Raw genomic sequence first — 72,089 nt, 5'->3', positions numbered from 1 at the left:
TATTCAGTTGTGATCTTTTTTTCCCTTTACTTTCATGTAAAAACTATCTTGAATTTCACGTGTAGTCCTATACCTGCGTGGTGTATACATAGGTATAAAATGTAGGGCATGACGATGGGGTGCCATAAAACTGAAAGTTACAGTCATGTGACCTTTCGTAATGCGGGTGCGCTGCAGACAGCTCATAACTCCCGGCTTGTACGAAGCCCAGTTCACAACTTCGACAGACATCTGTCCTCTCATTACGCCGATATAATAGCTTAGTCCGCTACGGGATCAGTAATCATTTGAGGTGCACGAAAAGGAACGATTTCATTAGTAGTTACCGTTGACAACGCCGCCGCCTGTCGCTTATCCACGCAACTTTGGCGTTTCACTGGGACGCATCTTGTTTGGCGGGCAACAATGTAACCAGGCCGAGGTGACAGTGCGCCAAACGAAGGTCCCACGCGCTGCAGTTTTGGGACGTATATATGTTGGATCGAGGCCAGGGACGTAGACATTTGCGGAACGCCGCGCTTACAAAACCGTGCTATGCTGGGGAGGGCAGTGGCGCAATCCTCGGCTCATCCCCGGCCTGTTTATCTCACGGCTACGGGCTGCCACTGCAGCTGTGCTCCCTTGCAATGGTTCATCGCCTGTGTGAGTGAATGAATGAGTGACCAAGTGATTGACTGCCCCAGTCGACTGGCTCCGGATATTCTCGGCGTCGCTGACTTAATCGGCTTGACTATTGCGTCATTCTCGATCATATATTTATGGTGTGTTCTGCGGCGGTGCCTCCGGGAATGCCGAGAAACGGGCAGATGACGAACGAAGGAAAAGATGGCAGATTCGATAGATTCGATAGATTGGCAGATTTGATAGATGGCAGATTCGATAGACCCCGCACATCGGGAGGGCGATGCGGGAGTGATGTTCGCAGATGACTTGCGGATGCATTCGCGATTTTGCTCCTAGCACCTCATCACGAAAGACAATCTAGTCAAAGTGACCGGTAAACACCTAGCTCATCGCATCGATCCTAAAACGTTGCTCTTTACCTGGGACGTAAAGCTAATAGAAAAGGCGACAGTTGCGCCGACTTTCAATGTCTCGCACGGTGAATAAATAAACGGCTCACGAGCCTCCCTCTCTCTCATGTGCTTCCTTCTTCAATAAATCGCCCGCTGTTAACGGACATGCAATGCAGTTACGTTACAGCGTGTGTCTGCACTGCGTTCCATTATAGCGTTTGTAGCATGCAGCGCGCCATTTGGTTGAATTATAATCTGCGCTGAGGACAGGTTTGACGGCCGGAGGCGGGGGGCTGCAGCATTTGCGGAGCGCGTTTTCGTTTACGAAACCTCGACGTTACCAAAAACGTTAACTCAGTGCGTGCAGTTCATTAGTTTTGCAGGAATGCCAAATTTGCCCAATTTACCTTTCGTCGATGGGTAAAAATAAAAGAAGAAACAAATTCGAGCCCTTCAAACGTATTCGACGTTGAATAATGCGAGGAAACGAGTTCACCAGAAAAGTCAGTCTAGACAAAGCTACTTCGAATTGAATCGATGCGTGGCGGGATCTAAATCAACAGATGCCTAGAGCGCGGTCAGCACTGACCGGTTCAGGTCCGGCTGCGAAAATAGAGCGTCTTTGAACTTTTCTCGGTAACGATCGCCAGATGTCACGCGCGTTCGCTAGGAAATCTCGGCGCTATAAATTTGGGCCTCCGCCTGTAGGCGTACCAAAGTGTTGCAGTGGCCGAATAGATGCTGGAGATGTTGGGACATCTTCAGGCAGGAAACAAACAAACAAACAAACAAACAAACAAACAAACAAACAAACAAACAAACAAGCAAGCAAACAAACAAACAAACAAACTGAAAGCATTGAAGGTGGCTCTTTCTTAAACCTGTTCAGATGGGCCAAAGCTCGCACAGTGGCAAGTGGAGCAAGCGATAAAAAGTAAGAAATCACCACGTTTTATACCTATACTTATCGATCTGTCTAAAACGTTAAAATAAAATAAGCCTAGCGACCTTCACACCTTGTCTTATCGCTCGGGAGGAGCAATCGAATGCGAGTGGCGTGCAGTCCGAATGGAGGCTGCACTTCCTATCCAGGTTTGAGTTTTCACACCAAAAAAGCAAACGCGAAATCGCGTGGAACCTGTACGCAGCCATTGGTGGATACGGTCGCTTTTGCGGTCTTCGTTGGTTGTGATTGATTGATTGATTGATTTGTGGGGTTTAACGTCCCAAAACCACCATTTGATTATGAGAGACGCCGTAGTGGAGGGCTCCGGAAATTTCGACCATGTGGGGTTCTTTAACGTGCACCCAAATCTGAGTACACGGGCCTACAACATTTCCGCCTCCATCGGAAATGCAGCCGCCACAGCCGGGATTTGATCCCGCGACGTGCGGGTCAGTAGCCGAGTACCTTAGCCACTAGACCACCGTGGCGGGGCTTCGTTGGTTGTGATGTATATGAACATTTATTTATTGTATTATTGACCTAACAAGAAGTAGCCGGTACCATTATCTGGTGCCGACATCTCTCGGTATATAGTCACCCGTGTCAATGAAATAAAAGAAGGGGGGGATGAACAAAAAGAGAGAAGGCAGGGAGGTTAACCAGGCACATGCCCGGTTTGCTACCCTACGCTGGGGGAATGGGAAGGGGACATAAAGATGAGAGAGAGAGGGGAAAGAGAAGAGAAGAGTGCGCTGTAGCTGTAGGACCTAGAGCAGCTGCGCTGCACCAGCGGGAACTTATGACGCTGCTGCCAGCAGAGGCCCACATCTGGGATTTTGTGGCATCGGGGCGAGATGCCAGAGCCTCACTCAGGAGTAACACCCGCCCCTGGTTTATGGAGAGAGCGTATTTTAAGGTAATGGCAAACAGTGAATGATAAAGTACAGAGCTATTTACGTTGCCGCCATGTTTCCATTTGCGAAAAGTAGCAGTGGAGTTCACAAGGCGTTTGTTCTCGGAAAGAACTCACCGAATACCACCAGATCTCAGATATTAGCCTCCCGATCTTGGAACTAAATATGTTGTGCAGGTCTAGTTATTTTAGTGGTTCGATGCATAAAACGGAGTTTATTTGGCTTATGAGGAATGTTAGTGAATTTTTACAGCTATAGTTTGACTGCACAAGTTTCAATACTGGAGCCTCTTTTTTTTTTTTTTTTTTTGGAGACTCAACTGCATATATGACTTGTGAACTCACTGGTCACAATTCGCAGCTCGGAATATGAACTTAAAACAATGTGTTGAAATATAGTTAGCGATTTATTTCTTTTAATTTTGACTGTACGCATTCAGTTGTTGCGAAGGTAATTTGAGCCTCTTGGGCCGATTCAATTCAAGCACGAGAACTGTGATGTGTGCCGCATGCATTTTTTTAAAAAACAACGTATGCAATGTTTAGAGGAAAAAAGAACACCTCATATAACATTGCACTTCCTTACTCACTACAATGTAGCGGATTCGCAATAAAATTTTCGTGTGCAGTCTCAGCACTGATGCGCAATGTAGCTAAACCGGACGTCGCCACTTCTGTGTACGAGATGGGAGGCGTACAGGGCCAAGAACTGTGTAAAGGAGTTGCTTCGCAATGCGAATGCGGCACCCGATATCGAGTCGCTGCAGAGTTGCCTTCGGTTCGAGATTGCGATCAATCTTAGCGCGTATCTCGCGTGAAACCTCGTTCATGACGCCCTCGCATCCTGAATGGGAGCCAAGATTAACGAGAGCGCCGCCACAAGCGGCCGGACGCTCTCCCGCCGAGGCGATCGCCACGTCTTCCACGGAATGCTCAACCAGTTCCGCAAAGCAGCCCGCAGCTGTAGAACAAGCATGTATATAGCAAAGCTCGGGGGCTCCCGCATTCGGCTCTGCTAAGCGAACACGTGATCTCGCATGGGCGCATCTGCTGTGTGTGTGTGCGTATCCTTGGTGGCGAAAGCCGGTCCCTGCTTCTTCCTCCACGCAGCTACTGCTGCTCGATACAAAGTGCGCTTTTAGAGGCGGAAACGAGAAATACAAAAATGTTGTTTCCTCGAGTCGGTGGTATACATATAGTGCGTTGAACCGCGCCAATTTTCTCCTTAATTATGCGCTTTGGGAATGCGTAAAGGGAATAGGAAGAAGATGGGCCTCAAGTACTCTTGAAGGAAAGTCAACCCGGCAACGTTTTGGGCGAGCTGCGTCTTAGCACAAGTGGCTCACGGCCCCTTGTTGCTGCAGCGTCACTCATGAAAAGACATCATGACGCTCGACACTTTATCAGGGGCATTAATAGCGCCTGTTACGTCGAAACCTCTGCTGTCCTCCTCATCAAATGAGCCCGGTGTGGCTCCGAGCAGCATCGATATTATGCGCATTGTGCTTTGATCAGCTTGGTTGCCCCATTAGCCACTCTCATTAGAAAACAGAATGTCAGATTGTCTGATTTCCCCCCCCCCTTTTTTTTTTTTTGCTGTCATTCGGAACAAGTAAGAGAGAGAGCCGTGGATGAACGTTTTCCCCTCAAGACGAGCGTGAAAGAGGGGCCACCTGGGCCGACCTTTTACGTGACCTCGTGCTTAACGGGCACGAACAAATTCATTACTAAACGCCGACCCCCAGCAGCGTGTCTCACAGAGCCCGTAGCTTACCTTATAATGCGTGTGCGCGCACGAGCCCTTGTTCTTAAATGTGAAGCATTTCTTAGAGAACTTCGGCGACATTGAACCCATCCATCCATCCATCCATCCATCCATCCATCCATCCATCCATCCATCCATCCATCCATCCATCCATCCATCCATCCATCCGTCCGTCCGTCCGTCCGTCCATCCGTCCGTCATCTATCTATCTATCTATCTATCTATCTATCTATCTATCTATCTATCTATCTATCTATCTATCTATCTATCTATCTATCTATCTATCTATCTATCTATCTATCTATCTATCTATCTATCTATCTATCTATCTATCTATCTATCTATCTATCTATCTATCTATCTATCTATCTATCTATCTATCTATCTATCTATCTATCTATCTATCTATCTATCTATCTATCTATCTATCTATCCGCCTATGAAAAATTAGTATGGCATAACATGACTGTATGACGAGAATAAGAGACTATAGTCATAACATGAAAATCATGAGATGGTTTTCATGAATGTCATGATTTACATGTCATGGTCTTGCTGCGCTTGCGGTGGTTTCGTTCACATGACATATTGCGAATCTGGTAGGGTGTGAAATGACTGCATCATGACCACTAGTGACAGGTCCTAACGTGGAAATCATGACATGCATGCCATGCAAGCACATGACTACATGCCACGCTCATGGTGCGCTTGCGGTCATTTCGCTAGCTTCACATATAACGAAATTCGGTATTACGTAACGTGATCGGACGACGATGGTAAATGGCACGCCCAAACATGATAATCATGACACGCGTGTGATGATTATCATAGTGCGGTCATAGTGCGCTCGTGGTCGTTTCGCTAACTTCACATATACCGAATTTGGTGTCATGTGACGTGAATGGATGACGAAGGTATATGACCGGTGCAAACATGATAATCATGGCATGCGTGTCATGTAAAAACATGGTTACATACCATGCTCATTGTGTGCTCGTGGCCGTTTCGCTAGCTTCACATATAGCGAATTCGGTATTGCGTGGTGTGAATGGACGACGAACACAAATGCCAGGCGCAGACATGATAATCATGACATGGAAGTCGCAGTGTACGGCCTAATTTTCATACCACGCTCATGGTGCACTTGGAGCTGGTTCGCTAGCTTGATATAGGCACCGAGTGACGTCACTGTATTGCGAACTCGAGTTCGTAACGTGCCAATCAGGACATGCAACGAGTGGTGACGTCATTACGCGACTATAAACAACATACTTGCATATTATCTGGATACGTGAGTACGCATGCATGACATTTATGCTTGTGTTTACTGTGTACCGTGTCCGTCCGCCTTGTAACGTTGTGCAGATTTTAAGTGACACATCAAACTTCCTCATTCGTGCTTCGCATATCATCGATTCCCTCTGTACATGGGATCTCCCCCCCCCCCTTTTTTTGTTGTTTTACTTTCTTGAATTCCAGGGCCTCGCGCTCCCACGGTGAGGGGCCAGAAAAGATGAATCGTCCCTTTGTTGACTGCTTTCATTGTGCCTCTTTCTTTTTCCCTCTTGGGAGGCAAAAGTGCAAAGCAACAAAGAGCGCCGCGAGCGAGAAGTCGGCGCTGGAACACGTTTTCGCGCCGCGGCGTGCATCTTGTTTGCCCGCTCCGGGATTGCGCGCCCTGGACGCGGCGGCCGGAACCTCAGCTGCGCATATATTGCCCGCCCTGATCCACGCCATGCTGCGTATACGCTTGTTGACACAACACGTCGTTGTTCGTATTAGAACGAGATCAACCAAGGCCGGGCGCTGACTGTGGGAACTGGTTGTGCCTCCGCCGACCGAAGGAAAGCGGCGTGCGATGCCCCGTCGCAGCCTTTCTTTCCGTCACGGGGTCAGCTGTGGCGACGGCGCGCGGTTGACGTTTGATCCGGCTGAGGTGCGCCGGCGCGATGAAGGATTGAACACTGGCGGAACCGAATGCCCGTGACGCGGGCCCGTCTGTGGCGAGCACCACTTTTAACATCTGGACAAACACGCGGTTAAACGCGTCCTAAGTTATGGTTTATTTGCTATGCCGAACACGAGACGATTTGCGTGAAGGCGCTGTTACCTGTCAACTGAGGCTAAAGACTATTGTACACGGTTTCGCTTCCTCCCCACGTCCCACTCGAGACTTTCGGGCTCTTAGCGCGCATGTTTTCGGCCTTTCGTCCCGCTGTCGTACTCTGTCAAGTGGGCGGGCGGATTTCTTCCTGCGAACAACAACGAGCCATGGTTAATCGAAGAAGCCATTCTCTATCTATCTATCTATCTATCTATCTATCTATCTATCTATCTATCTATCTATCTATCTATCTATCTATCTATCTATCTATCTATCTATCTATCTATCTATCTATCTATCTATATATATATATATATATATATATATATATATATATATATATATATATATATATATATATATATATATATATATATATATATATGTGTGTGTGTGTGTGTGTGTGTGTGTGTGTGTGTGTGTGTGTGTGTGTGTGTGTGTGTGTATAAACACTCTTGCTAATTCTTTCGTGTGTTTCATTCACCTTGTTCTGTTCAGTCCGCTCCTTCTCACACCGTGTTCTGAACTTCTGATAATCATTCATCATCTGGCCAAACTATGAATTTTGCTAAACGCCGTCTTAGCAGTATTAATGAACAAACGTAATCGAAAGGAAGAGTAGAACACAGAAAATATGTCGTTTCAAATTTGCAGCTCGAAATGATTTATTTATCTTGTCACCAGCTATATATTCACACATAAATAGGTAGAATAGGTGACGAAGAGAATGGCCCAGTCAATGAACCACTTATTCTCAAATTCCAATCCAAAAACATTTCATTCAGAGTAGTCAGCCCGCCAACATCTATAATTACGAAGTGCATTTGCTGGAATAACTTGAAAAGCAGGAATATGAAAACAAAAATAAAAGACAAAATAATCTGTTTATGCCACAAAAAAAAAAAAAACAGGCAGAACTAACCTTAGCGCAGTGTTTTATCATGGGGTAGAAACATGATATAGTGCGTCTCTCTCTCCACGAGGACAATTGTCGAATAAGAATAACAAAGGAAGATTATACAGGTGTGCATACGTTTTCAGTCTAATCAAACTCTAGGTGCGCAAGGTATATAAAATATTGCCACGTTACTTTCCTTAAGTTTTGTTATCACCCCGTTACACTACGTGCAGCGCAAACCGCGCCCACGATGTTCGAGAGGCTTCGAGGCTAAGTGGATCGTTTTGTTAAGATTGCGTCCACTTCGTGAACAATACAGATTATTCGAGAACCTACGTCGCGGCTAGCGATAACGCTTGAATATTCGACGAAAAGGGTATCAATGCCGACACGCTTCGCCGGTTATCAGCTGATCGACGGCCGACGCTCTGCTCGCCGCTATCAGTGCCAGTGTCTCGCTGTAATCTAACTTTCCTTTTACGTGGCATCAAGCTCTGTCCGAATAAACAGTTTATTATTCGACCTACAGTCCGCTACCTTCATTCACGTCACGACCCCGTGACAATGTGCTCGTAGCGAAGGCACATTTCCTCCAGTTCCTCACACGCAGCAAATCCACACATTTAACTTAACCTTTCCTGCCAAACAGCTTAAAAATAAAAGAAACCTCGCAATATAGCATGGCGGCTAAAGTGCTGTGCTACCTAACTCGAGGACGCTAATTCTATTTCCGGCCACGGTGGCCGCAGTTAGTATCAAAATACTAATAAACACCTAAATTTGTAGATAGATTTAGTTTAGGGTCAGGAGAGACAACCCCGCGGGTGATGAAAATTAATACGGAGTCTCATGCCACAGCGTGCCTCGTAATCACGCCGTATAAATAGTGAAGGGGATTAATGGAAAAGTAGGGAGGTAAACCACACGAAAAATTTTAAGTAAATGTAAGGAAGGAATAAAAGAGATAAAGGGTTAAAATGTATATAACACACACACGCACAAAAGCGCGGGAGGGTGCTGGTACTGGTGATGGTCATCCTGCGAGGAGGCAGGTTGGCCGTAGAAACTTCAGCAGCGCTTTTGTCGCTTTCTGCTTGGAAGCTCGCATGTTCAGGCACTCCAGAATGCATTGCTCGGAAAGCGGCTGGCCATCGAGACGCGCTAATGTTGCGGACAGCTGCTGTCTCTGAGAACTTTATTAAGGACAATGTCGATGAAGCCTGAATGGATGTGTGCAATGGTTTCCTCATTGCCGTGATCACTGGCAGCGCCGCCTGCTATTTAGATTTGATAAGCAAAGCTGTTTGTGAATGACATTCACTGGCAGCGCTGAACTGTCGGATGGGGATGTGACGGATCCAGATGATGAAGGCGGGTGTGCAACCGGACGTATTCCCCATTAAATATGTTACGTCATGGCCGCAGGAGCTAATAACTGATGCTGTATCGGTTCTTGGCAGTAGAATTGCTTCCTGCACGCCGCTTTCATCAGTCTTACTTGCAGAAATGTTCATGTTCGTTTCCGTCGATGGTATACGGTGGCCTGCCAGCGACTAAAAAGTTATGTCATACCTTTTCTATTTTAATTGCTGATAGGCTGATCTTATTTCCAATACTATTTGGTATAGTGCACCGTAACGTAAAGTGGATGACAGACATTGTAGGGCCGACTTCGAGTCTGTAAGTGGGACCCATTTTAGTGTTTATTTATTTATTTATTTATTAGAATACCCTCAGGGCCCGTAGGGCATTACAGAGGGGGTGGGTACAACATATATAACACACAAGAAAAAAGACAAAATAAAGAAACAAGTATCAGATGCGCAAATCAGGAAGGCAACATAAGTCAACTAAAAATGTATAAGAATTCAAGCACATACAAGACAAAGATAGATAATGGAAACTGCGTATAGTTACAAGCATTGCTGAGAAATTGCAGTCTTGAATAACAAAGGGTCTGTTATTGATACAACGGAAGAGGGAAGGTGGTTCCAATCGGCGGCTGTTTTCGGTAAGAAGGCTGCTGAAAAGAATTTGGTGCGGCAAAACGGAATGGCAACCTTATGCTGATGATCAATGCGCGATGAGTGGTATGACGGTTGTGAAATGAGGTCTCGCTTCATTGATGGATTGTGAAAAAATATCTTATGAAAAAAATGCAGTCGCGCCAGTTTCCTCCGGACAGTTAAATTGGGTAGGTCAAGGTTAGATTTCATTTCTGATATGCTAGCAGTACGGGAATAATTAGAACAAATGAACCGAACTGAGCGGTTCTGAACAGATTCTAACGCGTTAATTAAATTTTGCTGCACGGGATCCCATATAGCGGACGCGTACTCAAGCTTTGGGCGAATTAGTGATCGGTATAATAGAATTTTGAGGGACAGCGGAGCGCGAGAAAAGTTGCGGCGTAAGTATCCTAGCGTTCGGTTAGCGTTATTACAAATGTAGGTAACATGCGTGTGCCAAGATAGACTCTGGTTTAATCCTTCCGAGTACACTGCGGAGGGTTTCAATTTCTACAGCAGCTGACGTAGTCCTATGTGACGTTCTAAAAGTCATATAGCTTCGAAAGGTAACACGTAGGACTACTCATTATGAAACATTCCACTTTCCTTACTTTAGAGGATTTTTGGACATATTTCTTGAAACACCCCGTATAATAATTGAGTGTGCGGTGCGAATCGGGATATTTTTAACTGTCCTGATTTGCCCCAAGTCGTCTCTAAAGGCAGGATAAAATGAAGCTAATTAGGATGTTCAATGAAGGCGCATTAAGTTGACGTAAGTTCCGTAATCACGAGAGAGCGCAGACGCAGTATAGTCAAATCCGTGTTGCAGCTCAGTTGCATTGAACGGCCATTGAAACAGCATGCTTAGAGTATTATAGGAAAGCCAACGTTAATGCGGAGAGATACGGCCGTGGTGCAAGTTTTCCTCGTTTATACGTCCCTCCCGAGTGCCGCATGTGAAAGCTCTACCATTCTACTGGATATAATTTGCATACTCCGATTGGGCTCATTGCGCACATGATTACTGCTATATACATAAGACGCACTCCCTTGAGGAAGTATCAAGCTCCAGAATCTCAGAAACTCTTGGTGGGCCACCATGCGGAAAGACGACGTCACAAATGACGAGTACTTTATCTCAGTTTTTTTTTGCTGCATGGTGGTACCGCAGAGTCAAACCCTTTTCCTATGCCCCAGCACTATGTTACCCATGGAGCTATAAGGAGTTTGCGACACTTTTGATTTAACATTTGATTGATTTTCTGCACATATAACACAAAACATCGAAACAAAAGGCTACATGACATTACAGAGGCGTTTGCTCCGAGTTAGTCTGTTGTACACGTATATAATAAAATGTCATACACAACTTAGGCGCAGGTAAAGAACATCATTTTCCAAATTAGTAAATTATGATCGGACATATAAACATCAAAAATAAAAAAATAACGGGGCAGTAAACAAATAGTAAGGAATACAAATAATGAAATACTTCTTAGCATGGTAAAAAAAAAAAAAAACTCTGCCCATCAGTAGTCGACGCTCCTGAGAACGCGCCAGCCTATCTTTATAGCGCAGCACGCGGCCTGCAACTTGCAATTATTTTTCTAGTTTAGCTAGAAACAGCTCTCTCTTCTCTCTACAAATGATGCCATATATACCGACGTCCATGGTCATTGGCTGATTTTAGCATTGTGACCTCCATAGTTACCATGACCGCCACGAGATGCCGCCACGTTCCCGCTCGCGATCACACTCAAGGTAGGCCGCGCGTTCAAAGAGTAGATGAAAAGACAGTGCTGATGCGCGCTGATGAACAGACTCACATTTTGGGCCTTCTTTCCATTTACCTTCCTGCGTAGTCTTCAGTGCGTTTGCCGGAACGAAAGAAAAAAAATAATAATTTCGCTTGAACGTCCTAAAACCACGATGTGATTATGAGAGACACGGTAGAGGAGGGCTTCTGAAATTTCGACCACCTTGTGTTCTTCAAAGCGCACTTGAAAGGAGAGAAAAGAAACTTAAAGCGTGCGCCATATTCCTGTAACTGTGCTCGTACTTGAGAGATTCGGAAAATTTTTTGTGACGGTCGATTGATGAGACAATAAACTCGTTTAATGACGGTATTCCATAATTACTTGACAAAAATGTTGCAGGGTTCCTCTAAATACAAATTTTGAAATGTAGCAAATGTAGGCTAAAAAAAAAGCAGCTCGTGGTAATGTAGCAGTGCATTGTTGTTGTATTGGTGTGTGTGAGTGGTCAGAAATCTAGGATATAATCTCAGAGGAAGATAAAATCGTGAAGCTATGGAAAATCCTTGGAACACTGGGAATGTCGCTGGAGCCGACGTGTTGACGAGCGGACTTCTTCGAAGCTGCACTCTCGAAGAAAGCAAGACGAAAAATTCGGCGTACCTTGGAAATCGATTATGCAAAGCGTGCGGATGGATGCTGACCGCGTTATAATTTTTTATTGAGCGAAACGGACGTATTGATGCCAACAACAACATGGGTGTTAGCAACACGAGAATAGGTAAGCTGACAGGAAGCGCGTGTGTTCGCAAGAATGGTAGCCCAAGGAAGTTTTAACAAAAAATTGCCGGAGTGAAAGCTCCCGCAATGCTTTTCCGGCAATAGTGAAGCCAGCTTTTGCCCCCCAAAGAGCTCAGAAACATGCTATTTTCTGAAGGTGCCCATTTATACATCAAGTGGCTTTGACCTGTTAATCTAAAGGCTACGTTATTCATATATTAAAAGATAGTTGTTTCTTAATAAATAATCCACAGAGACGAATATCGGTGCCATAATTTTCAATGAAATTTACCTTGTCGTCGAGGCTTACTAAAGAAAACCGTCTACGGAAAGACTCACTGTGAGTACTATCTGACCAGAACAAAGTTGCACATCAAACACGCTGCGCGTGCGAAGAAAACACTCGTCGCCGAACGCCAACAGCTCATCATGCCCTTAGTAAGATGGCTGTCGTAGCCGCCATCTTACGGCGGGTATGGCTTCACTCGTGGGAAATAGTTTGCGCTCCAGCAATTTTTTTTTGACCTCCTTGTGGTAGCCCTGGACACTGCTACGTAAATCAACTATAGCGCAGTGGCGGATCAAAAGGGGGGCTGTAGCGGCGATCACCCCCACCCCTAAAGCCTGTGTCAGTGCCCCGCCCCCCTGTCCTCGGCGCTTGTCGTCCACCTTCTATCATCACTTAGTACAAATTAGGGCTACCATTGTGATCATACATTAACATTATTTATGCTTTAACGGAGTTCTTGTGCTACTAAAAACAAAGAAAGTCAGGACCCCACCCACCCCCCACTCCAGCTTTACTTCAAGTGACAGACCCTTCCCCTTCCCAAAGTGAGTGGCTGGATCCACTCCCGCTTCAGCGGATGGCACCTACTGACGTTAACCAAACGTCATGACTGTATCATAGGAGCGCATATATGTACTCCCACGATATATATGTAACGTTGCATATATGTGATGTTTATAAAATTGAATAGCCAGGACTGCAACAACAATTGACATTTCACAAGCATCAGGGTCTATTTAAAAAAGTAGTTCCGATACATGGCGTGGCTCTGTGGTAGAATACTTGATTGCCACGAAGAATAATAGGGTTCATTTCCTGCTGGGACCCTGGCATTTATTCTTTGCGTTCGTCGGGTAAACACTGTCGATGTCCGCTTTTCCTACACGCTTACGCTTTAAAATTACCCGCGTCTGTTCTCGCCGTTCTTGGGTAGATCGAAAGTGTCTATCACCTGTGCCAATACCCGCGTACTTGTGGTACATACCTGCGGGTGGGTATGTACGACAGACTCATTTTGCCCTCCCATACTAGTTTTGGTTTACCCCAAGTTAAGGGGGTGATCATGAGAGCACCCGAACGCAGGCGGCTAGATAGATAGATCGATGGATAGATAGATACGTAGATACACCATAGACACTGAAAGTGCCTGCAGTGCGCCAAGAAATGCTTCGCATCGAAAAGATGTTGCATCCTTGAAGGAGACAAGTCCGCTTGTCGAAAATTCGGTTCAAGCGACATTTCCAGTGCTCCAAGAATTTTTCATCGCGTCCGTGGTCAGGGTGGCACTTCAAATGGGCTCAGCCACTCGGAAAACGATACTCAGTTTCTACATACATGGTGCGCTTAACTTTCGTGCCATGTCCAAATGTGTTGTGTTTGGGGCGATGGTTTTCTACGCACAGTAACCCGACATAATTCGCAATTAGTAATTTTAACACGCAGAATGGTGTAAAATTTGCACACATATATAATGGCGGGCCACTCTTCGACGTCAGTGCTGCATAGGGCACGTGTGCACTACGTCGGGAATGATAGAGACATCTGTGTGTATAGGCTAATAGCGGCGTTGCACTATGTCCAAAATAGAAGCGGTCGCATATGGATGACTAAACATGAGCAGGAGACACAGGAAAACGAAGAGGGTCAGCGGCGTACACAGCTTCCGTGGCGTAACGTTAACTCTCATGTTCGTTCTTCGTGAGGACACCAAACTGTCTGACAAGGAAGGCGAGGAGATGGCATGCAGCGAGTTACAAGGCAGTCGCCCATTCGTGGTTGTCCCTTATGCAGGACGACACATCGGTCCTTCCAAGTTGGAAGGCAAACGCTCATTGCCTTTTCATGGCATGCGCAATCGATTAGACCCCCCCCCCCCCCCTTATTCAACTACTGAAAGCACTGTCAGCGGCCCCGCATCAAAGGGCAGGAATATGACTGGAATGTCAGGTAATGAATGAATGGCATGTCAGTCAGGTCAGGTAAGGGAAAGAGCGAGTACGGGAGTGCGGCGTAGCGGAACGCTTTGACTTAATGAATTGGGTTTTTCACAGCACTCTTGCATTATTCAGCGCACGTTGCTGCTGCCGTTGAACTCAGCGACTAGCAGCACGGACGACCATCAGCAGTAACTGAATTCACGTAGATATAAAGAACAAGCAGCCTTTACCGACTACTAAGGGCAAGACAGCGAAAGTGGGCTTCGTGTAAGTAGGAAACGTATTCATGAAACGAGCGTTGACAAATGGAGGGATGGCACTGCAAACAGCCATAAATTATGAATGTGCGGCTGCCTCATAACTATATTACTCTTTACTTTGCAGATGTCATTGTTTACTTACGTGCCATTTATGATCTGAACCAGACGGAAGCGTTGCGGAGGCACTACCCCTAATCTGAGACAATAAATTAGGCTATTGACATGTGCTCCCTGTTAAGAACTGTACATTGTATAGTCGCACTGTGCAAGCACTTCGGCTCCATGACTGTTGTGTTTTTTTTTGTTTCACCTTTCAAGGAGTGAACTCCCGCCCCCACCTATCCAGTGTCACCGGACGGAAACCCCGGTTCACGTTAACCGATCAGGATAATTGATTCGCGTCTTGAGAATAGAACGAGGCAATCTAAGAAGCTAATAGTTTGGGTGTTTTATACGAGAGATGAGAGGTTAATAGTTGGGCCCACCGGATCAACAGCGTGTAGCGTGACGTTTTCATTGACTCCGTCTCGATTTCGCGACCCTGCTGCAAGTTTGTGCTGCTGTTTACTTCGCTCGCTCTTTGACCCCTGCGTTACTCGCTCGAGAAGTCTGCGGTGTCCGTTCGCCGAAGAAATCTGCTAATGGCGTGCCCAGACTAATGAGAGAACTGAGCCGCACCTGCATAATCGTTGCACGTCTGCGCTAAATGGCGCCACTGCATCGTACCTTGTTGCCCGCAGCCAATAAATGAGGCTTCGAAACAGGCGAATCTCGCATGCCGCCCCTCATCTGCGTGTGAGATTCACTTCCTGCCATTTGTTTTTCTTCTCTTTATCGCACGTTCGACTTCCCTGTATTGTGCAGTTTGATTAACCGTCCTGACTTTCACCGTCTCCTCTTTATTTCTTGGGATTGCTGTTTTATGGGTTGACTACAAGTTTTCCTGTATTTCACAATGCCTCAAGTACATTTTCGAGCACTCAGCAAGCTATGCTTCTTGTTTCAAATATGTACTTCAGGACGCTTCGCATGCATTTTCAGTTACCGATTGACGCTTGCCACGCGAAAGGTGGGGGGGGGGGATTCCTTAATGCAGATGAATATAGACGGTTTCAAGGTCACAAGCGTTGCACCCTAAATAAAAACTTCCGATCACCTCATTTACCAGCTCCTAACGTCGAAACTGAAGGCACGTTTTCAATTTCCTTTCAAGCACAACGAAAATCTTTCATTTCGTTTTTCACATATAAGAAAGGTGCATAAAGTACAAGGGAATGTTTTATAATTTTCATGTAGCTCAAAAGAATATTCATTATAATATATTTTGCCAAGTATGGGAAAGAAACTGTAGAAAATCAGTGGGCTATTTTCTAAAACTCTTATATGGTCCACCAATGAAAATAAAGCACATCGGTGGACAAAACCGGAAGTCATGAAGGGGCTGCGTTTGTAAACAGTGAAAGGGTCTATAGCTATAGATGTGACATCTGCCACGTGAGCTGGTTTGGAACACTCTGAAAACGAGCTGGTTCATTGTGATGCAGCCGTGTTTGACCAACGGCTTTCGAATTTCTGCTGCGCGCGTTGTTCGGCATGCGATTAACGGGTGGGTGCGTTGCAGAAAAATGCGAAAGATTTTGCGATGGTATTTGACAGCCAGCCACTCCGGGATCGGGCATGGCTCCTATTAGCGCTGCTGCCGGACGTATATGTAGATATGTCTATAAACTTTGGATGCGCACGCGCTGTATGCAAGATCGAGACAAGAGACTCAGATGGAGTGATGAATGTTCACCGACAAGGCATGTGGTACCACAGTTCTGCGTAATCAAACAATGAATAACGTTTTACCCGTGAAGCCTTTGATATAAGCTCCTGAGGAGGATGATGTTAATCTGAACTCATACAGCACCTATAGACATTTGCATCAGGCGAGGAGGACTCATCTAGCGACCAGCGTTTTACTCCTTTCTGGCTATAGTGCGCAATAGCACCGAGTGTGCTGACTGGTGCTCCGGTAGGTGGCGTTGTTGAACAATTTTGGCATGTTTAGGTTTAAGCTCAAACGCGGAACCACTGTGCTGTTTTTGGTTGTTTTAACAACTGTAGAAAAAAAAAGGAGACTGCTGTCTCAATAAGTGACTTGCGTTCATCATCGAATGCTGCAGTGTTTTCGGACTTTCTTCAAGACACATCGTTTGTGTTACGGTACAGGCTATGTAACGGCAAGTGCCGTAATATACAGAGAATTCTAGTGTTGCACGTAGTTAAGTGAATATCAGATACGGCTAGATCGGTGAACAAACGTAAGTGGCCAAATATGACCATGTCTGGTAAGGTGAGAAACATCTGAGCACCCCCTCGTGAGCTAACATTCCTGGGTAGCTACTTGTGTTGTTTTCATTCCCTTTTCCTTATTATTTTATTATGATATACGTGGTCAAACAATTAGCCTGGTAGCTCGGCTCAACGTGCTTATATCGCTGCAGTTGATGCAGCGTTATTAGCACGGGCAAGAATTCCCTCGATTCGCAGCGGGATAACCGCCATCATACATTTAAATTTTGCTCCGCACCATCCTTGTAAAAGCCGGACTTTAGTGAGCACTACAGGAAAGGGACGTGGTGCGTTTTTTGTCGTTGGGCTCCAACTTCCGCAAGACAGCGGAGTGTATCGTAGACGATATGTGACGTGAAAGCCACACAGTAAAAAAAAAAACAGGAAAAGTTCTGTCGCATTGTGAGTAGAACCACTTTTGCTTAATTACTACCTCAGAAAGACAATTTTCGAGGTCATAGAAAACCGTAATCAAGTCCCGCAATCATATGCAACAAAGTTAATTGCTTTTCATGCGACGGAACAAAAACGACGTTGTGAATTGCTAACATTGCTGCTTAGTTTTGCGAACAGCAACACGAACTTCGCAAGAACGGTACATCTGGTTGATGAAATTATTTGAAAAAAATGTTAACACGAATCACCTCCGATGCTGATCAAGGTTGCTAGCCCGAGCTCACTTCGTGCCTGAGTGGCAGTAGGAACTCTCTACACATCTTCACCTTATTGTCGTTGAAAGCCAATCAAATATCGCGACTTTCTAAAAAAATAAAAAGAAACAAGAAGGAGCGCGTCGGCATATCAACATCGGTTTTATATACATATATACCATACACCTTCTTGTAAACAGGCATGATTTCGTCTACACCTGGGGGTAATAAATGAGCGAGTAACAAAAAGATTGCTTCGAAGTTTAAAAACAATAAAGACTAATAGCTGGAGCCACAAAAAAAGATGCCATCCTCGCCACGAAAGTGAGACTGCGCGTTCACGCACGGCCGTATGTACGTACTAGTGGTAGTCGCTGCGACAGCCTAAGAAACCTTAAGTGAAAAAAAAGCTAGAAATTAGTAAAAAAAATCCATTGCTTTCCTGAAGTGTGCCAGCACTTGCTTCCCTGATTAGACGTGGTGAAGTGTTTGCGTGACGGTTTCCCAACAGAAAAAAACAGTGCCGAAATTATGTGACATCAGACGCTTGCGACACGCTCGCTACACCGCATAATTACATCCTCGACCCTCAACGGATCAAACCTTTCCAGGAAGTCTCACATAATCATTACGTACCTAGCCTGGATCACTTGATATTAAATATAGTCAGAACGAACCCCCCTACCACCCCCAAGCCCAAATAAATAAAACTAGCAGTTGTTCCGCGCCTTATAGAAATGGGACGTTCAACCCCACATGTCAATTAGATATTGGACACAAAAAAACTACGCGCCTCATCTCGCTGCTGGCTTTCATGCAGGTGGTAAGATTGGGAGCGGGTGGAGGGTGCCTGCTGCGTTCGGTGACGGGAACCAAAGAGTGGGTGAGTGTGCGTGGCGTCTGCCGCCGCACCTGCGCTCCCGCTGCACCGAGGAGCGCGCACCTGTTGTCTTGCTCGGTGTCCTTGCTCGGCGCAGGGTGCTTAGACGGCGACAGTGGGGTGTGGGTCTAAGGAGCTTCACCCCTGCAAAAAAAAAAAAAAAAAGGAGGGGGGGGGGTAGCAGCTGCAGCCAAAAGTATAATTGCCATAAAAATGCGGAGCTTTGCGTAAGCCGGTGGGCTGTCCGACCAAAGACGGCGCTACCCGCCAGGCAATATGGCAGCGCTCATGAAAGAAGCCCTAATAAAATAGCGAATTATATTGATTAACTTCTTATTTGACTATCCAATTGAGTATGTGGGAAGAAGAAATTGGCCCAATTTTTCACAATGGCTATGTGCTACTGTGGCACGATATATGATTGATTGGCATTTAGGATTTAACGTCCCAAAACCAACATATGATTATGACAGGCGCCGCAGTGGAAGGCTCCGGAAATTTCCACCACCTGGGGTTTCTTAACGTGCACCCAAATCCGAGCACATGGGCCTACAGCATTTCGCCTCCATCGGAAATGCAGCTGCCGCAGCCGGGATTTGAACCCGCGGCCTGCGGGTCAGCAGCCGAGTACCTTAGCCACTTGACCACCGCGGCGGGGCACAAAACATGGCTGGCAGGGGAAGATCGAAACTTGCGATAAAAAAAAAAATCCGTAAACAAGGGTTGCACGCTCGAGCTGACGTTTCGACAAGTGGACTAGTCTTCTTCAAGGAAGACAACTCTACTTGTCGAAACACCGGCTGGGGCACACATCCGCTACAGTATAAGAGGTATAGTATAGTTATAATACACTTATTATGTGTGTCTAACTTCGCTGCGCACACGACTTATTTCCTCACCCCGCCTCGGTGGTCTAGTGGCTAAGGTACTCAGCCGCTGATCCGCAGGTCGCGGGATCGAATCACGGCTGCATTTCCGATGGAGGCGGAAATGTTGTAGGCCCGTGTGCTCAGATTTGGGTGCACGTTAAAGAACCCCAGGTGGTCTAAATTTCCGGAGCCCTCCACTATACGGCGTCTCTCATAATCATAAGGTGCTTTTGGGACTTTAAACCCCACATATCAAATCAAAATAAATGCGTAAAATAATTTCCACGCACGCTACGTGCTCAATATGGTCTTCCTCGTCATAGCGTACTCAGGTGCACTCACAAAGAGGAAATATACGTGAACGCACTCAGTTCCACGGTGTTTAGAAAGAGCAAACAAAAGAATACGCTGTCAAGTACTGTTTCTAGAACCCCATTATGCCAATGAACGCTGATAGGTTGGCATCGCACCACGTGCAGTACAAAATATCGCCCTAGTTTCCGCTGCAACGATGAAATCAGCAGGCTGCCCGACAATGTGGGCGCACCTCTGTCGCAGACGATGTGGTTAAATAGAGCCCTTTCAAGCGCCTGCGCGTGCTGCTGCTGGTGCGCGACTGCATCGCGATGCCATCCGCTCCGAAATTTCCTCTAAGTGTGAAACACACTGTACGATTCGTAGCAGCAACGCCTTACTTGCTTTTATTGCGATATCAATTATATGGACACTCTCAGCTGGATTTTGGTCTCGATGTCGATGTGGGCGTCACTCACCGTATATGTATGCGTTTCTACATATATGAAAACGCAAGCAGGAAAATAATCCAGAAAAAAGGTCACAGCTGTACACTTGCTTATCTCGCCGTTGGGACAATTGTACGTTTTGGCTGGCCTTGGGTTTTCACCGGAACGATTCTGTTGTAGTTACCGGGCGCAAAAAGGTAACTGCAATCATTGCCCAGTCTCCGTTCGCGAAAAGGGCGCGCTTTTGAGACACAGCGAAGTAACTACTGAGATGACTATTCGCACTCACCTGTACCTGTGGGTACATTTCGTGCGTAATTTGTGCGTGAGAAACGCGGGGCACGTTTCGATCTGCTTGCCATAATGCACATGACCTTACAATTCGTTGCTATCGCGTTCATTGCTACGCCTTTGCGGCAAAGCTGTCACTTTTTTTTTTACCGTCTCTTTGCAGCAAGAACAACCACTGTTCAGGCTTATCATTCGTCACATTACCTATTATTTGCATTAGGTACTGTTTCACTGAATTGGGCTCACTGCAGTCCTGCTACGTTCCTTGAACTCATTATAAACGACCCACATGAATAACATCAAGAAAGTGCACGTTTCTTTATTGCTGTCCATAGTACTTTTCTTTTATCATAACGCGTATGTAATAATAATAATAATAATAATAATAATAATAATAATAATAATAATAATAATAATAATAATAATAATAATAATAATAATAATAATAATAATAATTTCAGGGGTTTTACGTACCAAAACGACGGTATGATTATGAGACATGTCGTAGCGTCGGGCTGCGTAAAATTTCACCATCTGGAGATCTTTCACGCACATTTGAATTTTAGAGTATACACGGCCCTCTGGCATTTCGGCTACACGGAAAGTAAATCGAGTCATGTTTTTCGGGTCAGCAGTTTACCCCTGTTCCACAGCGGCGGCTGTCGCACTTTATAGCGCATTTCTCAAGTAACCACCATCCTTCTATATAGAAGGATGGTGGTTTGATGCGTATCACGAAAGCTCTCTTGCTAGAAAACAAAGAACTGTTCCAGTGGACCAAGGCATGCATGATATCTTTAGAATCCACAAGAGGCTCATGTCTGATGTTGCTGCGAAATTGACGGATAAACTATGTGAAGGTGTATGCGGTGAGGCATGCCACATAATTCCTGCAGGTAGTATTTACATGTCTATGAGAATTTAGATATGTGTGTTGGTGGCAACCAAACGACCGTCACGACCATGTTTTGTATGTACACTGCATGGAAGCAAGTGGTCGATCAGGCAAGCACCACGGCCGTTTCTCTCGGAGTGAAAGTGGTGTGTACACTGGGTTCGATTATCGCGTGGCCGATCCGCGTTCGCCAAGACCGGACGTTGCCTCAATGGAAGGACGAAATATCCCATCTATGACGCCAGGGAGCAGGTCTTGGACTGTGTGGCAATTCATTGCAAGCAATGTGCTGGCGTGCCTGAATTTTCAAACACCGGGGGTCATAGCGAGAAAGCAGTTGGCGACATAAATAATGGAAACCGAAGGAATAAAGTGCGATAATAGCTGTATACTAGCAGCCTTCCTGATGCCCTCGTTGATAACAAAACTGCTTTCATGTTTTCTTGATAAAAAAAATTCAAACTTGCTGCTATGTTTGTGTTCGACGCCGAATTCGACACGCCCGCTGCTTCGCCAGGAGCACGGCGCAAATAAGTTGTCCTTGTAAGACTTGCGAAGTGTCTCGTACCAGCCCTCACGTCTTGTCGCCTTGCATATTCTGTGCATTGTCGGACAAATTAGCTCGCACTTGTGTGTTGCTGAGTGCACGTGCGGCAGACCTGTTTCGAAGAAAGTCCCAGTTGGCGGCGTGTGGAACTGTACAGTCCTACAATGGCACTGCAGCGAACTGTTTGAACACATCGAATGGCTCGTCTTTCAAGCGCTGCAACGCAAACAGGCGTCCTCTAAAGGTAAGTGCAGCAGCTATTTGTACGAGTGACCACTCTTCGTAGGTCCGTGTCTTTGAACGAGTGCTCAGACGCCGGGCGCACGGTACAGAGTGACTGAGGCTTCCTCACGCCACTTCATTGTCAACTTAGCAAGGTTTTCAACTGTGCAAAGCAGGAAAAACACACACGAGCACGCCCGCTGAAGATTTCGGGTTGGGGTTCCTTGTTTGAGATCTCACAGTTGATCAGCGTCACCTATTTTCTGCCACATTTGGGTCCCTCCAGTGTTACAGTCAGCACTTTCCGTTCAAAGTACTTGCAAAGCATTAGCTACACTTAAACAGAGGTTTATGTTGGCACCGGCTACACCTCTTGTCAGACACGCTTAATCGCGATCGAAACTATATTTGGTCATGAAATGAACGATTAAAACTCAAATTATGATTAAGAAAGGTGCATATTTCGAGGTTCATGCACAAGACAATTAAAATGAAGCCCCTCTCGAGTGTCCTGTATACTTCAAGCGAAACACTACGTCACACGGGTACGGGAGCCGTGGAAGCACGAAGGTGGAGGTGGCGTGGTTTGAGTTAGGTATACTCAAGGAGATTAAAGCAATATTTGCTGGAGTGGAGGAGGCGCCCCTCAGGTGAAGCCGCGTGCCGCCATCTTGGCATAGGCAGAAACCGATGCTTCCGCAACTCAAGTGGCTGCGGCCGCGTAGATGGTCCAGATGTTCGCCGGTGTTGTGGCGTCCGGAAGTTGGGATGAATACATAGTGTTTTCTGAAGGTTTCATAGGTCAAGCGAAAAAATGCTCTGGTATAAAGTTTTAGTCGTATCATATATTCCGAGCTTTATAAAAACTGTATGCCGGAACACGTGTTGATAGCTCCCAACCTGTCTTCACATATCTCACGCTTATCATTTTTTTTTCCTATCTGAAGGACCCAAATGTTCGATGCACGTCGGGGCGGACTGTTGAACATTTGTGCCATTAAGATGACGGGATGAGTGGAAGTCAAAACATTGATATGTGGGGTTGAACGTCCGAAAACCACTATATGACTGTCAGACGCGTCGTAGTGGAGGGCTCCGGAAATTCGGTGGAAGCCAAAAGACAGCGATCACATATGTTAGACGCACTTCATGTCAAATTACTACAAGCGGACAGGGCTGCGACCCGCAAGTTGTCTGGCTGGGGTAGACGCGTTTCTAAAACACCTGTAATATCCAGTGATACACATTTGTACTTGTTGATACCACTAGAGTGGTAAGCGAGTAGAAAAATAACACACCGCTAACTATTCGTTGCAGGCTTTACCGACATTTGTTCTCGATTACTTGCAGGGGCGTAGCCGGAATAGCTCACAGTGCACTCAGAGACACGGACGACTTGCGTGCGCTGTGAGCTATTATGGATCTTCAAACTAGCCTGTTCGAAAACCTTGCGTAGCCAGAAATATCTTTCGAGGGGGGGGGGGGGCATTTTGTTGATTTCGGGAGGGGCACCCCGTTGAAATAAACATGTTTGGCTCTCTATGCCATGACGAACACCATTTCGGGGGGACGGGAAGGGGGCACGGGCGTGGGGTGCGAATCCCTGGCTACGCCCCTTGTTCTTATTCGTGCTAATAAGAAGCGTAACTCGTTACTAGAAAAGTAGTTAATAGTGTTTGGGCAACACAGTTTTTACATTCGTGCCTTTTATTTTGTTATGTGAAGTGCATGCAGCGAGCAAAAACCAGTGTCTGAACTGTTCAATGTTTGTGCTCCAACTAACCGCAAAGAAAGCGACAATAACCGAGGCCTAGGGTACTCGGGCCGTTATATGTATTTAATTTGAAGATGTGACAGTTGCATCACCTACACGGCAGTTCTTACCAAAAAAAAAAAAAAAATGGGCGAGGTGGGGGGTTCGTGTTTTCTAAGGCGAGCAAAAGAGCACCAGAAGAAAATTTCCTACGCAGAGAAATCGTAGAGTGAATAGAAAGAGCGAGGCTTTATCTTATAGCTATAATAAAAAGGATAAAGAATCAAAAGCTAATTTTTGAGAATAGAAGGGGGGCTCACTGCAGCTTTCATTCTATGTACATCTTTTTCGATGAGCATATCCTTTTCTATAGGTATGATGCTTGGGACACCCACTTTTATATTCCACGTAAACAGAGTGGTCGAAATTTCTATGTGCATAAGATTCCGTCACATGAAGAATACAATAAAGAGGGAAACGAATGCCGAGAAAGTGAGCTCGGCTTTCACGAATAAGCTATTTAAAAACAAGCGTTAGATACCCTTCGTCGGTGTGCATTCATGCAAAAAAATTTTTTTTAAGGAAACATAAAAAGGTTGACTGTATTCTTGTTTGAGATTTGACTTCTTATTCTTGATAACTTACCGCTTAGTGCCCTCCATAACCGCTAAAAACCACACCGGAAAACGCGGCGGGCGCGCTATGGCTACCGTATTTCGCCTACGGCAAGATGGCCGCCGCGCACGCACCACTGCTTCGCTGCCCTTCATTGGCATGCATAGGCGGCCTCCACTCCAGCAAGATTTATTTAAACCTCCTTGGGTATACTACATGCGTGAGCGGGGTTAAGTGCTCGTTCAGCATACGGCCGCTGTTTGTCGGGTTTGCAAAGCGCTGGCACTACACTCTCCGAAGGCAGCGACGCGTTCATGACAGCCGACGATACGCGTGCCGTGGGCCATTCCCGATGATAAGGTCGTGTTTGCATCTGCGAGGCACCGCAGACTCGCGTGCGTGGAAGGGTTGAGAAAGAGTGAAACAAAAGTTCGCACATGTTTTCACATCCGCATACTGTATACGGTTAAGTAGCACTCGTTCTTATGCAAAGCCCGTTAATATATTGTTTAAAAGGCACACTTTAGGAGAATTCCTTCTTCATTATATGTGAAAGATGAGAACTTTTGTAACCGAATAGGAGCTGTTCACACCAAATCTTTACAAACATAAAAAAGAAAACAAACGAAAACTATAAAAATGGAAACTCGTTAAGAAGTCTGTAACAACATATATAAGGTCACACGTAGCCGCACCATTGTTCATTTTGAGACCTATCGAAAGGCGTGTATGTGCGAGTTGTATTGGTAGTATTGCATGCAGTAAATCAATGAAATTGGCGGGAAAATCTAAGGTAGCCACATTGCTTCGGCGTATGACTTGTGATGGAACGAATGAGCTAAACATAGATAAAAAACGAAGTTTAATAGGATTGATGACGGCATATGCCACAAAAATCTAGGCTGAAGAAGTGTAATTAACGAAACAATATTCATGTTAACTGAGTTGCGCAATAAATTGAGGTACTTAAGCAAGACACCTGGACACAGCGCACACTAAGATGTGAAACTTTATTGAAAAAAAAAAGACACATATAAATGGTTACAAGAACAAGTACAGTGGAAAAAAAAAATGGCTGTATGAGCAGACAGATTGTATTAATGATGTGCTTCCAGAATAGCCACCTCAGCGGCAAGTAACACACAACCGAGGGTTTCGGGACACCAGCTTTGTTGATAAAATACGCCGCTTCACTTTCCCGCGCCACCCTGTATTTAGCTTTCACTACCGTATCGCCGAACGATGGTGTGCAGCCGCTTTCACTTCAATGCAATGATATGTTAGAGCACGGTTGTAGTGAATGTGGCTGTGCATTTTCGTCTGTTTTTTTTTCAGTAAAGTTTCAGTTGTCGGTGAGCGCTGTGTCCAGGTGTATTCCTTTTGTACCTCAATTTTTTCGCGCAAGTCAGCTAACACGAATTATCAATTCGCCCAGTAATCTGTGCTTCTCAAGAACTCTTTTTTGTCGTCGTAGCTCTTGCGAACTATGGACGTTGTGAGAATATACGTGTGCTCGCGTACTTTTGGGCTCGAATATTATGTTTTCATCAGTGGTTATTACTTTGTAGAACATGGGAGAAAAACAGGAAGTCGCAAGTTCCTATTTGCAATGTACCGTCTATTTCATCCACGTAAGCAATTAACGCTTAATCATTAATTAGTAGTTTGATTATTTCGAATACCACGTCAACATGGCAGGCCCCGCCACGGTGGTCTAGTGGCTAAGGTACTCGGCTGCTGACCCGCAGGTCGCGGGATCAAATCCCGGCTGTGGCGGCTGCATTTCCGATGGAGGCGGAAATGTTGTAGGCCCGAGTACTCAGATTTGGGTGCACGTTAAAGAACCCCAGGGGGTCAAAATTTCCGGAGCCCTCCACTACGGCGTCTCTCATAATCAAATAGTGGTTTTGGGACGTTAAACCCCACAAATCAATCAATCAATCAGTCAACACGGCTGAGTCGTACGCCTCGACTGAATTCTTCATATCTGGGCAATCTGGAAGAGCCTTGGCGGAGGCACCTGTTTACTTCGGTTCGAGTCGCGTGGCAAAAAAAAAAGTGAGAGATGCAGAGAATGATGGGATCGTCTTTGCCAAGCTGCGAGATGCGTGCATGCGGTATAGCGTAAGGACGTGTAGGCGTTACAAAGCTTTCGCCTCTTCGGGGACTCAAGCGAGCGCTACGAGCCGCATACGTTTATTTCTTCGCCTCCCCGTGCTCCGAAAAAGAGGGCGTAGTTCAGCGATTCGTCCGGCGAGTTACAGCCCCGGTGGCATCCGGCGATGGACGCGGAGGCGCGTCGCGTGATCTGCATACAACGTCCACGCGCAGCCTGACATTGAACTCGCTCCGGTCGAGGTCGGGGCTTTTTCACTTGCGGAGAGACGGTACTCGTGAAAGAAGAGCCGGACGAGAAAGCAACACAAACCAGCGCTCAAGGCCTCGTGCGCACTTTCACCAATGCGTGCGCGCGTATATTGCGTGTAATTATACAACCCGCTGTAATTACATGCTGTAATATTGGCGGTCGTTACACCGTATTGGTGCACCCTGTTCCCGCTTCGCTACTGTTCATCCCGCTGCGGCCATTACGTCTTTGCGAAGGATGTGATCTAACTTAACGACGAAATGCAAATGGGAGTGCTTGCGTTACATGAAGTTTTCGTTCCTGAAAGGAATTTCGCCTGGATTGGCCTAAGCAATATTTCTTATTTATGATATAATGGCCAAGCAGGAAAACATGTAGGTTATGTATAGCTATTAAGCCAACCCCTGTCTTCTTGGAAGCACGAAGTGTAGTGTGAAATATCTGAACGATTAACCGTAGACGTGCCTGTTGATCGCACGTTGATACTTATTTATTCATTTATTTATTTATTCCGAATACTGTTGGTCGTTATGACTATAACAGGATGGGTATACTAAATGTTAACATAAAACAAAAACAAGTGCAAAATGATATATTGAAGACAAAACTAGAACAATATGTATTTTTTTCAGGACGAACACGACACGTTTAAAACACGCTGGAGAAAAACGTACATACATACATTGTGATAGCATGCGAAGCAAATGCGCGATGTATTTCCGAACATGGCAATGTACGTGCAACACTAGCAATAGTCAATGTAGCTATATATTTTTAATGTACCATTAAAAGCTTTCGGTGCTCTTAGAATTCAGTACATATACTGACAACTGATTCCACTCTCTACAGTTGTTCGTGAAAAAAAAAAGAAAACGTGTAAATTCAAGACTCGATTTTGGAACCAAAAACACAAATTCCTTGCATGATCTGACACTGCTGGTCAGTCTGGGAACAAGATAAGATTTAGTTTCTAAATTGAGATGTTCTTTTGATAACAAAAAAAAAAGAAATTTAAGTCGACGAACTTGCCGGCATTGAGCCAGCAAAGGCCATTAAAGCAACCGAAGCATTTCAGAAACGGAGTCATTTCGAAAATAACGCGATAAAATTGACCTTGCGACTTTTCTCTGTATCTTTTTTATTCAAATTTGGTTTATTAATCCCGACTTGAACGGATCCCATACTGCAATGGCATATTCTAACGTTGGCCTTACGTAGGTCAAGTATACAAGCAGCTTAACGGTTGGTGTTTTCCGGCGAAGGAACCATAACTTTTTTTTTTTCTGCAGCTGCACAATTGCTGTTGACGTGTGACTTCCAACTTAAGCCTTTTGAAGTTACTATTCCCAGATATTTTACTGAGTCAACTTCTTTTAGAGTAGTGGAATTTATCTCATAATGACGTTTGACTACGTGCTTTTTTCCGGTTTGTAACTCTGAGTATAACTGGTGTAGTGGTATATCCTCCTACAGCTTTAAGAGCTTGCTTAAGTGACGCCTGATTATTCTGGTTATTAATTTCACTATATCTCTGGGAATCACGGTTAAACTGAGGCAAACAGCACTTATCTTACTCTCTTCCAGCTCTTTTAAATCACTGTGACCTGAAAGGTTTTGACTTATTCAACTGTTCATGCCACGACATCCATGAATTATTTGCAAATGTGTAACACTTGATCTTTAAAACAAGAGCACATTCAGCTGTACACTTTTTCTTTCAGTCACAAAATTAAACTCTTATATATAAATTTCCTTTTTTGATCGCATGTAGGTAGGCCTGGAATTATTTTTTTATTTTATTTATTTATTTATTTATTTATTGCATACTGCCAGCCACCTCTTGGTGGCCAAGGCAGGAGTGATACAAACTTTCGTACTTGCAGCCACATATAACGCTACACTTCACGGCGCAGAAATGAAATCACCACATAACAGGTTTGCGTGGAACATGAATACTCGGGTTACAGGAGCAACACAAGAGTGGTATCGAAAATACAATCCAAATTTTTGTTCCTAACACGAAGTGTAAAAACATCATTAGAAGAATTGAAATCTGCACATACGACCAGACAGCTTTTGCTACAAACAGGCAGTGGCAGCTGATAAGAATGCGTCGGGCGCTGCGATGCTGGTGACGTCATGAGGTAGTTCATTCCAGTCGGAAATTGTTCGTGGAAAGAATGAATATCGCCGAGAATTTGTTTTTGTAAGCGGCACCACTATGGTGTTATCATGCTTGTTCCGAGATTTTCGCGATGTATTGCACTGCATGTAAGTGTTAAAGGCGAGTCCTGAGTGACCGTTGACTATGTTATAAAGGAATTTTAAGCGATGTAGCTTTTTACGGGACTCCAATGTGGGAAGAGCGGATCTATTACGGAGTTCAGTAACTGAACAGTGTCTACTGTACGCGTGGTAAATAAACCGAAGGGATTTATTTTGGACTCGTTCTAGTAAGTATATTTCTGTTTGTGTGTGAGGATCTCATACAACGTCAGCATATTCCAACAATGGGCGTACCAATGTAGTGTAAGCGACTAGTTTTGTTTTGCTGGTGCAGTGCCTCATGCTTTAAGAACCACAATCGCCGCAGTGCTGCTGATGTTATACCTTCGATATGAGTTTTCCAGCTCAAATTAGAAGTGATTGTCAGACCAAGGTATTTGTACTGGTTAACGGTTGTTATAGCAGTGTTGTTTAACATGTCAGTGAATTCCAAGGGTTTTTTTTTTACGTGTTATGGTCATCTTGACGCACTTTGCTATGTTGAGGCTCATTTTCCAGGAGTTACACCATGCTGTAATAACCGATAAGTATTCATTATGATCTATATAGTGTACAATGTTGCAATGTATGTCTTTTTTATGTAGCGTATTATGTGCCTTATATTTTGTTTCTGGATGACAATCGCGTTATCATGTTTGATTTTCTACACAGTGTAATGATATTGCAAAGCAAGCGCTCTTACACCCCCGTTGAGTGTAATGATATTGCTTTCAATCTGCTGTTCATATATGTAATAGATAATAACTACAATATGTACGCGTAGTTGTGACGCGCTACCCATGAGGTGCTATATCTTCATGTTTACCGCGATGCTGCTACCACTCTGAATTTTTACTTTGTATTTGTTTTCCTGCTGAGGCGCTGTGAACTTGAGACGCTGTGTGTTTCCTGCTGAGGCGCTGTGTGTATGAGGCGCTGTGAACTAGTCAAGCTGTTTTAATACACAACTATCTTTCGCAGTCTTTTCTTTGTGTACTACAGAGCGGAAAATAAACTTTGATTTGATTTCATCATCTGCAAACAACCTGATGGTTATGTCGTCAATCATAACATGGGCAATATTGTTTATATCATTAACAAAAAAAAAAGCAACGGTTTTAAGACGGATCCCTGTTATACGCCTGACGTTATGTTTAGCAGACTCGATTTGCTATCATTTGTTTCGATGTATTGTGTTCGACCTGTGAGGTATGAGCGGATCCACACTACCACTTCATATTTTATAATCATTTTTATTAGCTTATTTATTAACTTAATGGGCGTAACCCAAACAAAAGCCTTCGATAAATGTAAACATATAGCGTCGATCCGTTTTCTGCAATTCAGTGCAGTTGAAATGCCCCGCCGCGGTGGTCTAGTGGCTAAGGTACTCGGCTGCTGACCCGCATGTCACGAGATCGAATCCCGGCTGCGGCGGCTGCATTTCCGCTGGAGGCGGAAATGTTGTAGGCCCATGTGCTCAGATTTGAGTGCACAATAATGAACTCCAAGGGGTCGAAATTTCCGAAGCCATCCACTACGGCATCTCTCATAATCATATTGCGGTTTTGGGACGTTGAACCCCACATATCAATCAGTCCAGTTGGAAAGTCATTAAGTGTTTCTACCAATTGTGTAACAGTGTATATCTTACTCAAAAAAGCTTTTTTTTTGTTTTCAAAGCATTCGTAGATTGATTTTGATATGTGATAAAAAACTTGCAGCGCACACACGTCAATGAAATGGGTCGATAATCTTCGATGTTTTGCTTTTCACCTGATTTGTGTACTTGAAAACCCTTTGCGGCTAGCCAATCATCTGGGATTCGTTTCTGTGCTAGCGATGCTTTAAGTACAATCTCAAGATGGCGGTCTATCCATTTTGAATACCTGCGAAAAAACTCATTTGGTATACCATCAGGTTCTATGGATTTCTTATCTTCAATATTAGGTAAAAGTGCTCCAATGCCTTCATATAGCGCATCTATATCGGGCATTGGTGAAATGTATGGGGAATGCCGCGAAAAGGGTGAAAAAAAAAACCATTTGCGGATCTATCAGTAAAGACAGATTAAAAAAATCATTAAAACAAGTTGCAATACAAGAGCATTCTGTCACAAGTTCATGATGCATTGTTAAGGACAATGGCCCTAGGACCTTCGTTATCCAGTGACAAATGACACCAGGAAAGGCGTGGATCATCCTTCATGAAACCAGTCAATGTAATATCGTAGAAGGTTTCTTTAGCAGCGGTCAGTTTCGTGCGCAATGCAGTGTTTGGGGCCAAAATTTTATTGTCGGCTTTTCTTAACTTTTTCGTTCACGGCTAATTTTTCGTTTTAAATGTGTAATTTTACGGGTTATCCATGGATCCTGTTTTTTTTTTCTTCCTTCTCATTGGTACAAACCTGTTGATACAGTAAAATACGGTATCTTTAAATTCAGCCCACATTGCATTGATGTCATGCGTCTGGATAGAAGAGCTTGGACACGAACAAAAAATTATAAAATCTTCGCCATAGAAAAACCAAGCGATATCTCAAGTAAACCTTTTATAGGAGCATCCAGGTAACAAAATTATTACTCGAGTGCAAGAATGTGAAGCGAGTGCGTTGGGCGGTGGTGACCTCCCCCTCCGCCCCCCTTTTTTTTCTTATTCGCCTTTTGTCGCATTTCTGACCCCCGAATTCTTCTTCGAAAATAAAATTCAGTCGATTTTCACGAATACATTGTGTACCTTGTCTCGCTCCATCGAACGCTGCCAATAGGCCTTCTGCCATATCGGTATTCGATGCGATTCAGCGGCAGTCAACTTCAAGGTGATAGAGACAGAGCGAGTGGTGGGTGTTGCGAGCTGAAAGCGCGCAATCCAACGTTTTCACTGGCTTCTATCTCATGCGCATACCAAGTTATGTCGAGCTACAGCCTCGGACTGCTGATCAGTGGATTCCATTTCAAGAAGGAGGAAACACCTGAAGCTTAATCATGATGCGCTTCTAAAAATACGACAGCGCAGCTTTTTTTTTCCTCTGTCTTTTCTTTTAGCGAACATGACGAATGACGCATGCGCCGTCACAAGAGGACCGTTTGCCTCATTCTACTCGAAATCTGAACTCGTTGTATACAAGGGCATTGATCGTTAGAGAGAAAAAAACAACAACAAAATATTAATTAAAAAGACGCACGACATGAAAGGAGGCAAACTTGATGTCTTTGATGATGGCCTCGCTATAGCCAAGCCAGCCATATACAAAATAGTTGAATGGATCAAAAACTGCCAAAAGAAATATTTGCTGTATAGTACAAGGCTGAATAATTCAGGCGTTTCTGTAAATGCCCTACACCGTTGTATTAGAGCATTTTCAAAACTCACAATAACATGTCAAGTGTTTAGTCACACACCATCAACTCGTCGCGTAGGTGTGAACGCTTGACTTCGATGTTGTCCGCGTAAAGCCTGCAGTGGCCTCCCACTTGAATCCTGAACAGGCACCATCATTAGGTGCTTTGCACTAAGCACCGGAACTTCTGCTCGTGCCGTTATAATTTTCTGTTCTGGCGAAGCTCGCCCTCGAGGACCTGGAAGAGCAACAACAACTCGTCGTCTGGGCCAAGAGAGCAGTAGAAGTCAGAGGGTTCCTGGACTAAGGAGCCCTCCCACCTCAGGGTGACACCGGGCTTTGCTCGGAGCACTGTTTCAAAATAAATGTTTACTTCTCTCTCTCTCTCTCTTTGGCATTTTGTCTGCTTATCTTTCCTCGCTTGCATGCGCAGCGTTGTGTAGGACTGCGAGTTTCATAATTAGGAATGGTAATAGCGCACTAAAAACGAGGACACAAAGAGGACACACATACACAGACGCACACACACATACACTTTTTGATGCGTTATTACCATTCTTAACTATGGAATACCAACGTGCCCAGATGCAGCTTGCTGTGAGTTTAAATTAGCGTTGTTATGTTTCAACTCTCATTCAAGACCGCGGCATGGGTTCAAGGTTACGGTCCAAGTGGCTGTTTTGCACTCTGCAGGATATTTAATGGCCTGAGGCGCGTGACTGTCGCAACGGAGAGTCGACTGGAGGGGATGCCATGTCGGTGGCCCCGGTGTTGCTACACGCCGTCGACGCGACGCGCTTGCGCGACAGTGCTGCATTTTTCTTCCAGAGAACGGGGCTCTTTCCTTCGGCTTGTCCTCGCGTAAAGTACAGCGAAAGCTGCCGGTCGGCCCTAACTGTAATCGGAGCAAGCGTACTCGGTTTTCACTGCAGTAAATCTATCGAGCGTTGGCTTCTTTGGACGGCTATTGTTACTTAAACCCCCCGCTCGACGCTGTCCACCGCTAAGAACCCTTTCCCTCGTTGGTTGAATCTGAACGCAAACGAGCTCCGATGCAAAAGTGAAAATCCAGTGGTGACGTACTTCTTGCAAAGGCCTGCCCTTTGGTCCCTTGCTTATTGGGGGTAAAATAAAAAAAAAATACTGTTCTTTGAATGCAACGTCAGGAGTCCTTGGTTGTCGTTGTAAAAAAGAATGAAAACATGCGTAGCGTATAACCTTCTCCATTCAGAAATAACGTGCCCCGCCGCGGTGGTCTAGTGGCTAAGGTACTCTGCTGCTCACCCGCAGGTCGTGGGTTCATATCCCGGCTGCGGCGGCTGCATTTCCGATGGAGGCGGAAATGTCGAGGCCCGTGTGCTCAGATTTGGGTGCACGTTAAAGAACCCCAGGTGGTCAAAATTTCCGGAGCCCTCCACTACGGCGTCTCTCATAATCATATGGTGGTTTTGGAACGTTAAACCCCACAAATCAATCAATCAGAAATAACGTGAAAAGCTCGACTGAGTAAAGGGCAAATAATGCCCCCCTCCCACCCTTCTGGTGACTATAGGGGGGCGTCCCTCCACCGTGCGCGCGCATATATTAGAGATATGTCTCCTGCTTGACCTGTTCGATTTCTTTTTCTTCGTTACTTTAGTCAGCATATCAGTAGCATTGCGCATTTTTGCGGCTATTGTGTCGATGTGTGAAATAAACTAAGGAAGCTTCGTGCAAACGCCGCCAAGCCTGGAGCAAGTGCGGAGCTTGGCAGCATCTTTCTTTCTTTCTTTCTTTCTTTCTTTCTTTCTTTCTTTCTTTCTTTCTTTCTTTCTCTCTTTCTTTCTTTCTTTCTCTCTTTCTTTCTTTCTTTCTCTCTCTCTTTCTTTCTTTCTTTCTCTCTCTCTTTCTTTCTTTCTTTCTCTCTCTCTTTCTTTCTTTCTTTCTCTCTCTCTTTCTTTATTTCTTTCTTTTCGTCTTTCTTTATTTCTTTCTTTTCGTCTTTCTTTTCTTCTCTCTTTTTTTCTCTTTTGTCTCTCTCTTTCTTTCTTTATACTTTTATTTCTCAACTTCTCTCTGTTGTACTTCTTTCTCGCTCTTTCCATCTTTCCTTTTCATACAGCTCTCTCTTTCTCTCCCTATACTCGTTCTCTCGCCCATCAGAGTTAGTGCCTCCCACGCCAGAGACATCGGCGCTCGTGTTCTGTGTGCCAACCAGGAGGTGAAGAGGAGGACGAAAAGAGTGCGTGCTGGTTCACGATGGTTTTCAGTGTAGTCGTCTATTCAGACGACTCGTAAACGTACCCATATGGAAGTCGACGAAGTTTTCAATACGCGTACACGGTTACCAAATTATACGTGCACCGCCATTATCTTGGCAGCAGCAATATTCATCATTCAAGCCAATGGCACGAGGAACCGAGTTACCCTTTTTTTTTCCCTCCGTGTCAGCTTTTGGGCGAGGCCTGAAAATTTAGCATTCTTCTTCAGTATTTCTTGAAAACGTTATTGATACTGATATCCAAAAGCTATTAATAACCGTGATTAGCATTTTTAATTTGTAACCTCTGTAATGACGTATATTGACTCGGCGTCTCTGAGACGGCTTACGCACTACATGTTATCCACGTATATATTTATTTCTTATTCTTTAACGAGGCGACCCGCTTCGCCAAATTATGACATGACGCGAGTGTATAATTTGCTACCCAACTCGTATCTTTTTTTTTCCTCAAGAGGAAGAGGAGGTCCCCTATTCAAACGCATACAGAACGCCCTGGAGGGTTTCTCAAAAAGCACTTCGAAAGATTTGAATGATGTCTTGTTGCCTATAATAATACGGAGCTCAGCTAGTTGGTATAAGTACGCATTCCAGAAGATAGAGCGTGTTTGCACGCCCTGCATCATAAGCGTATCGCGCTTTCAGCACTGTGACACTCGCCCTCCCCGCCACGGTTTCAATGTAAATTTTGTCTCCTTTTTATGTCCTTATTATGTACAGTTGGCGCGTTATTATTAACTTAAGTACATGTAAATTCATAGTTTGGCTTTGTAATTGTTGGTTGTTTTTTTCATAGTGGCCGACTGCACTTTCTGACAGTCGGCCACTATAGGTAACCGTTTCAATTCAGTGCGATAGCACTCACCTGATTCAAAAGCTGTCGAGTAAATGGCTTTCATTTTTACCACGTGTTCACATAGGAAACAATGGGCCTTTGTAGGTCATCGCCTTTTTTTACGCCCTGTCGTGACAGTAATGTTTCGGAAAATATCCTTGTCCTGGATGTTTACAAATCATTTCGTTAACCTGTCGGCACCGAGGGTCGAACATCATTCTCAAAAGTTAAAAAAGTATCTGAACATTACTAGATGAATAATTGCCGAAAACGGATAAATAATAAATAAATGACAGCAAGTGGTATGGACAGCAGGGCAGTGCAATCTTTGAATGTTTAATTGTTTTCGGCACCAGTATTTTGCGGACACGATAGTCGTCACGATGAAATATGCGCGCAACACTTGACCACCTTAGACGCCCATACCTGGTGAATGAGTGAATATATAGGAATGAGTGAATACCCTTCAACGCATGCAAAGTGTTCAGGCCTCGAACGAAAGTCTTGCGTGCTGCTGCGGTTGCACTGTAAGTGCTTGGCAAAGCGAATGATTCATGCGGCGTCGAACGAGTCCCTGCCACCGTGTCAATCAGTTACACGCGAGATTCAGCCAGCCAGCCCGACGCGCCTGTACTCTGGCGCGGGGCTCAGGAAATAGCAAGACAATGGTGTCCTGTATATTTCTTTGGTTCCCGTCAAGACCGAAGGCTTCGCGTCATGGCTGGAATGCCCGATGATTGATAGCGGAGTGATGGAGCTGACGTTTGTAGGCCTCCTCAATCTTTTCTTTTCCGCACCCGAGGTTTTACCTTGGTTGTTTTTCTAGCTTCCCACTCGGCACGCACTTAAATGATGTGGGATACGTTTATGAACGAAATTTAGATGTTTATTCTCACTGTTCACTTTTATGGTATTGTCTGAGGCCCAGACTCTTGGGTGCACGTTGAAGAACCCCAGGTGGTCGAAACTTCTGAATCCCTCCATTACGGCGTCTCTCATAATTATATGGTGACTTTAGGACGTTAAACCCCGCATATCTATCTATCTTTTATGGTATTGTGTTATTAATGAACATTCATCATAGTCGCGATATACGTAAGAGCATAGGGAACTATCTGTATGAAAGCTATATATCCACCGTATAATCTATGCGACCAAAAAGAATGTAATGGACTGTGCCCTTGGACTCTGTGCATTCTTCATACGCCATGTTCCTTATATGCACTATAATTGTCAAACGAAACCCGAACAGCGGCAAGTTTTCGCGATGGTAGAAATATGGTTCATTAAGCGAGTTGGAGAATCATGATTGTTTGAAACAAGAGCGCACTACATAGACGCGAACACGATAGACATGCAGGACAGGCACTTACTACCAACTGAAAGTTTATTCGGAAAGCTGCGAAATGTACATACTGAGAGATGAAAGGATTTCGTAGGCACATACGATAAGGCCAAATCTGAAACCAAAATAACAAGACCGATAAAATATCTATGTATGTCAGCCCAACCTCATCAACACTCACTATGCCTTTAGAGCGATTACTTAAAGCCTATGGCATCTGCGACTGTCCAAAAACGCTAGCTCCTTCTCAGACAGGAAACTATTGATAGTTTGCTCACGCAAGTCAAGTGTTCACGCGCAACAACACACACCAACAATAGCAACAACATCATTCCGGATGACAGCAATAACAACATTCTGGAAAAGAATCATGCCACTTGTATGTATGTCCCCGTTGCGCGTGCAGGCTATACGCGCAAGTACGTCGTGTTTTTGTGTCAAGGCAGATTTTGGGAACCTTGTATTTTTGGCATTGAACCAAACATGACTGGCATAAGTTTTTTTTAAATTAAGGCACCGCAGTGGCGTAGTGGTTACTGTGCTCGGCTGCACGATCCGAAGGTCGTGGGATCAATCCCTGTCGCGGGGACCGTATTTTCACGGAGGCGAAATGCCAGAGGTCCTTGTAGTGAGCGACAGCACGTTAAGCAACACCCGATGACCTAAATTGCCGGAGTCCTTCACTGTGGCATCGCTCATAATCCTAGCGTGGTTTTGGAACGTCAAAACACAGAGTTTACTATTAGGTATTTTAAGCAAGACATGTTCATCTAGTTGGTTCAGGCGCGTCGTAGGCAAACATTTTTGTCGGGGGGGGGGGGGGGGTCGCACAGTCCCGGTGTGCCACCCCCTGGCTACGCACCCGGAGTCGGTTCATAGACTGAGTGAACATTTTGAAGGTCGACTTGTCGGATAATCAGTGGAACATGTCGAAGGGGAAACAGCGTGAAAGACCATGCAGGATAATAAAGGCACACACAGCGGTATACGCGTGGTTGTATGCGTGCTTCTACTGCTGTGGTCTTTCGCGCTGTGTCCCCGACGAAAATATCATATTGCGCGAAGAAGACGGGACAAAAGCCGGAACAGACGCGGACGCACGTATGCACGTGCGCATCTTATGAGCGTCTGTGTTCCCGTTCGCTCCCCGTCTTGTTTGCGCCGTTTGAAAGCTTTGCTGACTGTTACATTAATCTGATTTGTTTCATATTTAACGCTAAGCGGGAATAAACGCGGCGCCTGTCGCTGGCCCTAAGTCAGGAGAAGCTTGTGTATTAAATGTTCATGCAATCAAAGCATCGAATGGCTTGAATACTACTACTACTACTACTACTACTACTACTACTACTACTACTACTACTACTACTTCTTCTTCTTCTACTACTACTACTACTACTACTTCTTCTTCTTCTACTACTACTACTACTTCTTCTACTACTACTACTACCACTACTACTACTACTACTACTACTACTACTACTACTACTACTACTACTACTAATAATAATAATGATGATAATAATATCTGGGGTTTTACAAGCCAGAACAAAAATATGAGTGTCAGGGACGGCGCAGGGGAGAGCTTCGGCAATCGCAGCCATCTGGCGTTCTTTAACAACCCCTGAAATCGCACTGTACAAGTTTGAGAATAAGTAAATGACGTCCAATCGATTGTGCGGCGCTGTTAAGGTTCACACGTCACGTGATTCCCGCAGCCCTCGAGTGTTCGAGTTCAGTGTACGTTCGCCGTAATTATTCTTTCTCAGTGTGTGTCTGGGCTGCCTTTCTCCCCTCTCTGGCGTTCGGCAGGAAACATCCAGGCGCGCCACGCACCTGCGTGTTTCTATCCCCTGCAAGGGCGCCTCTCCTCAGTGCGCGCATGCAGGCGCCGCAACGTGCAGGCAAGGCGCGAGCGAAGCGGAAGCGGATCGAAAAACAAGACGCCTACGCGTTTGTGAACGCCGTGGAAAGTCCTATACGCTCTGCCAAGCTCGGGTGTCCGCATTATTTTGGGTTACTCTGGGTGTGAATATAGCGATTGGTTGCCACACGAACGCGCGCGCTGCTCTTTCTCATTGTGCGGCGCTTTCCCCTTTTGCTTTGTTTCTCTTTTTTTCCGTGCAGCGCGATTTAGTAACGAAAGAGAAATGCTCTTTCCGCGAACCGCTCCCAGTTTTCGAGAGCACGTACACGCGACAGCCGCCCTCGCGTTTTGGCAGCGACACCTCCGACGGCTACGACTCGTCCACGTTCGCTTTCGTTTCCAAGGACCGGAATTAGCGCACCGGTGTCCCCAAACAGTACAGGCGTGTTTATTGTGAGCACCACGACAGGACAGCACACTTCCGCGTTCGCGAAAAAAAAAAGAAGAAAGCGTTGAATTACATGAAGCGAAGAATTAAGAATGCGTGAGGAGGATGTTACGTATAGCCTTTAGCGCGCACGTGTGCTTTATGAAACATAATATATTAGTGTGGAAGCACACGTGGTGCGATGAACAATGGACATGACTCACAAGCGGGCGGCCGATATCGTTGCTTCAGACGGTGGTTCAACCGAGACGGTTGAGCAACAAGCCGATTCATTACTGCACATATGTATTCAGTAATATATATATGCCAACTTGTCTGCGTTGGTTTATCGCGCATCTGCAAACAGAGAGTAGGCGGCCCCCTTATTGGTTTTTAGAATACTTACTTTTACGGGAATATTGTAATATAAGAGGGATTATAGCAGCTGTGGTATATACAAATAATTTGGGGAGAAGTGGCACGGGCACATAAAAAATAAGAGCAAGGATAGGGTGGGGTAAAATGCGACAAAACGTTTAAAATAGTGAATATAACTTTTATTGCACTCCTTACAATAAAACATCAGTGCGGAAACATGGGTACATGGTATGTGTTCCATAATTATTGCCATGTTGCCACCGTTTAAAACATCATTTTAAAAATAAGTGAATAATGATCCAGATGTCTCATTTTGGCGTAACGCGCGGGAGAAAACGAGGTGCTGCATGGGTGCTGCGTTTTTTTTTTTTTTACACCTCACCTCACCTCGTGTGTGGGAAAGCTATTTGAGCATATGGTACCTGACCGCTTGACCCTGTACCTAGAGGATAATGGGCACCTACCAGATACGATGTTCGGCTTCAGACAGCAGCTCTCGACGCAGGACGTGCTTCTACTACTTAAAAAAGACCTTCTTAAGAAGACCTTCTCTTCTTAATAATGGGTTGTTTATTCAACGAAAGGGCATTTGTATTGGCTACTGCGTTGCACCTGTCCTTTGTAGATTTTTTCGGCATCTATTGATCGTGCTTTAGAAAATACTGTTGATACAGCAAAAGTCCCTAAGACTTTTAGATACGTGGACGATTTCCTCGTGATGTTAACTTCTACTAACCCTGTAACGCACTCTAGTGAGGTAGATTTGGTTTTAAACCTGTTCCGACAACATAGAAAAGGCTTTATTTTCACGCATGAACTGCCCATTGACGAAAGCTTGCAGTTTTTAGATATTAACCTGACTCGGGGCGAGGGTCATGTCTGTTGAAAATTCAGCCCTAGAACGAGAAAAGGACTTCTTTCTTATGATTCTTCACGTTCTAAGGTGGTGAAGAGGTCTATAGCTGCTATGTGTTTTCGTTCTGCGCTGTCCAAGTCATGCCAGCACACAGTGTTTGATAGTTTTTCCATTCAGGTATCACGGCTCACTACAGCCGGGTTTCCTTATTCGGTCTTAGTCAGTGTGTCTGAAACATTGCTGCAAAGGCTGAAGGGGGAACGCAGGAGGCCAGAGCCATTGCAAGGACAGAGGAAAAGACCGCATGTTGTACCGTACATGCACAAAATCTCCCACAACCTGAAAAAGGTTGCAAATCGGCACCATGTGCCAGTGGTTTTCTCTGCTCCTAATAAGCTTTCAAGGCTCTGTGCCCGCATTTCTTCAAGAGGTGCCAAGGTGGTGTGCGATAAGAAGCACGTAAAGCTGTTCCTGCGTTGTGCTGTGGGCACTGTTTATGAAATTCCCCTGAGCTGTGGCAAGGTCTATATAGGCCAGAGAGGCCACTGTACGAATTACCGTCTCAGGGAGCATGCCTTATCGATTAGGAATGGAACAGGGTCTCATTTGCCCTTTCACTGTGCTTCGTGTGACTGCACGCCGCAGTTCGATCGCACGCGAGTACTTGGAAGGAGCCGGGATGCGCTGGCGCGGGAGTTACTCGAAGCCTTTCACATAATGAAGAAAGGTGACTCGTGCGTCAGCGGGCCTTCAGTTGTGTTACATAACAGTGAATTCCAACTGTTGGATCTGGATGTATTTTAGTTGGGTGCTGCGAAGTGTCTGTCAGTCCTTTTTTCCTGGTTTTTCCTCGCATTTTTTTTTGCGCAGGCTTGGGTGTGGTTTTTTTTTGACGTCTTTACATTAGGCATATCTGTTTGTTGCTGGTTCCCAGATATCATGTTTGCAATTATCGGTTATTACATCATAAAAACGTTAATGCCTGCACGTGCAGTGAATGAAATGGTCTGCGCATGTCCTCCAAGAGCCTATATATTGTGAAAGCTTCGTGAAAATAAACTTAGTTGTGAAAAAAAAAATGGCGCTCTTTCTGTCTCGTCTTTTTTTCTCTTGGTCAACCTTGCGCCACGTATTTCAGCCTAATATGTACCAACTAGCCCAACATAACGTACTATTAAGCTTCTTGATCACCTCAGTGACCGAACCAAGCACTCGATACTCGGAGTCAATGTCAAGGGGGCCTTCGACAACGTACGCCATGACGCGATCCTCACGAACCTTGAAAGAACCGGCTGCGGCGTTAGGACCTACACGTATGTCCGAAACTTTCTGACGGACCATACAGCAACTGTGGGCATCTAGAACATCCGCAGCAAAAGCTTCCAATTATACCTAAAAGAGGTACGCCACAGGGTTCGGTCATGTCACCGCTACTGTTCAACGTGACCTTGATCAATCTGCCTAAGGTTTTCGATAAAACACCAGATGTACGGCACGCGATCTACGCTGACAACATCACGATATGGACCAAGGCTTCGAGCATCGGGAGACAAGAGAGCTGCTTACAAGATGCCGTAAACACCATCGAAAGGTATCTCCGACACTGCGGCCTCAACTGTGCCCCCCAGATGTCTGAGCATCTTGTACTTGTAGCGAGAGAGGAAGATGGGACGGCGGCCAACGTGGTCGTGTCGTTCTCTCGCCACTTTATTCCACGCCTGAAGTGGAGCCGCGTGGCTTTGCACGTCCCACACACCAAGTGCCTAGCTTGTTCTCCACCGCTCGTGCCACGAGCTGTCGCATGAGCTGCACGAGAGGCGCAGCGCGGTGGCTAGAAAAATGACGATGATGATGACTGGCGATGATGATGACGCTAGATACTCAAAGCAAGGACAAGAGGCAGGCCTCCCATATACGAAGAGCCCGACCTTGCGTCACCCTCAACGGGACAATTATTCCGAAAGTAGATACGCTACGGGTGCTCGGACTTAACATACACAAAGATGAATCGGGAGCGGCCACCATACCGAGACTCCAGAGAACTATCTCGCAGCTCACGCACCTCGTCAAAAGGATCGCAAACCCAACGCAATGGGCTTAAAAAACACGACACCCTATGAATAATGCAAGCTCTGCTTACCAACCGCATCACGTATACGGCACGCCATACCTCTGTTTAAAAACTGCGGAAATAGAAAAACTTAATATTATGATAAGAAAGGCAACCAAAGCCGCCATGGGACTGCCACCCATGGCTTCTACTTCACAACTTTTTAAGATGGGTGTCCACAACACGCGGCAAGAGCTCGCGGAGGCTCACAAGAACAGCCAGCTGGAACGACCTAAGCTCACGCCCACTGGGAGGTCGGTACTCCTGTATGTCAACTACAGCGAATCATTCATTGCGGATGCAGACCAGAGAAAGCGCATCCCGGTGGACGTTCGAGAGTCCTGGTCCATCGCGTCTATCTCACGCTACATGCACGCCACATTCTACAAAGGTAGACGAAAGACTGGAGCAGCAGCTTTTCAACGAAAGTTCAGGCAAGACCCGAACACTCGCTATACCGACGCGGCCAAGTACCCCCGTAGAAACGTGTACGCTATCAGCGTCGCAGACTGCCGAGAGTTAGCGTCGGCCACAGTCAAGGCACGCAACTCAGACGCAGCGGAAGAAACGGCAATCGCTCTCGCCACCACCACATGTAAAGACGCCGCGGTGATCTTCACTCCCTCGCAAGCCGCTTACCGGAATATTTACGAAGGGCCGCGTCTCAGCCGACGCAGTTAACATCCTGCAACGGCGAAGCTCTCCACTTCCAATACCTGCTTAATCTGAATTTCTGGACAAGAGGGTCTACAGGGAAATGAAGCGGCCCAAGCCGCTGTCCGCGAGCACGTCAGCCGGTCTCTCCTGGGACCAAAGGATACCAGATCCGTGGCTGCAGAGATGGAGGTTGTAGAAAACACCTATTCGTCGCTACTTCAACACTACAAACTTGAGCGACGGGTGTACCCCTCCACCCCCTCCAAAACTAACCAAAGAAGAAAGCGTGATCATCAGACACTTGCAAAGCGACACATACATACATAGAACATTAATGCACCACCTCTACTCAACGACACATGGCTACATGCGCCGGCTCTGCAGCGTACCGGACACCCTGGCACACTTGCTCCTAGAATACCAGTGCTATGTGAACCACGACATGCAACCGGAGCGGGACAAAGCACCAAGAACGAACGACGACCACCTAATGGAAACGTGGGAGGCGAAGCTCGTTCTCGAGGACCTGGAAGACCAGCGAAAACTCGTCGCCAGGGCCAAGGGGGCAGTCGAAGAGGGTTCATGACTAGGGTACCCTCCCACCTTAGGGTGACACCGGGGCTCGCTCGGAACACTGTTTTCTAAGTGAGCGGTTATTTCCCTCTCTCTCACCAGACAGTATGAAGAAAATTAATTTTTTCAGTTTCTGCAGTAGAAAGACTTAAATGTCACTTTGCGGGCCCTCACACATTATTACAGAGCCCTGTCCTTGAACTCAACGCATTTAATCTAGACAGAACGTGGTGTTGTTTTACTCCAACACACCTTGCAGATCAAACACCGCCAGTCTTTTTTTTTTTGTGCTAATGCTGTCTTTGGTTGAATGCTTGCACCTCATTAGATTCTTCAACAGTAGGAGGATAGATACGTTTAGACGTATTGCTTACACGTCTTTTTGCTGATGAAGGATTTCTTGAAGGGCCAGTTTTGATGCAAAACTGCTCAGGCATTCATGGCTGTTAACTTCGTCCACCGGGGTTTGTGAGGCAAAGAATTTAAAACTGTGCTAGAATAAATTTTCTAGCGCTTGTATTTCTTTTCGATGAGAGTATTGGAGAAACACCGTTAAAACTGATTCCCAAGATTTGTTTGCGAGCGACTCGGAGATTCCTCCGTTTCGTTATGCGTATTTTTAGAACATTCTTGGGAGCAAGGAAAAACCTCGATGCAGCGCGAATGAAGGAAGTCACGTAATGAACGGCAATCAGTGATTTTTTATGTCATTTTCCTCACAGGAAGCTCTATATTATATTCTTTTGTATGTGTGAACCCTCCTAAACAAAGAGATATAATATATAACGAGTGTATAAGTTAGTGGTTGAATGATTAAGATGCTATTTAAGCCAACGGGATGCCTATATCATTGCGTTTTGCCTCTCTCACATGCCAGAATTTAAAAAACGAGAAAAATTCCGCTTTGTCTCTAGACATAAAACGAACTAAACTTTTGGGGTTGTGTAGCAATAGCTTCTTGCACGGATTCGCAAATTCGGCCGAGCCGAATTGCGCCCCTTTTTGACGGGTTACGAAAACACTGACGTCAGCCACGTAATGTTACTCGAATGGAGGCAATGAGCAATCCTCAACTTTTACACATGATTGATGATTGATATGTGGGGTTTAACGTCCCAAAAACACCATAGGATTGAGACGCCGTAGTGCAGGGCTCCGGAAATTTTGACCACCTGGGGTTCTTTAACGTGCACCCAAATCTAATATAATTACATAAAAGCAATAACACGAATAAGAACAATACAAAAACAGGCACGACTGACACATAGTCATTAATGACACCGCAAAGAAACGCACCAAATAAATGTATCAATCAATCAATCAATCAATCAATCAATCAATCAATCAATCAATCGTGAAGAATATTCGTTAGACTGTTTTTTTAGTCGAAGACATAGATGACAATTTTCGCTTGGGCAAACACTGTGCATGGTAAACGAAAGGCCGTATAAACCTATGTCGTCTGTGTACTCTGATTTAAATTTAGCTTTATTACGTGCTATGTGACAGTGTCCGTCTGGTAAACGGGATGAAATCGTGTTCACGTGTGCATAATGCACTTACAACAGCTTTTTTTTTGTGCTTCGAGACGTTGAGGAGTGTATTGCTAGCGTCATCTACGCTATACGATGTGTGTGGTTTAATATGGGAAGAAAAGCCGAGGAATGCTATATGGTAAAATCGGCCGTGGCACCCGCATACAACTGGAGCCCGCGGGTAATCCCGGCACCACTGACTGGCTACGAGCACATGTCTATTGAGTAAAGAAATGAAAGCGAAGAAGCCTTTCGTTCGTAAAAAGTCAGAAACAGCGCAAAGGAGATGTAACACTAGTGAAGGAACACACGAGACGGACTCAGTCCTTCACTTTTGTTGCGTCACCTTCGCACCGCTTTTTTACCTTTTGCAATTACGTGGCAAACTAGCCCAACGAACGACACCTCGGGACTTTTTTTTTTTTTTGCTTGTTCGTCGTAACCTCTAAACGAGTGTAGTTTGAAGCTTCGTTGCTATAGACTTTCTTTTTTTTTTCTTTTTTTACACCAGGGGGATTGCATTTTATTGGATAGCTGGAAGAAAGCTTTCTCAACAAATTGATTGCTTGAGCTTGTTGAAAACTATGTAGAGTTGTACGTAAACTCATTACTCAGCAGTTTGATGTAGCTGCGTGTGTGTGCTATTCCATGCCTTTTGCCAGGAGGAGTGGCAATGCTATGTTAATACGTATGTGCACGAGTGTGCCGAGAGAGGATGCAGGCTTGCAAATTTTAGCATCACCAGCACCGAACAACATACTATCGCTGTGTTCGTACCTGAATTTCTTATAGGATGCTATAATCGCAAACGGTATTTGATATTATTTTTGCATCTGCCAGACTTGGCCATATCTCCCCGGCAACTCATTTATATAAGAAGAGAGCAGGGCCGAAAACCGGTCTGCCTCGATTCTCGCCACGTGACCTCTCAGCTATACCACGCGTACATACTTGCTTTAATCATAACATTCCTCCAAGGGTTCAGGCTGACACAGTTAGGGAGGTTTCACAATGGCATAGAGACTATTCCGCAGTTCCCTAACGCGCATGTTCGCTGTGGCGTCCTCGTGCTCGCTTGTTGTCGTTCGGTCTTTTGTTCTTGAATGGCATGAATGCAGGTAGCTCGAGTTATTTCAAACACGAATCCCGTGTTGGCATACCCCGGGGGTCGAGAGTGCAGACCCGTCAAGGTATAGGGACATGAACCTCATTTGCTATCCCGCATTTGCGATTGAGTCCGACGCACCAATGCCCGTCGGTATAAGCATGGTGGCAGACCTATCGTACACACACACTTATGCGCCTTGTTCATGTGAATATCTCCATTATATGGTGCGCAAAGCATGCAGGGACAATTAGGACTGTGCGTTGGCCTTTACGAGATTGGCCCTACATTGAACGCACGTGGTCCTCTCTCTTTACTGTTGTTTTGGTCATTGTTGGCTTATCCAGGGAGGGGGCAGGTGGAGTGTTCTAATTGTACTCACCTCGAGTTTTCTTTTTTATGTATTTATACACGCCTACGTACACGCGCACTAACATATATAAAGTGAGGTTGAATCGCGCTCGAAAAAAAAAAATTCTGGCTGCGTCTCTCGTCTTCATCACCGTTATTTCCATTCTCATAGTTTCCATTAATATTACCACTGAAGAGAGACAGAGACAGAGAGAGATGATTGATTAGAAGGAAGAGAGGTCGCGGCCTGAGTTAGCGTGCTCTAGCCTGCTAATCTGTCCAAGGAAAAAGGGACAGGAAAAAAGAGTGATCAATGGTGATCATGGGGACAGAGACAAAATGTGTGTATATGCAACAACCACTCAACATTGTGGCTTCACTGGAGTCTAGTGTCCAGTATTGCTACCATCACTGTCACCGTCATCTGTCACCGAAAATGAAAATCCACTAGTGTCTGTGCACTGTTGTTCAAAGATTACTCAGTCTTACAAAAAACACCCTCGCATTACACTAGTGCAGAATACTGTGCGGGAAAAGGGCTTTTTTAAGGCGACCTTGTGGTCACTTTGGCGACCACTGCTGCGGCAGTGCGAACGCAGCTGAAATAAAGATGGCTACGAGAATCAACACACGTTCGCGCGTGCGACAACTCAGCAATGGCTTTTTTTACTGCCCAGCTGAGAGGTCGTGACGCTTTTTTATCTTCCGGTGGTCAGTGTCATTTTGCATCCTTGGCTGGGAGCACGAAAAGTGCCGAGAGCTGCATTACGCGGTCATGGCCTCGACCGCCGACAAGGTGGACAATTGCTCGAGCGACCGAAAAGGTGCGTTTGTTTATGACGACGTATCTCGTTCCATAAAACGGAACCGAAAAGAGAATATATAGAAAAAGTGGGCGTCAGCTGACATACGCTTATAATGCGACGTGTCTCTCTCCTGGCTTGCAACCAACTGGAAGGACAACAAACCGGACATTTTCTGGGGTTGAATGTGAAAAACACAAGCGAGATTATCCTCGGTCAACAGAATAAAGAAGTGCGAGTAAGCACTGGCTTGTCATAAAAGTGGTTATGAGGTGTCATATTATAAGGAAGCCGGCGCGTCTTTCGCGCATCGAGCGCAGTTTTCGACGAGCACCTTTTTTTTATGGGTGCCGAGATGACGAAGGAGTTGCTTTCGTGTCCATTCTGTTCTTGGTACTTCGTTCACGATGCCCTCCACCTGTTGTAATGCGGCTTGATTGTCGACGTTATGTGGCCACATTGCTGACCTCTACCGTTCAAGTAGTTGGTCCAACCAAAGACACCTTCGCTCTCGGCTCACGTCGTCCGTCCATTCTCGTTGTGTGTTCAAATACGCGATAGCTGTCTAGGAGGAAAAGTCATGCCGTTTTTTGTAGTTTACCCAAATTGCAACGCGCACATTTTTTCAAAAAAAAAAAGACTTCGAAATTGCATGCGCGTTAGGTTCGAGTAGAGGCGTTTAAACTGCGCCATAGTTGTATTTTTTTTTTGGGGGGGGGGGGGGGGTCATGGTAGTCAGGTGCGTTTTTGAATTGGGGGTGTATTGGAATTCGGTAAACGCGGTAGTCAGCCGACAGGCGCTCTCTATGAAGAATTTTACGTGAGGCACATATGGGCGTCACCACCTTAAGGCTGATAAACGAGTGTTTTTCTCATATTTTTTTCACGTGACATGAATGGATAAGCTCACCAAACGACGAATGCCCCAACCGAACCGCTTTCAAGTGTATGTACCCACTGTAACAATGTCTAGTTTTTCAATATACAAAATGGTAATGTTTCGGTGCCGCCCAATATGGTGGCACCGAATATATATATATATATATATATATATATATATATATATATATATATATATATATATATATATATATATACATATATATTTTTTTTTCTATCACGAAACTTTCCTCCACCCTGTAGGTGAAAATGATTGTCGCATCTTCTGCTGTAATACCTCGCAGCAGACAGTGCCATGTTATCAAGAAATGATCTAAAAAAGAGAGAAAAAAATCCGGCCATCTCAAATAAAGAAAAAGTAGTGAGAATTGAAGAGCTCGGTTGTCTTTGCTAGACACAGTATTATTAAGAACGAACAGACAGTTAGTCCTCACTAAGATAACTTCAAATGGTGATGCTGAGTGAGAGATAGGGCGACCCCCCCCCCCCCCCCCCCCCTTAACCCTCAATTTTTTTTTCAATGCCCATTACTCCTGTAGTATCAATTCGATTGTAAGCAGCTGTTGTGATCGCAGTTTTATTTTTAAATTCTCATGTGGTGCTGGTATGATAAAAATAGACAAACAAAAAAAGAATCTATTTCAGGAAAGGGTAAATGGGGGAATTCGGAGAGAGAGAGAGAGTATAAGAAAAATAGGGAGGTTAAGTAGACTACGTCCAGTTTGATACCCTACACGTGGGGAGAGGAGAATAACGGAGTAAAGGAGAGAGAGAGAAGGAGATGCACATTGCACAGCACACACACACACAGTGCAGAGTTTCACAGGTGGTCGCTCCGTGATATTGCCTTGAAGACTTGCAGAAGGGCTCGTGTGGCTTTCTGGGCTGATGCACTTAAAGGCCACGATTCCAAGGTCTTTTCCGGAGCAAGGGAACGATTATCCAGTCTCGTCAAGGCACACTCGACAGTCCGGCGATGTTGTTCAAAGTCGGGACAGTAGCAGAAGGCGGGCTCAATAGTTTGTACAGAGTCGCGGTTATCACACTTGGATGAGTCAGTCGTACCAATGCGGTAGCTGAACGAGTTCGTATATAGGCCGAAGTGACCCACAACCGGCGCAGCATTGTAGTGCCCTTTCTCAAAGTCTTTGATGGTGGGTATAGTTGGAACGATGAATCGAGGTTCTGTGGGGGATGAGTGAAGTTGAGGGTTGAATTACAATTCGTAAGTGCTTCACTATGCGCAATGTGACGAAGTTCCCTTCAGTGTCGACTCTTTACAAAGATATGAGCAGCGTGGGAGCTTTGTCGTGGGCTCATCGGGCAGCGGTGTCGGCGAGGTGGTTACCGCTGATCCCACAGTGACCCGACAGCCATTGGAAGACCGGGTCGTGTTTGCGTAGCGGTGCGATGACTCTTTTCATTGATTTGAGGCACTAACTGATGGTATTTTTCACGTCGTAGACCTCGCACACATATAAGTGCCGCCTCGGAGTCACAAAATATGGCCCACTTATTACGGAATTCTTGTATAACAAATTTCGTTGTGGCATGAAGGGTGGCGGGCTCGGAACCCGTAGATGTCGTGGCGTGTGAAATTTTGAACTTGATGGTGATTGACCGAGATGGAACCACGAAGGCACCCGTCGAACTTCCCGAGACCGAACCGTATACGTGTAAATATAAGTTCGGTTACCATATGATATATGCAAAAGGTCCAATAAGATATACTTCAGAGCTGCAGACGACAGGCTAGCCTGTTTATATATCCCAGGCACTTCAGCGACAGGAGATATACCCTCGCCTCGCTAGCGTGCCACTGAAAAGACCGAAGACTGAGTTTTCTAGAGTTGTTGCGGCTAACCAGCATTCCATCTCGTCGAGGTTTTCGCTCGTAACCATACCGCCATGCCTGGAGTGGCACCTGAAAAGAAAGGGGAGCTAAATTGGTGGTGTCCTTGGTTCAGGGCTCCACTGGACAACCGGCAAACCTATCTAGGAGCGCGAATTGCTTTTCCGAGGCCGAGCTGGTGAGATGAGTTTCTTACTGCTTCTTCTTGAAGTCTATATGATGGTTTAGAAATTTATCTAAACCTGCTGGTTTTTGTCCACACCCACATGAGATGTGGAAAAGCGTTTGCCTTTTGCCACACCACGGACAGACATCCTGGCACCGCGCAGGATGGATTTGATGCAGTCTATTTATATAGAAGTGAACTCGGATCTTCCAAGGGTATCCAGCGTCTTCACTATATAGGAATTTTTGAGGAGCGCCGTAGATTTATCGTCTGTCCCGCTGGTGAGCGGGAATATCTTTTGGCCTTGATAACTGAAGCTCGTTAGCGAGAGGCAGTTTCTCTGCTCAGTCAGCGATATCTCGAGCAGGAGCATGCGCCCTTTCGTTCCCTTCGAGTCCAGCATGTGCCGGGCAACAAACCGGGGTCGCTAGGCCAATGCAGGTCCCAGCACTTTAATGACTGTTGCGGGCAAGTGGTTGTTCATGTAGAGCTGGGACGTTGCCCGGACAGTCTGTAATAATAATAGAAGGCGCCTCCTTTTTCTTCTATAGCTAAGGCTATTGCCATAGCTTCAGCTTTCGCGAATGAGGTGATGCTGATGGCGTAGATAGAAGGACGGGCATATAGACCTGGTGATACGAAAGACTTACGGCCGAGACTTTAACTACAACTCCGGTGTTATACCTACGAGGACTATTACTTCATTCTAAGGAATGCAGCCCTGGTGGTTCAGTATGACTTTTTAGGTGTGGAGCCTTTCATTGGTTACCTAATGGACTTGTGTTGACGGGCACTGGCGCATTTCGCAAAGCTTTTCTATACCATGGACGCCATGCCAGAGGGCTTGAATAGCAAAAACAAATTATTTCGAAGTATAATGTGTCAAAACTGCACCGCCGCGGTGGTCTAGTGGGTAAGGTACTCGGCTTCTGACCCGCAGGTCGCGGGATTGAATCCCGGTTGCGGCGGCTGCATTTCCGATGGAGGCGGAAATGCTGTAGGCCCGTGTGCTCATATTTGGGTGCACGTTAAAGAACCCCAGGTGGTCGAAATTTCCGCTGCCCTCCGCTACGGCATCTCTCATAATGATATGGTGGTTTTGGGAGGTTAAACCCCACATATCAATTAATGTGTCAAAACTGAGATTATAATCAGGAGACTCGTCGTAATGCAGGATTCCGGGTAAAATTCTACAACACCGGGTTATTTAACGGGCACTTGAATTGGAACAAAAGATCATTGTTTCATTTCGCCCTGTTTCGAAATGGGCGTATTAGGACGCTGCGGCTTATTATTTATATTTTTATTAATTTTATTTTTATAACGAAGCTTTTCTTGTCATACATGACTAAATCATTCCTGAAATGTAGTTGTATTACATAAAAACTTGCGGCTGCCCAAAAGTATAGTGACATTACATAACTGTTACTTTTGAAATATAATCAAATTACCTTGAAATTATCTAGTGAAAGTTCATTCTTCATGCACTATCTCATTCGGATTCCAATGCTAGAGGTTCGGTACAGAGATTAATTTGTTTATGGTTAATTTGTTATATGATTTAATGTGGCGTATCCGGTCTACCCTTATCTGTGGCTAGTGAACGAGTTTCCAGTGCATGCGTGCCGTGCGAATATGTGCCCACTCTTGGCCAATCCTCGAGAACGCACTTGCGCCATTGTGGCAAGCAAGGAAAGGCTGCGAAGTATAGCCAGATACGGTCTGCTACCCTGCAATTGAGAAATAAATGAAGCCGAGAAAAGAGACAGGGAGAGAGGATGAGACAGAGAGTACTAATCGCGCACGCACTTACATCGTCCGCACTGAACATATAAATGTTTGTGTATCGTATATTTGTGTGCGTACTTCTTTGATCTCCATTATGCCATCTGAGAACGCGAAGTACCGTCTCGTGCGGTCTTCCTGTCTCAACCGCGTCCACTACTCGCTGTGTGCAAGTATATCTGCTGCGCCGTTTGCCTTTACATTTCGGCAGGATTGTGAACGGGGTGCTTCGCAAACATAATAGGCGTTTGTGGTGTCTTGACTCCCTTCTTGTGCCCGTGTTTGCATGCCCTGTCCTTTTGAGAATGCTTAATAGTTTTTTGCAAAGAATGTTGTGACCTGTCCTGTGCATGAATAAAGATCGTACGGGATTGCACGCTGCGCAGGAATGAAAGTGTCCGCCTCGCTGGAGAAGTGTGCTCGCCAGCCGAGCCGGAGGTCGCGTGCTCGATCCCTGCTACGGCAGTCGCATTTTCTGTGGAAGCAAAATGATAGAGGCTCGCGTACTATTCGATGTCAGTGCAGCTTATAGAACACTAGATGCTCAAAATTTCCAGAGCCCTCTATGACGGCGTTCGTCATAATCATATTGTGGTGTCGGAACGTAAAACCGCTCATATTATTATTATTATTAATATATTAGAGATGAATGTAAGCAAATTTCTACGGATGAATCGCGTTTAGCGGCATATAGCGCATTCTGTTAATAAATTCACAAACATTTGAATAATAACAAACATTCTAGCATGGAGGTATAGTAATAAGAGAGTACAGCATCACTCATAACATCACGTAATTCAGTTGTATTTATGTAATAAGAACACTATGCACATCCAGCTCGGGTGGGTCCAAGGGGTGCTGTCATAAGCTCGTGCAGAGTTCATCATTAAGGGAACCCAAGTTTCTTTTCACCATCCCCCGTCACCCTTATGTTCTCCCTTCTTCGGTTGAATGACCCCAGGATGATCCCAATGCCACGTTGTCGTGCCCTCGTTGGGCTATAAGTAGCCCAGCGTGAGTACCACAGTGATATTTCGCCATTTCGTTTCCAGAGAAACTGCATTCCCTATCTGCAGGGCATCGTGCAGCAGTTCAAGCTCCTCTGTACTCAGACAATGCGCATACCAAGCTTCAGTACTCTTCTGGCCGACGACTCTTTTCGGCATTCCTTCTGCGTCGTGCCTCTTATCTTGCCGGCTATTTTATCCTCTTGACTGCCACGATTTGTCGTTCTTGTCACCTCTTCTCTGCTACCTGGAACCATGCCAGCACTACTTTACACGTGCGAAATGTCCAAAGCGTATCACTGCGCAACATTTCGCCCTCTTGCATCAGGGCCGTCTATCTTTTTTCTCCTTCCGCGCTTAGCGGGGCACTCGGATGTCGAGTGGCCATCGCTGACGTTTTCGAGAGCGCTTCGTGGCTGATAAACGCGTCGCTTCCGCTGCTTGTCTGAATGACGGCCTCGTTTCCTGCCGATGCTTCATTCACAGCTTCTTTGATTGATTGATTGATAAGTGGGGTTTAACGTCCCCAAACCACCATATGATTATGAGAGACGCCGTAGTGGAGGGCTCCGGAAATTTAGACCACCTGGGGTTCTTTAGCGTGTACCCACATCTGAACACGGGCACCTACAGCATTTTCTTCTCCATCGGAAATGCAGCCGCTGCAGCCGGGATTCGATCCCGCGACCTTCGGGTCACAGCCCCTCTTTGATGGGCGGAACCGCGAGGGCTCCACGCTTCGTTCGCGGATGGCAATTTACTACGCAGCTAACTTTGTGCGTCCTGTAAGCTTTTGTTCGTGCACTGTGCTTTACGCAGATGGCGCAGTATACACCGGGCATTGAGCAGATGTTTTAACTAGCTCCGTTTTTGTTCGGCGCACTTTTCCAGCCACTATTCACGACCGGCTTGTAGTGCATGCCGATGCAGTTGAAAGGCTTCTGGCTAATTACAGGGTTAGAGAGATGTAGATACATGTCGGAGTCTGTAATTATAAAGTACAATAGCTCTACGGATGGAAATTGCAGTATAGCTTTCCTGCAGTTAAATGTTGCATTCATCATATGTTTGTGTTCCTTGAACTCATATATACAAGTGTCATGTATGGGCACGATATAGAATCATCTCTCATTTTCAACGTTACAATGTTACGTAGTATACATTACGTTAACCTGTGGTAAGTGATCACGCATCGGCCTATACCTGATAAAAACAACTTACGCAAACTAATTTACTTATGCTGTTAATTATTGCTTGGGACGATGTATATTGATTCATTATCATCATCACCCTGGCTATGTCCACTGCAGGAGAAAGGCCTCTCCCATGTTCCGCCAGTCAACTCGGTCCTGTGCTTACTGCAGTTATTTTATACCCGCAAACTTCTTATTCTCATCTGCTCATCTAGCTTTATCTCCCCCCTCCCCTTACCTGCTCGCCTTCTCTGGAAATCCAGTCAGTTACCCTTAATGACCAGCGGTTATCCTGTCTACGTGCTACATGCCCGGCCATGCCCATTTCCTCTTCTTGATTTCAACTATAGAATCTTTGACCCTGGTTTGTTCCCTGATCCACTTTGTTCTCTTCTTGCCTCTTAAGGTTACGCCTACCATTTTCCATTCCATAGCTCGCTATATTAATTATCAGAAGCTAAACACGATGCCCTAAAACTGTCCTGTAGTCCATCGACTACGTTATGATTTTTCCACTTAGGACTAAAAAGCGATTAGATTTGACCTGCCCTTGGATGGTCCAAGGGAGAAGATACCGTTCCATAAATTAAGCACTACTGTCCTTTTCACGCGATAGCGTGAAAGAGCTCATTTCGCAGAAATTCAGGTCGGCGTCATTGGTTGTGAGCGAAAAATAATCCTTTGCGCGTGACCGAAATATCGAGAATCATTTAAATAAAAGAAGTAATATGAAATCCGCGTAGCCCCGCCGCGGTGGTCTAGTGGCTAAGGTACTCGGCTGCTGACCCGCAGGTCGCGGGTTCGTATCCCGGCTGCGGCGGCTGCATCTCCGATGGAGGCGGAAATGTTGTAGGCCCATGTGCTCAGATTTGGGCGCACGTTAAAGAACCCCAGGTGGTCGAAATTTCCGGAGCCCTCCACAGCGGCGTCTCTCATAATCATATGGTGGTTTTGGGACGTTAAACCCCACATATCTATCTATCTAAAATCCACGTATGAGGGGGATTGACGTTTGAGTGGCAAGCGGGTGTTTTGCCACAGAGCCACGTGTCTGCTGGTGAATGCAGTGAAAGCAACTTTCATATACTTTACAAACACACGCGTCCTGTATGCATAATTCATAGTATAACATGCAATACTGCAGCAATAATGCGCGGTACAAGCGTGCATTGACATGGGGCGAAATAATATGTGATTATCGTAATGAATTCATTGTTCAAAGCCTGTCACCCACTACAAAAGGCACACACGTTACTGCGTCTATTACCCTAAGGTGCACGCATGAGCGCCTAACAAGTTCGAAAAGATTTCATTCGCAAAGAGTTCGAAGTATGCACTAGGAAGAAGATATCGCAATCACGTTCAACTATTAAAAGGCGAAGCTACAGAGTATCCTAAGGTATTTAGGTTCTATACAGCGGTATGACTAAACAGCGGTATTACTTGATTTTAGCAGCTCACTGAGGGGCGAGGACTAGGAAAAGAATTAAGGTACACATCACGGGCGCTCACTCGCAACTGATTTTTTTTTTATCAAGAAGAAACATTCATATAGAAAGGTGAAGTAAAAAAAAAGATAATTTTTGTAATCAACAAGTGCAGGTGGCGCTTAGGTATTAAAATTCCGCCTCACTTAGCGCGATAGGAAGTTCACTGACAATTTTCTCCATTCCATTGGATGTGAAATGCTTCAATGATTTCTCTTGCTATCTGTCGTTTATGACGTGATGTTATCTTAGTGTCGGCTACAAGAATGGAGTGCGACTGCATTGTTTACAAAAAGCGGCCAGTGAAAATGGTTTCGTGTCTGACAGCCAACGTTCATGCTCCCTAAGACTGATAATGAGACACCTTCCGCTCTGTCCAATGCATGATTTTCCGCATGATAATTGAATTTGATAGAGAAGGGCCTTTTTGCAATTTGTATAAAGGAAAGTGTAGTTGATGCCACGAACACTCCCTTTTTTTCTGCTTTGTGTGTCAGTGATTTTCTGAACTTTTGCGCTCATGGATTCCAGCTTATGTGGGGAGGCAAAGCAAAACAAAACAAAAAGCTACGTCAACGCCATAACGTGGAGCCCAGTTTTTCAAACCGTGAGCCACACGACGATTATACGGAATGATCGTGCACTTTTCGGCCCGAGTAGTCTGTTCTTTGTCGCCTCCCGCCTGTGAAAGATTTGACTTCAAATGTTTGTGCGTCTTTTCACGGGCTTGGGAAATGGTGTTCCGAAAAACCCGCTTGCATGAGTCTTGCCACCTGTTCGCTTAAGCTAATCTGTAGCCTGTCCTGACAAGATTTCTTCAATGCTGAACTAAGACAACAAACGGCTGTGCCTTGTTTGATTATTTCTGAATGGTTTGATGTGAGATCTAGTAACGGCTTAAGAGACCGAGAATTGATAGGGCCAACATACATGTGTAGGCAGAAAATCTAACCTTAAGTCAAAGAACTAGAGCCCCCCGGGTTTCACCACCGTGTAATGGACCTCGAGGTCCGCCGGCTACCTGGCTGTCGTGCAGGAACGAGAAACGGAACGTTCGAAAGGAACGCTTTTTAATGAAACAAATGAATAGAAAAAAAACTGAAAGATTCGTGCCTTCGAGCGAGCTGGAGCTCGTGTGGGGCACTCGTGGTGATAACGAACGGCGTCTGCTCCGTTGGTGAAAACGGAGTTGCAATGCCCCTTTTGTCATCAACTCAACCGTGAAAATCAGGTCAGTGCCGTTCTCGCGGAATAATTTTAAGATAATTACGGAATGTCGATAATAATCACGGACATCAAAAAGCACCAAATAGGCAGTGAAATAGCGAAAGACATGCTTGACCAATCCATCCAAGCCTTCCGCCAACTTCTTGTCCACAAAACTCGGAAAAATTTCACAAAGCACAGGTGCTACCCTAGAACCAATGCATAGTACCATTTTCTGTATGTATAGCCCTTCATAACGTTGAACATAGGGGGATTTCAAGTGGAACGAGACTCTTCGAAAAAAAAAAAAAAAACTCCAGAGAAACTATACACCTGCTGAAAAAAGCGTGCTCGTCATTGAAATCACAAATGCACATTCGCACACTTCTTATTAATTTTCATCATGCGGTATAGAGTAGAAAAAGACCTCTACGTTAATACTAATGGCCTGACATTTCTCCAGATTACTCTGCTCTAAGAACTTCACTAAGACAGAAGAATAACTCGGAACTCGAAAGGGTCGTCAACGTAGCTAAGTTTTTCTGTGTGTAGCCAGACACATGTTTCCATGTGCCCCTTTCAGTTACAATAGTCCTGAATGATATACCTGATTGATGAGTTTTGGTAGCAGCACAAAATTATTGCAGAAGACTGTTTCTGGCTTTTTTGACATCCGTAGCTATTTGCTCTAATTTAATGTTGTTTAGGAGCCTCAATGCGGTTTGCTTAACTTTACCCATCGTTTCTCTTGCTTTTCGAAAATTCTTTTGAATTTCCCCATTAACCTTTTCTCTATACATCTCTTCAGGGAGCATGGCAACAAAACTTTCTTTATGAACTGTAACAAGCCTTAGTCTGTTCATCAGAAAGGTAGCAATACGTTTTGTGTTCTCGGACTTTTTTTAATATTACGTTGTGAGCTACCAGTTCTCGCAACAACGCCCACGCATTCAGTCACACATTTAGCGGGAAATTCGTCTACAACCTTGCGGAAATTCGTTTTAAATGCCCAACATTGCCCTCTGGCGAACGTAAAGATGCTATTGCGAAATTCGAACCTTTCTTCAGCTGCGTAAATTTGTCTTAAGTGTCCATTGTCCACCGGCGAAAGTGAAGGTGCTGTTGTAAACTTGAGCCCTTTCTCCAACAACTGTTTGCAGTCTTCTGGGATGGTCACATCCTCCAGGGCATGCACCTTTCCGTCCCGAGAAGGCACTTTCTTGTTCCTTGGAGGAAGGCTTGGCCATACCATGTCCCAGAGGAATGCCGTCGTCCTGTCGACGTCACGGCGCCCTTAACTGTAGAGTGATGAGCACTTTAGGGCGTGTTGATATTAACACTGCTAACCGCTGTATGCACTTTGTCAGTGACGCCACTTGTGACGAAGGCGATCGCATACCAACCGGAGTGGGTCGTGGTAGAACCCGGTGGTCGCGCTTCCATCCAGCGCGCAAGATGCTGTAGAGCCTTTTTGCCGGGGATCACTGTAAGAGTCTGAAGGCCACGCGCACATTGGGAGGGCAGCACCCCTGTGTCTTGTACCAGGCTAAGGAGTGGGCGTTACAGATACAAATCGCTATTAGTGAAGCCAAAGTGACAGGTGTCGTCCATGTTAGCTCAAGGAAAATGGCTTTGTGTACTATAGAAAAAACTGCATGGCAATTGAAACTTGCGCAAGTTGGTACGGATTCATCTTATTTTTAGCAACGCACAGAAAGACGAGGTCTGGCTAAAGAAGGTGCACAATACGGGCGCTTACTCGCAATTCAGTTTTCACCACCCGCAAGCTGGTGTTCTGCCACACATCCACGCGTATTCTTGGCAGTGCATTGAAAATACCTTCCTCTGCTTGGAAATACAGTGAAAGTAACTTTTATGCTTTACAGACTGTATGCATGCTTCACAATGCAACGCGAAATATTGCAGTAATAATGCGTGGTACATGCGTACATCGCTATCGAGCGTCAGAACATGTGATTATCATAATGGCTTCATCGTTTAAAGCCGATCATCCACTACAAAAGGACACACACGCTACTGCTTTTATTCCCTTAAGGCCACGTCGTGGGTGCATAGTGAGCTCGAAAAGATTTCATGCACTAAGTGCTTGAAGTACGCACTAGGGACAGGATGTCGCTATCACGTTCAGCTATTAAAGACGAAGCTTAAGAGTCCCCCGATTTTCATAGCCATTTCGCTCCTAAATTAGAAGTGCAACAAGCAAAGCGGCGGAAAAGCAACGAATAGAGAGAGCGACAGGCTTACACGTGCCATTTAAGTTTCCGGGCCGTTTGTGCATGCATCCCCGCAGACTGTTGTATTAGCCACCCGGCAAGTTTGCTTTTGTAGAGCTTTATCAATGAAAACATAGCAAAAAATATAGTTTTGCGGTTTCAACTGATGAAAATACCAAATCATGATTGGGGTATACAAGTTAACAAGGCTGAACATTCTCCATTTTGATAAGGTAATTTTTTTGTACCTTACCCATGTGTTTGGAATGAAGCTGGCGGCCAGATATAGAATGAAAATATGCATACTTCTTGAAAATTTTGCACATTTTACCTCACAAAGTCTAAATACCCGTGTTTTTAGCTATTTTACAATGCAGTACCAACTAGCTGGACTTTTTTGTACTAAACACCCATTCGTGTCACTTCGAAACGGTACTCGCGCACAGTATAGTGTTCCATAGAAACGCGTGTGCACAGTATAGTTTAGACTATCGTATTCAATTTTGACTGACTGACATCCATTAATGCTTATATTAGTGTACGAACATCTTTGCATTCCGCTCCTATTGAAATGTGGTGACCGGGCAGTGGTGGCAAACTAGCTCGGCGCATAATGATGTTTGGGGTTTTACATCCCAAAACCAAGATAGGACTATCAGGGTGCCGTAAGTGAAGTGGTCCGGCAATTTCGACTATTTGGTGTTCTTTAACGTACATTGACTTCGTACATGGTACATGGGCTTTTAGCATTTCGCTTCATCCGAAATGCGACTGCCGCAGCCGGGATCGATCGAAACCGCGACGTTTGGGGTTTGGATCCCGGTGCTCGAGCTGCTACACCACCACAGCAGAATAAGCTCGGCGCATACAGACATCGAAAACTGCCCCTAAAATCATCTGATAAATCTTAACAACGCGAGGTGGAAGGGTAATACCTATTGGGAGCCAGGAGGAGGCGGGCTAGACCCCACCATGGTGATCGAGTGGCTAGGGTGCTCGGCTGCTGACCCGCAGGTCGCGGGATCGAATCCCTGCTTTAGCGAATGCGCATTTCCGATGGAGGCGGAAATGTTGTAGGCCCGTGTGCTCACATTTGGGTCCACGTTAAAGAACCCCAGGGGGTCTAAATTTCCGAAGCTCTCCACTGCGGCGTGTCTCATAATCAAATAGTGGTTTTGGGACGTTAAACCCTACATATCAGGAGGTGGGCTAGTCCGCCTATGGAAAAGGTAACCAGTAATCCTTTCGTTCTTGTGGCCCTGTGCCAACGCGATCCTGCAAATCGCGCCTCCGGCTGGCTATTATAATACCGTTGCCGGCGGTCACAAAGCGAATCAAAAGCATCATAGCCGAAAGCAAGGAAACATTCGATACATATGAACGAGCAACCATGCCAACTAAAACAAAAATCGCAGGAGACTCAGCTATGAATTCTGAAGAAGTTTGAAAGTAACTGCACCTCCTTTATTCGCAAGTGTCAGTCCCTAGTACCCGCTCTGCATTCATGTAATTTTAGGAGTTCGTTAAATACATGTGCAAACGAACTCGATGAGGCCAAAAAGCACTGCTTGTCTCATCAAAAGTACTGAGTAATGGCATCAAAGCTATTAAATTTTCTATTCCTGGCACACCCAAGCACTTAAGTGAAAATGTGTGTGTAAAAGATAATCAAACAGTCTACGCACTTGACTGAATAAGTAGTTTATGCCCTTTTATTTTGGCATCTCAGTACTTGAGCCGATTAGCGCTATTTACATACGTGCGGCATCTCGAAGTGGAAACTGGAGCGAATTCTTTTAAGAATGATTCACAGTTGCAATCATCCTGACAGAATATAACAGCGTAACTTATTCATGTGGTCCCACAGTTGTATAGATTGATTGATTTGTGGGGTTTAACGTCCCAAAACCACCATATGATTATGAGAGACGCCGTAGTGGAGGGCTCCGGAAATTTTGACCTCCTGGGGTTCTTTAACGTGCACCCAAATCTGAGTACACGGGCCTACAACATTTCCGCCTCCATCGGAACACAGTTGTATAGAGGTATACACTCTATTTAGCTGTTGAGGCAAAATAGAGCACGGCTGAGAAATAAACACAACCATATCTCTTTCACTGTTTTTTTTTTCAGATGTATATGGCACGGCTACCACGTCTACAAATGCAGCACTCGTCCTTGCTACCTTGAAGCGACGCCGCAGATCGCTGTCGTCGGTCGAAAACGGTAAACTCGCTCCGATTCAGTGGATACACGACCAGTACTCATATCACACTTTTTTCCCTCTCTTCGCAGTTTTGGTGGCTGGTATCTCTCATTTTTTAAACTAATTCAACAGCTATATGAACGCTTCCATTTGCAGAAACTACCCTTGGGCGCTGTCCTTCCATGGTCCCGCCTGATGGCCCCCTTCGATGCGTTCATCGCTATCAGCGAACGCATATAGGAAAGACGCTCCTCGTGATAACAGAATCGTGCACAAAGGAAGGAGCAAACAGTACGGAGCCAATGTTTCTGTTGTGTATCTCTGTATGCGCTCACCAGATTCGCACATGCGCGCTCCAATCCACTCGCGTGTCACGTTGGAGGCACGTGTTCTCGGAGCGACGGCCACCATTATACTCGTCAACGCACGGTGACCATGTAGCCAACTTGAAGGACTGAAATACGAGTGCCTGCTGGAGATTCATCGTGGTATCAATTGCGAGCACGCAAGAAACGGGTAACGGCACTTTAGAACGCACGTGATTAACGTTGCTTTTTGCTCCCCCCCCCCCCTTGTCGTTCATTCTCTGGATTCTCGAGCACGTCATAGAGCTGTGTCTGAACTGCTTTCTTTAACTGTCTGTTCATTTCGTAAGCCCCACCGCGGTAGTCTAGTGGCTAAGGTACTCGGCTGCCGGCCCGCAGGTCGTGGGATCAAATACCAGCTTCGGCGGCTGCATTTTCGATGGAGGCGAAAATGCTGTAGGCCCGTGTCCTCAGATTTGGGTGCACGTTAAAGAGCTCCGGAAATTTCGACCATGGTCGAAATTTCTGGAGCCCTCCACGTTTCTCATAATCACATGCTGGTTTTGGGACGTTAAACCCAACATATCAATCAATTAACCATGTTCATTTAATAAAGTTGTTTTCAGCAAGAGCAGCACCATTGTTCCATCCTTCTCTTGTGTGTTGTGTTTGACAACCATGACGGTGCGATATGCACGCTGATCAAGCAGGTAAACCAGAAAATGAGACTTTCCATCATTTTTCCTCAATTAAACGAGTACGTTTCAAGTAAATGTCGAAGTATGAAGTTTAATAAATTGTTTATTAGTGAAGAGCATATGCCTGTCTAAAGCTGCCTGGGTGGCCCCCAATGCAGAGTAAGAAGTAGTATGCTATAGGATTGAATTATCCTGCGGTTTGAATGAAGTCTGGGAAGCGCTTCTTGCTGGGCGAAGGCGCCCTGGTCTGATTGCTGCGCACGCGTTCACGTGCACGCTAGATATTTGGCAACGACATTGAATATCGCTTATCGTATTTGAGATGCAAGATAAGTGTGCCTTACAAATCAGCCCTTGGTGATATAGTGAGCTATCGTGTAGGTATGGACAATTAATAAGAATTTAAATATGAAAGAATGGGCATGGACGATATGCGCCCTCTGGTTAATCCCCCTCTTGGCAAATCGGTTGCCTACACAGTGTCCACAGGTCCAGTGAATTGCACCTTTATGAATTTTTTAAGACAACACGTGCTAAAAATTGATATAATTGAATGTAGACGCAGAGCTATGAGAAAATATCGACCGGCTTTGTCAACGGCCAATCGTGCTGCCCATCGCTGATCAATTAACTATGCGCGGTAACGCATGTTGATGGGGTAATCATTAATAATAATGATTGTCGAGATTTTACTTCTCAAAACCATGGTACGAGACACGCCCTATGGAGCCCCGCCGCGGTGGTCTAGTGGCTGAGGTACTCGGCTGCTGACCCGCAGGTCGCGGGTACAAATCCCGGCTGCGGCGGCTGCATTTCCGACGGAGGCGGAAATGTTGTAGGCCCGTGTACTCAGATTTGGGAGCACGTTAAAAAAGCCCAGGTGGTCGAAATTTCCGGAGCCCTCCACTACGGCGTCTCTCATAATCATATAGTGGTTTTGGGACGTTAAACCCCACATATCAATCAATCAACACGCCCTATGGATTACGTATTTGGCAATTTCGACCACTTGGAGATTTTTTAACGCGTGCCCAAATATAAGTACCCGGGCCTCTGGCACTTCAGCCCCACCGAAATGTGGCCGCCATTCAATCCCGAGACCGCCGTGTCTGCAAAAGAGCAGCGTATACCCACTAGACCACCGTGACGGGATATACACATCAATCAGAGCTTATGCCTCCATTCTTCAGCGTGGTAGGAAGGTGAAAATGACTTCGCTTTAGGATGTAGTTGCGAAAGAACAGCTTCTCAAATTGACACTCTCCGTCGGAGCAACGATCAAAACCGAGTTCATTGGGGGTAGACTATTTTATTTCCACTTCACAAATGGTGCATGCCCACCATGTAGTGATATTGTAACGTTTTTGTTTTGTTGGACCTTACGTTTGAACGTATAGATTAAATTGCGTGCAAGTATGGAACGTATATGCGCAAATGTATGCTTACGCGCTATGGTCGTCTGCGTATGTATTAATCAACCGTATGCAGCTAAAATGAACGTTGCCTTGTTAGGGTTGGTTGGACCTTATGAAGGGCTAATTAACAAAGTACGTGTCAGAACTGGGACTTCGTTCAAGATCTACGACCCCAGTGTGACTTCTCATTGCCTTGCGCGCCAATTCGGAGGGTAAAAATACCAGCGTATACGATGGAGCAGCAGGGCGTGCAGCTATATCACGCTGCGGAGCACATATATAGGGTTTGGGCGGCGCTACGCTCATCACATAGCGGTCTACTCGATTCTCGACCACACCCTGTGGACGGCGCAGAATAGGCTTGAGCGCTGGGAGTTCGGTCTTCATCGGGGATTGAGAGAGAGAGAGAGGATGAAGGATGAAAAGGAAACACCGCAAGGGCTCGATTAATCGGCGCAGTGCAATTTCCGAGCTCAGTCGTCGTCTCTCTCACTCCGCACATTCTCGGGACGCAAAAGATTGTGCGCACGCACTGTGACCACGGAAACGTGTGCAGTGTTGTACAGGCTGAAGCCGGCCGCTGAGTATCCGCAGCGGATGCTGTAGCGCGACCGCGATTCGTTTCCCGGCGACCCGAGCCTACTCGACCTAAATATTACGAGAGAAAAAAAAACCTGAATTCCCAAGGAAGGTTCATTCATCTTCAAGGGCTACCGTCAGTCCTGTGGCACATGAAATGGGCGTTGTTACTATCCGATGCACTGTTGTATTCGCGGAGGAGTCGCATCAGCCATCATTCGCGCAGGGTTGGCCGCGCGCGATATTTTACGGGGGGGGGGGGGGGGGTGAAAGTGGGCGGGTGCTGTAAGAGTGGCCCGCGTGTTGGGACAGCTGACCGAGTCGCCGAAGTAATTTCCGGGTACCGCGAACCACTATAGCTCCCTTTCTCAGCCTTAATCTTGTCGTTTGCTGATAGCGGTCGGAGAGGCCGAGAAGAAAAAAAAAGAATAATAAAGGATGTCGAGTGGAAGTTCCATTGCGATAACGACACTGTTCTATCGTTACAAAAGGAAGGGGCATGTGTAAAGTGGACAGCACAGTTGAAACGTTGCCAGCGCAGACTGAAACACGTGCTCACAGGCAGCTCCGCTTTGTGAGACGTCCTGAAGGGCCGGCGGCGGGCATTGCACGTGCGCAACTCTTGCCGCTGGGGACGTCACGGCCTAACTGGACACAATGTCGGAGTGCTGTAGACACTAACGCTTCCTGCGCGATTATATGCGCCTATATCTTGTGTGGATGTCTCAGTGGCCATTCTTTCTCTAATCTGCAATGCACCTATCAGGTGTGCGCTCTTTTAGGAGTTACTTAATTCATTATTCTAACACCTTTATACATGTATGTGATCGACCCCCGTAGCTTATAAACATAGGCGCCATAAGTGTTTCTTGATGTCATTATTCGGTTTCCGCTCGCACTAGGTGGCCGTCACCATATTTTTTCGGGTGTTTATCTAATTCAAGGCCACGTTTTTCCTCATTCGATTGATTCACGAAGTACACTTTTAATCAAATATAAAGCAAATTACAATTATAACATTAAATGCAGGTGTACTCGAATATTCGACAATATCTTACAAGAAGTGTGCAGAAAGATATTCGTCTATCTTACCGAATCACTTAACTATTTATGCCGCGCAATTGTGTGCTATAGGGCGGGTCTTGTGGAACGTCGTGATAGAGAGTTCAGTATGAATTTGCTTCACATGAACTTTTTTTAAAAGAACCGGAAATCTTGTTACGTGGAATTAATGTAAAACGTCACGTAGACCTGCAGCGCGGATATACATTTTAGTCATTAACTAAAATTAACAGATCGACGTCCGTGTCCGACTTCTCCTTCGTATGAAATTTCGCTGCTATAAACTAATGAACTCCGGTCAATACCGTTTGAACTAAAATAAATACGAAAAAATAATCAATTATCCTAAAGCTGTTAAACCGACAAGAACTACTGCCAGAATGTGCACCAAGCTGACTTTTTAGTGGTCAAGCATTTTCTACAAGCACTCGTATCATTGTAACTCCGAGGAATGTTAGATGCACTTGATACTCTTCAAAACCAGCACATTGTTGAAAACTTTGGTTCCTATTAGTGACTGCCGGGGTTTGACGCGCCAAAACCACTCCATGATTTTGACGCACGCCGTGATGAGGAACTCCGGACTAAACTTCGACCCCATATGGTGCTTTTACGTGTGCCTAAGTCTATAAGTACACGGGTGTTTGCATTTAGCCCCCTTCAAAATTCGACCGCCGTGGCCGGCAATCGAACCCGCGCCGTCGAGCTCAGTAACGTGACATGCTACATCCTATGCTACCACAGCGGGTGCAAACTTTCGTTTTCTATAGTTTTTTTTTCATCATTGTGTCAGTTGTTCAGCCAATGGTTATCACCACATGTGCGAGAAACCCCAATATCAGGACTTCGAAACTCGGAACCACCCAAGGCTGGTCGCCGTTTCTCGGATAGTCAAACGAACGGCACATCAGAAAAACCAGGGAAGGAATTCTGTCGTGCCCACACATTCATAATGCTGACCCCAGAATCTTTTGAAATTGAAATATCAGGTTGTCTACTAACGAAGAGACTTGGCTCTTCATAGTCATAAAACAATGTCTACTGACAGACCCAAACGCTTTAAAAGATGCGACAATTAATGGCCTTGTTAATGCTGTGTTCTATGTTTCTTGTCAACGCTATCATACTAACCGGGAGGAGCCGCTTCAGCGTGCCTTTCGGCTACGGCGAAGCTTGAAGATTATCTGTAGCTCTATTGGGAGTATGAATGTATACATATAGCGTTACTACGGATAAAGCGTCGTGAAAAGATTGTGTGTTTCGCACATTCTGATGAACTGAGACACCCTTTTAATTGTGTCGAAACGCCCAAAGCTAGCCCTTAAAAGTTCACTGTGGTACCCTTTTCCCCTATAGAAACTATGCACTCATCTTTCAACTGAAAACTTGTATCTAATACTACAAAATAGAAAAAAAAACTAACGTGACGTCCAAATAAAGCAAAATGTAGCACCTGTCACATCTTTAGACAGACTGCTAAATATTTCTCTTCAAATGCCGATGTCATGACTCACTCCAAGTGTGCTGAAAACAAATTAATATGCTTCCATGAAGATCGGCTAGTTAATTATGTATTGGACTAGTACCAATGTAATAGAACTGACAGCCCGGATAGGCTGTATTGATTCATCTTTCAAATGCAGAGTACAGCGTAAGAAACAGCATGGAAGACAGTCTATGTGTGCCACCCTACGTGGCACTGAACGGTACGTGCGACTATAGATTCAACTGACGACTCGCTGACATGCGAGAACGTATTTGCACAAAAAGGCATCTTGAACTGCTTACTCGCCCCACTATCAGAATGAAAATTAGCCAGCCCATAATGAAAAAATGGTAGGCTTACATACACTGGACATGCTGGATGCGGTTGATATACAATAAGAAAATGCAACAGAAACAAAAAAGAAATGGTGAAACTGGCACTGAATCTCGAAATGCTCAAGGGTGAAAACAGCGAAGCTGTATGGCTTGATTAATTGATATGTGGTGTTTAACGTCCTAAAACCACCATATGAGAGACGCCGTAGTGAAGGGCTCCGGAAATTTCGACTACCTGGGGCTCTTTAGCGTGCACTCAAACCTGAGCACATGGGCCTACAGCATTTTCGCCTCCATCAAAAATGAAGCCGCCGCAGCTGGAATGCGATCCTGCGATTTGCGGGTCAGCAGCCGAGTACAGCCACTAGACCACCGCGGTGGAGCAGCTGTATGGTTCTATAGAGTCTAATCTATTGCTTCTAGTCGATTGCTAGACTAGGGCATCCAACGTTGTTTCTATAAGCGCAGAGACGCTCGAGTGAAACCACAAGAAGTCGCACATACCGCACCGACGTCTTTAACTTCCGCAGACAGAAACTTGCGGTGAAACCGAGCGTTCACACCTCCCGTGTATATCTTCGTGTACGTCATCGATAGGCCTTTCATCGCTTCGCAGTCTTCTGGCAACCACCGTTGTCTTTCCCGTAGCCCAGTATTCTCTCGTTGTATACATGCAACATGGAGTGCTCGGTGCAGATGCTTCAGTGAAGCTGAAACGTGCGGCCATGGTGTTTATCATTGGCTTAACTCCGACGGTTTATTAAAGCTTTTCTCACCTATTGGCCACGTCTGTCTAGAAAGTCTAATTAGCGTTTGCCGCCCGTCTGTCGCCTTCTTCATTTTTAGTGGACCAGCGACAAGAAGTGAGCTTTGCCCGATTTCTGTAGCACGTACCTTTTCATGAAGACGATAGTTTTTTTGGACACACCAAAGTATTTACGGTGGGCTTAAACAGCTGCACCATTAAAAAACGAGCGTCCGACTAAAAGTTTATGGACACTTCTCTAATAATGCAGTGTTGGTGTTCATAGACTGCCATATGAATTCAATTTCCAAATAATCAAGCTACATTTTCACAATTATCTCTAGTTTAATCCCGGGGTATTTAGGCCATCAACAATTGATTCGCTGCACCGGTCATTTGTGTTTTGCTGCAGAGACGTTTATATCGTTGAATGGTCATGCGCTTATCCCAGCCCCAGCACTATGTGCGGCTGTTGAATTACAGCCGCGGGCCGCTCAAACTCTCATGCATGGCAGGCCGCATGAAGCCCGTAGTGTGTATGTTGCGCATCCCGCCTTTAGAAGTAACCATACATCATAGGGAACGTCTGAATTGAAGTTGCCACTTGAAACTATATGCTTCTCCTTCCTTCAGGATGTCTATGAAGCAAGCATTATGCTCCTTTAAAGCTAGCACATCAAGTACAGGATATGTCATGGACTCTATACTATCGTCATCATGGTTGGACATGCATGACCGTAGCATGTCTTTCACTGCCAATATTCCTCATGGAATAGCTCCCTTTGACTCGTGTGTGGTATACGTGGCCACCCGCGTACGTCCATTCGAGAGCCAGAGTGCACAAAGCTTGCTTGCTGTGGGTAGCAGCGAAATTCCAACTCTGTCGCTCCACCTTAGGTGGAAGTGTATATATAGACACGAACACTCTATCGCATTCTCTAATCAGGCGGATCACATACTGAGTTAGATATAAGTTTTTACATCACGAAGTCGCGGTATCTCTGAATGACCGTTTTATGATCCATAACCTCAGGTTTTCTAAACCGAAGCTCGATACACGAGAAATTTCTAATTCTGTCCCTGCCAGAATGCAGCTAGCACAGATGGGTGTTGAAACATTAACAGTGCTCAGGACCAAATTGATGCAGCCTCTGACGTACAAAATAGATGTCTTTATGGCACTCTTCAAGTACCCACCAATCTCAGCACGGCCAGTGAGTGCCTTCCCACTGTTGCGTTGAATGCCTATCTCATCGTGCCCCGCGGATGTAGGTCACAATGTGCGACGGCATAGGCGTGTATGTATGGGGTATGGCGTGCATCGGATCTTCTTGTCACCAGCTCCACTACGTTCGTCGCACAAGTTTGATTTCTCTGCTTAAGCCCAGGTGACAGTGTGGCGATCTTTGCTCAGATCACTACGTATGCGCGTGAGCGTGCTGCCGTGTTTCGTGACCATAGCTTGTGAGCATCACATTATCGGGGCCTCACTGCTGATGAGTAGCCCCGCCGTGGTGGTCTAGTGGCTAAGGTACTCGATCCCGGCATCGGCGGCTGCATTTCCGATGGAGGCAGAAATATTGTAGTCCCGTGTGCTCAGATTTGGGTGCACGTTAAAGAACCACAGGTGGTCAAAACTTCCGGAGTCCTGCACTATGGCGTCTCTCATAATCATATGGTGGTTTTGGGACGTTCAACCCCACATATCAAAACACTGCTAATGAGTCAGTGGATTCGCATCTTTATAGCGCATCGCATCGTGTTGGTCTCATAACTAGAGACCGGATTATCGGCATGTGCATATTTTGTTTCTTGCGTTCTCATCATTCCGTTTTTTATATATAAGCATGAATTGGGGGTTGGGGAAGTTTTTATAGTTTTTATAAATTTTAACGAGCACCTAAGAATGCCTACTTTAAAAATCGGTGCCTTTGCGAGCACTGTTCAGCCTCAAATTTTGCTTTCGAGTACATATGGAGACGGGTATTTAAGTTACCGGGCAAATTTAAGCTTTCGGAAATCTATGGGTTGCAACCAACACTCCATCTTAAAAGTTACTTTCAGCAATGTCAAGCCTACAAGGCCCCTTAGCCAATAGGAAGGCTGAATAGCCTCTACACACGTATTCATCCTCATCGCATTATCTGCTCAGCATCTCTCCGGCGTTTGCTCGCACACGTAGGGACCAGGAGGTGCTTCTGCACAGCCGTAGGACGATGAAGAACGACTGCGAAACCGTGGAGTGTCATCAGGGGAAAGTATAGAGGGTATACGTAAAAAAATATATGTCCACGCTGTTTTAGTTTCGTTATTTGCTTCTTAAATAGCGCTTCTCCAGGCGACATAAAAAATATTAGTTGTACACCTGGAGATGTTGCACGGCCAATGAAACGCTTTGCATCACAGTAATGTTTAATTGGTTTATTACAAGTCTCGAAAGCACGATACGAGGAGGTGAGCTTGAGACCTTTGCTGCACTCCCTGGCTAAGCTTCCCGAGCCGAGCTCCTACCCTGCGCTCTTCGTTATTGAAGTGACTCGACCCCCAATGATCACACGAAGCAGACGAATTAAAACATAAAACACACGCAATCTCACATTGGCATGACATTCCTAAGCCAGGTCGGGCACGCAGGCGGTGTTGTGTCCTTTCGGCGTTATCTGTCTTGCACTGCCTCTTTCTGTGGGATGGATCCCTCAATGCGCGCTCGCTTGTAGAATATGGCATGCATCATGTATATCCTTACCACGATACATGACGTCGCACCGCTGAAACTGCTCTAAGAGACGATGCACTAGTGTTGTAAGGGCTGACACCGGCACGATTCGAAAACGGCGAGAACACATACGAAAACGAAATGGAGACAGCTTAGTCTCGCATCGCGCTGTATATGAAGTGAAAAATAAACAAATAACGTGCACACCTTTACATACTCCTAGCAACCTTCATATTTCTATTCAAGCAACAGATTGCACAAATTAAACACGTCATTAAGAATAGTTTTAGCAGTGTCGCGTATAGTGTGACGTACGCGGGATCATTCCTTGTTGTACGAGCCCTCAGCCATTTTGTGGGCGCACCCGCGAGGCGACGGGCAAGCGGCGTTCAGTCTGACATTTCACCTCTATCCTGGCCGCGTAGCATATAAAATTTAGGCGGAGGAGATTGTGAGCGTCCAGGGCATACAATTTATCTTGACTGCTTGAAATTCTAAAAACCGGTGAAGGGCCCTTTAAGGTGTTTACAGACATAGGAGATATTGACCCTGTGCGATTAGACCCGGTTGATACGATGCTAAAAGACTATCCTGGCCTATTAGAAATCTGGCTGTTTGCTCCTGTGTTGACCTTCTCAGCCATGCGAAATAGAAAGAGACCAAGGAGCATATTTATTTCACTGTGGACAACTAACCCTTCACGCTGGACAACAAAAGGAGAGACCGTGTTTTGCAAACCCTGCGGGAAAAAGAGTACATGGCTATGGTTAACTATTGGGGCCTTTGTACTGCGATTCGGCCTAGTTGGAATATATCCATCTTGAAATTTTTGCGCAAGCACACAGGGACACAAAAAGCAAGACAAACGGCCGCAATCTAATAACTGGTTTATTTTTCGAAAAAAAAAAAACAAAACAACATGCACTTTATATCTCTCGGATCTGCGCTCTCTGGTCACCAAAAAAAAATGCAGTGCGCACTTATCACAAATAACGATAACAGGTTCATTGATTAACAGACATGAGTGAAATTTCTTTCTCTAGTAAGGCTACCAAAGGGTGTCTAACGCACTGCTCTTTCTGCTTGTCTATAAAATAAGCCTCCATTATCTTTCTTGACTTCGTTTTGAATGCTTGCAAGTGAATTTTTTTTCGAAAAATAAAC

The 72,089-nt window shown here is 45.4% G+C and overlaps 1 long non-coding RNA gene across 1 annotated transcript; it reads left to right on the top strand.

Annotated features, from left to right (window-relative positions):
- The first annotated feature begins 21,672 nt into the window (after positions 1–21,672).
- On the top strand, positions 21,673–62,713 carry LOC142776869 (uncharacterized). The gene is made up of 3 exons (XR_012887858.1): positions 21,673–22,130; positions 61,512–61,604; positions 61,741–62,713. It is a non-coding gene; the product is annotated as an uncharacterized LOC142776869 (long non-coding RNA).
- Positions 62,714–72,089: the final 9,376 nt, after the last annotated feature.

Source organism: Rhipicephalus microplus, chromosome X (genome assembly GCF_043290135.1).
Source record: "Rhipicephalus microplus isolate Deutch F79 chromosome X, USDA_Rmic, whole genome shotgun sequence".
Taxonomy (NCBI): domain Eukaryota; kingdom Metazoa; phylum Arthropoda; class Arachnida; order Ixodida; family Ixodidae; genus Rhipicephalus; species Rhipicephalus microplus.
Note: the sequence above shows the minus strand (reverse complement) of the source record. Positions and strands in the feature narration are given on the sequence as shown.